The sequence below is a fragment of the Portunus trituberculatus genome, chromosome 10, assembly GCF_017591435.1.
Source record: "Portunus trituberculatus isolate SZX2019 chromosome 10, ASM1759143v1, whole genome shotgun sequence".
NCBI lineage: Eukaryota > Metazoa > Arthropoda > Malacostraca > Decapoda > Portunidae > Portunus > Portunus trituberculatus.
Window position 1 is genome coordinate 11,473,224 of NC_059264.1, and position 72,089 is coordinate 11,545,312.

General features: G+C 41.4%; 7 protein-coding genes across 9 annotated transcripts; all 7 read left to right on the forward strand.

The window, feature by feature from the left end:
- Positions 1–11,435: 11,435 nt before the first annotated feature.
- LOC123502044 (adhesive plaque matrix protein-like) lies at positions 11,436–14,259 on the forward strand. The gene is made up of 3 exons (XM_045251196.1): positions 11,436–11,511; positions 11,588–11,773; positions 11,956–14,259. Exons 1-3 carry the CDS (start codon positions 11,500–11,502, stop codon positions 14,257–14,259), a joined length of 2,502 nt encoding a protein of 833 aa, XP_045107131.1. The 5' UTR covers positions 11,436–11,499.
- Positions 14,260–19,748: 5,489 nt separating this feature from the next.
- LOC123502188 (pro-resilin-like) lies at positions 19,749–20,760 on the forward strand. Of its 2 annotated transcripts, none has more exons than XM_045251425.1 (3): positions 19,749–19,875; positions 19,993–20,181; positions 20,297–20,760. In XM_045251425.1, exons 1-3 carry the CDS (start codon positions 19,864–19,866, stop codon positions 20,633–20,635), a joined length of 540 nt encoding a protein of 179 aa, XP_045107360.1. In that variant the 5' UTR covers positions 19,749–19,863; the 3' UTR covers positions 20,636–20,760. The 2 variants fall into 2 exon arrangements, with proteins under 2 accessions (XP_045107360.1, XP_045107358.1); XM_045251423.1 differs by having other exon boundaries at positions 19,845–19,905.
- A 5,109-nt stretch (positions 20,761–25,869) lies between these two features.
- LOC123502196 lies at positions 25,870–27,062 on the forward strand. The gene is made up of 3 exons (XM_045251436.1): positions 25,870–25,931; positions 26,054–26,242; positions 26,358–27,062. Exons 1-3 carry the CDS (start codon positions 25,920–25,922, stop codon positions 26,601–26,603), a joined length of 447 nt encoding a protein of 148 aa, XP_045107371.1. The 5' UTR covers positions 25,870–25,919; the 3' UTR covers positions 26,604–27,062.
- A 5,312-nt stretch (positions 27,063–32,374) lies between these two features.
- LOC123502186 lies at positions 32,375–33,337 on the forward strand. The gene is made up of 3 exons (XM_045251421.1): positions 32,375–32,410; positions 32,530–32,718; positions 32,834–33,337. The coding sequence occupies exons 1-3, from the start codon at positions 32,399–32,401 to the stop codon at positions 33,251–33,253; spliced, it is 621 nt and encodes a 206-aa protein (XP_045107356.1). The 5' UTR covers positions 32,375–32,398; the 3' UTR covers positions 33,254–33,337.
- Positions 33,338–45,317: 11,980 nt separating this feature from the next.
- On the forward strand, positions 45,318–46,298 carry LOC123502187 (adhesive plaque matrix protein-like). Its single transcript, XM_045251422.1, has 3 exons — positions 45,318–45,346; positions 45,466–45,654; positions 45,770–46,298. Exons 1-3 carry the CDS (start codon positions 45,335–45,337, stop codon positions 46,157–46,159), a joined length of 591 nt encoding a protein of 196 aa, XP_045107357.1. The 5' UTR covers positions 45,318–45,334; the 3' UTR covers positions 46,160–46,298.
- Positions 46,299–50,729: 4,431 nt separating this feature from the next.
- On the forward strand, positions 50,730–51,712 carry LOC123502185 (adhesive plaque matrix protein-like). Of its 2 annotated transcripts, none has more exons than XM_045251420.1 (3): positions 50,730–50,778; positions 50,896–51,084; positions 51,200–51,712. In XM_045251420.1, exons 1-3 carry the CDS (start codon positions 50,767–50,769, stop codon positions 51,587–51,589), a joined length of 591 nt encoding a protein of 196 aa, XP_045107355.1. In that variant the 5' UTR covers positions 50,730–50,766; the 3' UTR covers positions 51,590–51,712. The 2 variants fall into 2 exon arrangements, with proteins under 2 accessions (XP_045107355.1, XP_045107354.1); XM_045251419.1 differs by having other exon boundaries at positions 50,755–50,808.
- Positions 51,713–58,495: 6,783 nt separating this feature from the next.
- Positions 58,496–59,957, forward strand: LOC123502204 (cuticle protein 8-like). Its single transcript, XM_045251450.1, has 3 exons — positions 58,496–58,525; positions 58,639–58,782; positions 59,578–59,957. Exons 1-3 carry the CDS (start codon positions 58,514–58,516, stop codon positions 59,809–59,811), a joined length of 390 nt encoding a protein of 129 aa, XP_045107385.1. The 5' UTR covers positions 58,496–58,513; the 3' UTR covers positions 59,812–59,957.
- The last annotated feature ends 12,132 nt before the right edge of the window (positions 59,958–72,089 follow it).

A 72,089-nucleotide genomic window follows, 5' to 3' on the forward strand; every position in this document is an offset into this window, starting at 1 on the left:
GAAGCCCAACCTACACTCGGACCGTGGACAGGATTCGAACACGTGCTCTTGGAGACCCCTCGGACCCCAAAGCACGCATGGTTCCACTGTACCACGGCGGTTCTGTCTATACTACTTTCAACACGCTCAAGTAGAAGGTACAGCATTCAGAAAAGCTTTCAAGATTCTAGTGACATTTTAGCAAGGATTCTGCAGCGGTAGTAGGAAACGAACATCCACGAGAACCAGTCTAAGCATCTCCGTGGCATTTGAGAAAAGTTCTTACGAGACAGCAAAGTGTCTCAAATTATAAGCCTGCCCATATACAATGAAGATCAGTTTAAGGGAGCCTCTTGATCAGTTGCAGGAGCTAAAACACGCACATGAATCCAGACCACGTCCAAATGTATAAGGAACATGCGAAACTTTTACACTAAGTAGCATCGGTATGAAAATAAATCAACAGGAACTTTCAATACGAGCTTAGCATAAATTCTGGTATCCTTAAGTGTAGACTCGGCGATCAGTTGTTAGTGTCGCATCAATTCGGAGCCTGTGAAGGTGAGACAAGTTTATGGGTAAGGGGATGACAGGTGGAAGGAAATTAGTAAGCATGTTTTACACAAGGATTGCCACATAGAGGACTGATGCTTTCTTATGGTTTCCTTGTGTTCATATGTTTTTAACTCTGATTTACAGACACTACGACAATAATAATAAATAGATAAAGAATAAAAATGCTTGTTAAACTGTTCAGCAAATATAATTAGAGAATAGAGACAAGAAAAAAGCACACACACAAAAAAAGATAAACAAAAACAGTAATAATACCCTAAAAATCACACCTCACATTATCTAAAGCCAATCAAATCGATTAGACGAACTTAACCTTATCAGCGGCAACATTTTTCTTTTTTTCTCCCACACAAAAACTTCCGTACCTGTCACTCACTGCCCTGGTTGGCGGAGCATCCCAAGCACCAGGCACAAGGGTTAGAGCCGCGGACCTGATGCCCTCCTCTTCCCTCTGAGGATTCAATGACCGCTCCAATATCATCACCACCCTCACAACCTGCTCTCTAATCTGCTAATACGGTTTTCTTCTCATGACATATTTGTGCGATCAGAGGGCAAAGATTGTGGTGCTAAGAGAGAGATGGTTTAGTATTCGCAGCTGTTTTTATTTGATATTTTACTTTCATATTTATTAACGAAAGAGACACACCTTGGTAAAGACAGCTTGATTTCATATGAGAAGATGCAGTGGTTAATTCATTTTTTTTTTTTATTAATGTTACTGAAAGGGAAACACTTTACTACCGACACCTGTTGTTCATTGCGTCTTTCTTTCTTTTATTTGGAATGATACGGATAATGTTCATGTTGATTTAATATTACTTGAAGAGAAATGGTCTTGTAGTAACAAGCGGTGAAGTTGTATCTTTGATTTTATCTGATAAGATACAGCTAACAATTTTGATGTTTATATGATGTTATTAAGAAATAAATACATTACTGCCGACAGCTGAAGAAGAATTTGTTTCTTTTAACTGACTTGGAAAAATGTTATGACTAATTCTCATGTCTATTTAAGTTATTAAGAGAGAAGAGCTTTCGCACTGACAGCTGGTAGCCGCTTTGTCTGTGATCTTGTTTGAGCAGTCTAATTCTCATGTTTACCTAAAGTTACGAAGAGTGAAACGCCTTGTTATTGCCAAAGACTGGAGGTTCTATCTCGATCAATTAATTTGATATGAGGTGAATAATTTTCATACTTATTCAAAGTTACAAAGAGAGAAAGAAATTGTTTCCTTCTTATTAGTATTGGCCTTGTTTCTTCAGTATAATTAGAGAAGATGTAGCGACTGTTCTCTTTTCTTTAACATTATCTTAGACGAAAAGATGAAAGTAATTTACATGATTATCTAATGTTACTTGTTCTCTTTTCATGATTTCAGGTAGAGGTCAGTATAAGCATGTTAGGTCATTGGGTATCAGAGCTGGACAAGAAACAGTAACATTACATGAGAGAGAGAGAGAGAGAGAGAGAGAGAGAGAGAGAGAGAGAGAGAGAGAGGAGAGAGAGAGAGAGAGAGAGAGAGAGAGAGAGAGAGAGAGAGAGAGAGAGAGAGAGAGAGAGAGAGAGAGAGAGAGAGAGAGAGAGAGAGAGAGAGAGAGAGAGAGAGAGAGAGAGAGAGAGAGAGAGAGAGAGAGAGAGAGAGAGAGAGAGAGAGAGAGAGAGAGAGAGAGTGTTTCGATCATAGATACAATGTTACAAATACCGTCAATGGAAAGCGGTGAAGAATAAAGTGAGGAAGACAACGTCCCTTCCTTCTTGCCCTTTGCCTCACTCCCTCCCATCCTCTCTCTCTCCCTCCCTCCCTCCCACTCTCTCCTCTCACTCGCCTCGCTCTCTCTTAATGTTCTCAGGAAACATTCACATTCTCTTCCAGCTAGAACGGAAATTCCAGCGCGGTTGACAGAACTGAGCTTTCTTGATGAGTGGAAAGAGGAGAGCAACGGGGATCCAATGGACTTTTAGTGGTGTAAGTGATGCGACATGGGAGATACAGGCGAGTTAAAGATGACACATTATGAAGGACGCAGAAAAATAATGTGTGGTAGATACATACACTCCTATAATTAAAATAGATTAAGTAACCTCATTAATTGTTAATGCTGTCAATTGGAAGCTTTAAGAAATTAGACACTGTGAAAGAGAGAAGAAAATTATATATGGCAAAAGACCATATATGATTAGAATACAGTAGGTAAGCAAGTAAAGCAAGTAAAGCTTCTAAATGGCACATCCATTTAGAAGCTTTAAGACATTAGATACATTAACGTTGGCAGACGATAGAAGAAAATATTGCACGTGTTATATGTATCATACTCGTAGTGGGATTGCCAAGTGCAGATCAATTGCCATTTACAACCTTTCCTTACGTTCCCACTGCTTCTTCTTATGCTCTCTTCACTTACAGCCGAATAAACAATGAGCGAGGGTCAGAGTACGAGAGCTTGTATGAAAAAAAGCAAGGCGCAGACTATATGCAGCCAGACATAATTTCATAACGGAATACAGGCGATGGAAACATGTCTGGTTCATTATTCTGAAGCAGTCACCATTACCATCCAAGACCCACAAACAACATCAGCACCAAGGAACAGTAAGAGCCTGTAGTTTCCTTGTTGTCCAGCAACTCTCTCTCTCTCTCTCACACACACACACACACACACACACACACACACACACACAGCTTTGGGGAAGAGGGTTTTCTGCTGCCACTTTTTGTTAAGAGAGAGAGAGAGAGAGAGAGAGAGAGAGAGAGAGAGAGAGAGAGAGAGAGAGAGAGAGAGAGAGAGAGAGGAGCACAAAGTTTACCTGAAGAAAGTAGCAGAGACTCATTAGAAGTCTGGCACATTATCATTATCATTATTGTCATTGTTATTGTTCTATTCTTCGCAATTTTTTCCTCCTTTTCTTTAGTATTTAAAGTGGAGTTGACTGCTCACGAAATTAATTGAAAAAAAAAATAATGTAGTAAATGGCTGAAGAAAATACATGAGGAATATTAAGTTTTTGGGGTAAAAATATGAAGAAAAAAAAAAAACATTTCTTAACTTTCTTTAATTACTGGATAACCTTCCTAATACATAAACATGAGGGAGAGTAACAAATGTACTTGTCATTACTTTCCATTACCATTACTTACATACCATTACCATTACTTACATCATTCCTACATTACTAACATCACCCAACAGAAGGAGAAAAACAGGAGGAAGAGGAAAGGGAAAAGAAGAACGAACAAAAGACAAGAAGAAGAAGAAGAAGAAGAAGAAGAAGAAGAAGAAGAAGAAGAAGAAGAAGAAGAAGAAGAAGAAGAAGAAGAAGAAGAAGAAGAAGAAGAAGAAGAAGAAGAAGAAGAAGAAGAAGAAGAAGAAGAAGAAGAAGAAGAAGAAGAAGAAGAAGAAGAAGAAGAAGAAGAAGAAGAAGAAGAAGAAGAAGAAGAAGAAGAAGAAGAAGAAGAAGAAGAAGAAGAAGAAGAAGAAGAAGAAGAAGAAGAAGAAGAAGAAAAAGAAGAAGAAGAAGAAGAAAAAGACGAGGAAAATGATAAGAATTATGATAGCGATGATGATGATAATGATGATGATTATGATAACGATGATGAAAAACAAACAGTAATAACAACAACAACAATAATAATAATAATAATAATAATAATAATAATAATAATAAGAAGAAGAAGAAGAAGAAGAAGAAGAAGAAGAACAAAACAAGAACAAGAACAAGAACGAGAACAAGAAAGAAGAAGAGAAAAAAGAAGAAAAAGAGAAACAGGAGAGGAAGAAGAAGAAAAGATGATGATGATGATGATGATAATAATGATGATGATGATGATGATGATGATGATGATGATGATGATGATGCACTATCGCCGCCATAAAAACAACAACAATAGAAAAACAAGAAAAACAAGAAAAATGAGAAATATAACAAGAAAAGAGAAAGGAAGAGGAACAAAGAGACAGAAGAGAAAATTGGCCAAGACAAATAGGAAAAGATTGAGAGAGAGAGAGAGAGAGAGAGAGAGAGAGAGAGAGAGAGAGAGAGAGAGAGAGAGAGAATATATATTAGGTCACCTGTGATGCCGTTCGAAAAAAAAAATCTAATGCAAATATCAGTGGTGATAAATCAATTTTGTTAAGGAGAAATAGAAACATACACACACACACACACACACACACACACACACACACACACACACACACACACACACACACACACTACAAACATTCCCCTACTTTACTTTTCTACTTTAGTTACCCCTGATGTTCAATTACAAAGAAAACGGTGACTGAAGAAATTTTGCAAAGTTTGAGGGCAATTTGTAAAGGTGAGACAAGAGGAACGTCGTGCAACAGAAAGCAGAGCAGAGTTGACGTCAAGATTGTAATTATAAGTAAAAGCTGATCATGATAGGACACATCGCGCGCTCACCTCATAAGAAATAATTGGAGAAATGGGAAGGTAAAAGAGCGTAGCGGAAACTGTTGTGGTGCTGGAGGTGGTAGTGGTAGCGGTGGTGGTGGTGGTAGTGGTAGTGGTGGTGGTTGCGGTAGTAATAGTAGTAGTAGTAGTAGTAGTAGTAGTAGTAATAGTAGTAGTAGTAGTAGTATTGTAGTAATAGTAGTAGCGTAGCGGTGATTGTGGTGGTGTTGGAGGTGGTGGTGGTGGTGGTGGTGGTGGTGGTGGTGGTGTTGTTGTTGTTGTTGTTGTTGGTAGTAGTAGTAGTAGTAGTAGTAGTAGTAGTAGTAGTAGTAGTAGTAGTAGTAGTAGCAGTAGTAGTAGTAACAGTAGTAGTAGAAGTAGTAATTGTAGAAATAGTACTAGAGTTGGCGGTGGTGGCGATGGTGGTGGTGGTAGTGACACTTTCAATATCTAAAGGTTTTGTCATCATTATTTCTTATGGAAAATAATCACTTCTTTCGGAACCAACAATATTATAAAAATACATATAGAAATTTATTTGATAAACACACACACACACACACACACACACACACACACACACACACACACACACACACACACACACACACACACACACACACACACACACACACACACACACACACACACACACACACACACACACACACACGTATGGAAAGTGAAAGTCGTTAACCGGGAAACGAAAAAGAAAACGTGCCGCGGAGAGCGTGTTAAGGAGGACTCACTCACTAGACCGGTCCGATTTTTTAAAAGAACTGTAAACCTATTAATCTTCGCTCACCTCATCTCGTTTTCTTCGCCACCACTAACACCTGTGTCAACATCAGATACCTGCTCCCGTTATTCCCCATACTCGTTTGCAGGTCTTTGTCAAGTGACTGCATTTTCTTCTCGCCGGTCTGATTGTATTAAAAATCAATTGTTTATGAATTCACATGAATTTAATCTCTTATATCAACTAAGTATCCTTTTTTTTTCATATATCTACACACACATGTTCTCAATGGTTGTCTTGTTTTTCCTACTTTTTTTTTCTTGTGTTGATTGAATTACCAGTGAGTATCAGTGAGAGCAGAAGACAAAAGTGCCACCGATTCTCGACACTATAAAAAAAACAGGTTAGGTGAGGAGACAGGGAACTCTTCACTGTAGCTAGATTGAGAGCACATATGATATTTAGTTTAAGCTACATCATTTTACTTGTATATTCACAAATGCAGTGGTGGATGACTGAAATACTGATCACATATCTTTGCCGAATCATGGAACTTTACACTATTGGAATCTCGGCATATGTTCTGTAGGGAATTAAGAGATTAGATAAGGTTAAGTTAAGGTAGTAAACAAAATCATTTCACAAAAGGACTACCACGTATGGGACAAGCGATGTCTTGAAGTTTCAGTTATGTTTTAAAGTGGAATCACAACATGGCCCACATTCACAAACGAGTCTGTTACAGAAATCCCTCTTAGCTTTTAACCTGATCTGTTTTAAGAGCGAGATTTCAATACATTTCTTAAATATTGAATAATCCTTTTAAGATTTTTTTTTTTTACCAAAGTCATTTCTACATAAAAAAAAAAAAATACTCAAGTAACATCTCGGCATTTTTTTTAAGTTTGTGTGCTTACGTCTTTAAGGGAGGTTTCGTTATGCCAGCGATAATTAAACAAAGATCGGTGCAGAAACAGATGTAAAAACTTAAACTGACTATTCATCTCTGTATTCATTGAAAAAAAAAAATACTGACAAAATAAAACGAATTTCAGGAAATGAGCTCTGTTCGATAAAAGGAAATATTTATATAATGCATTAACTATCCTTTGATGTATACATTGCATACGAATTTTCTTATATGCTCATTGTAATTTCTCAGTTCTAATAAGTTCTTTCGTTTTTTTTTCTGTCGAGTGACGTACACAGGAGACATTATGTTGCTCATGACTCGTTAGTTTATATTGTCTTTGGGGGAGTAACATGACAATTCATCAACAATCCCATGTGATGCAGTCTTTGCAGTAAAAAAAAAAAAAAAATAGAATCTGAGCCTTTTCTGTCTTTAACTTTCCCAAGGCAGTTATTTTTTCAAAGTCCGTTGTAATTAATTGTTGGTCAGATACTATTATTTTACTTAGAATCATGAAATCTTTAAGAAATCATAATACCTTTCAGTATGTTCGGTTAAAAGCTGTTAAAATAAAATGAATGATAAAGAAAATGTTTTTAGTTTAGCAGTATAAGCTAACTTCATCATTATTCCTCACTTTCCCTTCTATCACGTGGATGGTGTGTTTAAATGTTCTCAAAAACGAAAACCTCCTACATTTATTTTCTTGTAAAATGTAATCATCTTTTATGTACTTCAGCCTAATATAATTATTTACAAAAGTGACCTAACTCTCTTTCAAGCGTTCTCTTCTCCGTCCTTACTGACTTAATCCAAGTAGTAATGCCCCAAAGACCAGGTAATTCGATGCCTCTAATAGAATAACAAATAATCTTAGCATTAGAGGACAATCATCTTTTTATAGATTACCAAGACGTCTGAGACATTATGAGCTAAACAAGATTTTTTAATTCATTCTGTGGCTGAGAAAAGGACAACACTATCTCTCTACTCTCTTTATTTTTCATGTTGTAACTATGTAGAGAAATAATATTAACAACGCTAGCAACGTTCATACGAGAATATTAATGCAGTGAAAGTGTTTAGTAGATGGGCTATGGGACTTCAATATACTGCTACATATTCTGTTCTGCAGAACTATAAATGGGAGATATTGAGGTAGATGTCAGATACTGACTTTATGTGGAAAACAGTTTGTATAGCGAGATATCTAGAATCATATACTATTTAATATATTCTCAGCACTAAAGATTTATCTTTAAAGAACCATAATAAAATTACGTTGTTGTGAAAAAAAAAAAAGATATTTTGAGTGGTTGCAGCTACAAAATAACGATCATGGACATATACAGAAAAAGAGGATGATGAATAGTAATTTAAACAGTGCGATGAATGAGTGGCTGAAATTTAAAATTGGCAATACTATTAAAAAAGGTAAGGTTGCTCATCAACAGTGGTGGCAGTACTGGAATGCATGGATGGACAAAAAACAAAGACAGAGGCTGGCACACTAAAATTGGTGGCAGTGGTGGGATATATGAGCAAACATACGAGATAGTAGTCATAAAGACAAAAAAAAAGTAAAAGATAAGCATACCACCAGAATATTAGATATATAAAGTCCATCATGTCCGTCATTTACTGGGAAATATGATTTTCTTCATTTTCTTTTAATATGTCCGTAGCAATTTTTTTTTTTTTCACTCTTTTGCTGTTAAAACTTTCTCTGAAGAAAAGGACATGTTTGCCATCCTGAAACGGTAAACACAAGATAGGACAGCTCACATTGACGGTTCACAGTTTTGAGAAGAAAACTAAAGCTTTCTTCATCTGTTTAGTGGAAGAGACAGTCACTGAGATATGCCACAAAAAGCTGGGCTATGGTGACAACTAATCAACTATGCATTCATATTAGTGACTAGACAAATAAGGAAATACATGTTAATTAAGCAACAATAAGTTAGGTAGATCTCACTATTTCAAATTGCATTCATATACATGCATGAACGATATGTATGTGAATACTGCATACACACACACACACACACACATATATATATATATATATATATATATATATATATATATATATATATATATATATATATATATATATATATATATATATATATATATATATATATATATATATATATATATATATATATATATATATATATATATATATATATATATATATATATATATATATATATATATATATATATATATATATATATATATATATATATATATATATATATATATAATAATAATAATAATAATAATAATAATAATAATAATAATAATAATAATAATTATTATTATTATTATTATTATTATTATTATTATTATTATTATTTTATTCTATTATATTATATTATTATTATTATTATTATTATAATTATTATTATTATTATTATTATTATTATTATTATTGTTATTATTATTAGCATTATTATTATTATTATTATTATTTTTATTATCATTATTATTACTATTATTATAATCATTATTATCATTACCATTATTATTATTATTATCACTATTACTACAAATATTGAAATAAAACATTAATATTGCAGAAGTTAAAGAGTGAAGGTATGGTAAGGAGATAAGAGGAAGTGTTTTACAATGAAGAGTCTGTGTTTCACTGTTTGATCTGCTGCAGTCTCTGGCGAGACAGCCAGACGTTACCCTACGGAACGAGCTCAGAGCTCATTATTTCCGATCTTCGGATAGGCCTGAGACCAGGCACACACCACACACCGGGACAACAAGGTCACAACTCCTCGATTTACATCCCGTAGCTACTCACTGCTAGGTGAACAGGGGCTACACGTGAAAGGAGACACACCCAAATATCTCCATCCGGCCGGGGAATCGAACCCCGGTCCTCTGGCTTGTGAAGCCAGCCCTCTAACCACTGAGCTACCGTGTGTGTGTGTGTGTGTGTGTGTGTGTGTGTGTGTGAGTGTTGTATTCACGGTCGCCTGCTGGTCACCCAGCCAACCTTCCCCATTACGGAATGAGCTCAGAACTCACATTGACCGATCTTCGAGTAAGACTGGGAAAACACACCCTACACACCAGGACAGCGAGGCCACAACTCCTCGAGATACATCACGTACCTACTTGCCGTAGCTACTTGCTGCTAAGTGAACAAGGGCTGCTGCACACATTAAGAGGCTTGCCCATTTGCTTTACCGCTAACAGGACTCAAACCCGGGCCCTTTCGGTTGTGAGCCGAATACGGTAATCACTACACTTCGTGTGTGCGTATTTACCTAGTTTTACCTAGTTGTAGTTTTACAGGGACTGGGCATTACGCTCGTGTGGCCACGTTTCCATATCTACACTTATCCAATTTTTCTTTAAAACTGTGTAATTCACTTCGGTCGTCTGCTGGTCACCCAGCCAGTCTTCCCCATTACAGAGCGAGCTCAGAGCTCATAGACCGATCTTCGGGTAGGACTGAGACCACAGCACACTCCACACACCGGGAAAGCGAGGCCACAACCCCTCGAGTTACATCCCGTACCTATTTACTGCTAGGTGAACAGGGGCCACACATTAAGAGGCTTGCCCATTTGCCTCGGCGCCCCGGGACTCGAACTCAGCCCTCTCGATTGTGAGTCGAGCGTGCTAACCACTACACTACGCGGTGTGTGTGTGTGTGTGTGTGTGTGTGTGTGTGTGTGTGTAATTCACCTCGGTCGTCTGCTGGTCACCCAGCCATTCTTCCCCATTACGGAGCGAGCTCAGAGCTCATAGACCGATGTTTGTGTGTGTGTGTGTGTGTGTGTGTGTGTGTGTGTGTGTGTGTGTGTGTGTGTGTGTGTGTGTGTGTGTGTGTGTGTGTGTGTGTGTGAGTCACCTCGGTTTTCTGCTGGTCACCCAGCCAGTCTTCCCCATTACGGAGCGAGCTCAGAGCTCATAGACCGATCTTCGGGTAGGACTGAGACCACAACACACTCTACACACCGGGAAAGCGAGGCCACAACCCCTCGAGTTACATCCCGTACCTATTTACTGTTAGGTGAACAGGGGCCACACATTAAGAGGCTTGTCCATTTGCCTCGCCGCGCCGGGACTCGAACCCGGCCCTCTTGATTGTGTGTCGAGCGTGCTAACCACTACACTACGCGGTGTGTGTGTGTGTGTGTGTGTGTGTGTGTGTGTGTGTGTGTGTGTGTGTGTGTGTGTGTGTGTGTGTGTGTGTGTGTGTGTGTGTGTGTGTGTGTGTGTGTTTCTGTCGATCAACCTTGAAAAACGTAAGCATGTGAGCTCCAGTATTCCTCCCGGTCACAGCAACAACACTGGCAAGACCACGCCACAATGTTGATCGCAAGTCATGGAATGATGTGGTATGCTTTCTCATCAAACGTGAAGGAAATTTTTGCTGCAATATGAAGAAAATGCAAGAGGCTCTTGTCATCATTGTTTCCTTGTCTTTAAAACATTGTTTTCTGCTTTTATAAATTAATAAAGAAGTACAACAAATTTTTTTGGCTGACCTACATCCCGCTTTCCATGCTTCTTGCTGTTATTCTGCTCGGTTTTACTCCCTTTGCCTGTTCGCCAATTATTGCATATTATCCTGAGGCCTCTCCTGCATGTTTAAATATTTAAACTGTCCTAAGGAAATGCTGATATCTACCAGGAAGCTGTCTTCTGCCTACAGTGAAAGTAAAGATGCGACCTCAGTCAACAGGTTTCTATCATCCTTCTTTTTTAGATTAGTACAAACTTCATAACCTTTGAGGCAAAAACATGCCCACCACATGCTGCTCTGATCTCGAGTTACCGGTTCCTGGTATTGCCTATGTATATATACATCAGACACTGAAACCTTCTGCAGAAAATGCTAACATGTCGTACAAGGTACTTAGGCATAACTGCTCTGTGTTTATCACAGCACTGAGAGACGCACAAGACATGCACAATTCCTTCTTTCTAGATCTTGATGGTGGCTGCCGTGGCGGTGCTCGGGCTGGCTGATGATGTTTTACACGAGCGGCACTCTTCACATCAACACTACCATTCTGGCTCCGCTTCCAACGAGTCTGATTACCACACCGGTTCCTCCTACCACGATGCATATCACCATTCTAGTTCTTCCTACCACGATTCAGAATATAGCAAGGTAAGCAAGCAACCAAGACATTCCCTGACACCTTAACTACAACACTACCACAATTATCACCACCATCATTTCTAACACAATCTTTCATACAATATAGTAATACTTCATCCCATATCTTCTCCCAAAATCTTCATTTACAGCCATCATTAACTCACTAATCAATTTATTTTTCTCTTGGTCAGAAACCGGACTACAACTTCCACTACAGAGTGAAGGACAAATACTACAACGACTTCGGCCACTGGGAGGAGCGCAAAGGCTACACCACGAAGGGCTGGTACGATGTGGTGCTGCCTGACTATCGCAGACAAGAGGTGCATTACATCGTAGACGGCAAGAAAGGCTACAAAGCCACGGTCACCTACACCCCCGTGAAGAAAGACAAGCATCACAAGGGCGGCCACGGCCATGGCTCCTACAAAGGTGACCCACATAAGCGTGGCTCATACGAAGATGACCCATACAAGCCTGGCTCATACGAACATGACTCATACAAGCATAGCTCATACGAAGATGACCAATACAAGCATCATGGCAAATACGAGGATGGACCATACAAGCCTGGCTCATACGATGATGGACCACACAAGCACGGCTCACACGAACATGGACCATACAATCCTGGCTCATACGAACATGGACCATACAATCCTGGCTCATACGAACATGGACCATACAAGCCCGGCTCATACAAGGATGGACCACACAAGCCTGGCTTATACGAAAATGGACCATACAAGCCTGGTTCATACGAGGATGGACCAAATAAGCCTAGTTCATACGAGGATGGACCATACAGGCCTAGTTCATACGAAGATGGACCATACAAGCCTGGTTCATACGAGGATGGACCATACAGGCCTAGTTCATACGAGGATGGACCATATAAGCCTAGTTCATACGATGATGAACCATACAAGCCTGGTTCATACGAGGATGGACCATACAGGAGTGGCTCATACGAGGATGGACCATACAAGCCCGGCCCATACGAGGATGGACCATACAAGCCAGGTTCATATGAGGATGGACCATACAAGCCTAGTTCATATAAGGATGGACCATACAAGCCTAGTTCATATAAGGATGGACCATACAAAACAGGCTCATACGAGGATGGACCATACAAGCATAGTTCATACGAGGATGGGCCATACAAGATAGGCTCATACGATGATGGACCATACAAGCCTGGCTCATACGAGGATGGACCATACAAGCACGGGTCATATGAGGATGGACCATACAAACTTGGCTCATACGAGGATGGACCATACAAGCACGGTTCATATGAGGATTCATACGAGGATGGACCATACAAGCCTAGTTCATACGAGGATGGACCATACAAGACAGGCTCATACGAAGATGACCAATACAAGCATCATGGCAAATACGAGGATGGACCATACAAGCCTGGCTCATACGATGATGGACCACACAAGCACGGCTCATACGAACATGGACCATACAATCCTGGCTCATACGAACATGGACCATACAATCCTGGCTCATACGAACATGGACCATACAAGCCCGGCTCATACAAGGATGGACCACACAAGCCTGGCTTATACGAAAATGGACCATACAAGCCTGGCTCATACGAGGATGGACCAAATAAGCCTAGTTCATACGAGGATGGACCATACAGGCCTAGTTCATACGAAGATGGACCATACAAGCCTGGTTCATACGAGGATGGACCATACAGGCCTAGTTCATACGAGGATGGACCATATAAGCCTAGTTCATACGAGGATGGACCATACAAGCCTAGTTCATATGAGGATGGACCATACAAGCCTAGTTCATATGAGGATGGACCATACAAGCACGGCTCATACGAGGATAGACCATACAAACCAGGATCATACGGAGATGATCCATACAAACATGGTTCCAATAAACATGACACATATAAAGCAAGCTCCCACGAAGATGATCCTTACAAATCCACACCATATGAAGATGACCCGTACAAGCCAACCTCATACGATGGTGGCCCGTACAAGCCTGATTCATACAAGGATGATCCATACAAGGATGAATCATACAAAGATGACCCGCATAAGGATGAATCCTACAAAGATGATCCACACAAGCGAGGATCTTATGAATATGATCCATACAAGCAAAGTTCTTACGAAGATGATCCACATAAATATGACTCCAATAACTATGACCCTTACAAGCCCAGACCATACGAAGATGACCCATACAAACATGGCTCCTACGAAGATGACCCATTCAAACGTGGCTCATACGAAAATGACTCAAAGTACAAAGAAGACTACCGCGAATATGAGCCAATCTTCTACACCTCAAGGCCTCAATCGAAGGAAGTTTCCAGTGAATATGAATCTGTGTACAAGCCAAGACCATACAATCCTGTCTCTTATGACTATAAACCACAGTATAAGCCAGACCCATACAGCCGTGAACACAACCCACTGTATATTCCCATTCACTCGTATGAGAGGTGAGCACCTCCTCAAGCTCATTTTTAGAAGGGATAAAGGGACGGGCAGGTACCTCCTCTATTTTTTTTCTTTTTATTACTTTTTTAATAAATGCTATAAAAAAATTGGTGATGTTTATTCTATCCTAACATTTGAGTGGTTTGAAAAAAATATATCTACTGATACGGTAGGAAAAGAGAGAAGAGAGGACATCACCAATAAATAAAGAAAATATTTTTCTATGTGAATTAAACTTTTGTACAAAATCTGCCTTAAGTAATTACGAATCAAAACATAGGAAAAAAAGCAACTATATAAATAAAGCATGGGGATTTCTTTTTAATAAAAATGCAAATCTTAAAACATCCCAATTACATTCAATTTCACATTTTACATTTCTATATAAGGCAATGCTGAAAACACAAAAACACACTAAGCTCACATTTTTTACGCTTCCGTTTCAAAGTACTTTTGTGTAAGATGCTCCAAGAGGAGAAAGTAATGTAAGAAATATTTTTAAGATTAAATGCAGAAGAGAAGAAAACAACAAGAGACATTTTATTTTTTTTCAGATTTCTGCATGAATGATATTTTGATCATCATGGCTGCATGCTTGAACATGAAAAGTGCCACGTCACAGTTGTGTTACCTATACGAACCACATGCGGCTAACTCAGATATTTTGAATGCTTGAAACAGAGCATTTTGTCGCATGGCACTTCCACAATCGTGTAGAACACAATTGTGGAATGCGGCGAGGATGGTACCTCTGTCAAGAAATAAAATATTTACACAGTGTTTCAAACAGATGTTTGGACTATCATTTTCTTAACTATGAAGCAGTAAATATTTCTATTTGTATCCTGGACATACTAAATAAATCATATATATTTGGAATCAGTTGCTGTATTACAATGTGCAACGCAATTCATTGAAAATACTAAAATGTTTAATACAAAGTGGACAGGAGAGGATCTAATCACTTTTCTCTATACTCCTCTTACGGAATGTTCGAATAATGTGTGTAGCCACGAGACGACTCTTTGTAGCCCGTCTTCAACATACCTTGCTGAAGTGTAATGCACTTTTTCCTCTACACATTTGTCTAAGCATACGGCCGTTATTTTGTAAAACATTATTTTACAGGTTCGGTGTCTGTAGATCTGTTTTGATTTTCAAACACTTTGGATCAGTTCATATGTTCATATATTTTATGATTTTTAATTTACATGCGTTTCCATTACTTCGCATCATGCATTTCTTTTTCTTTATGTAAAAGATAAAAACTGGCGAAGGACAACAGAAACAGTTAACAAAAAGGACCACTTAGCTGACAGTTACCTTAAAAAAGATAGACAAATGTCTTGAAATCTCCCTCTTAAAAGAATTTAGGTCATAGAAATATGAAAATACAAAAGCAGAGATTTTCAGAGTTTATCAGATAAAAGCATGAATGATTGAGAGTACTAGTTAACTCTTCCATTAAAGAGGTGAGCAGAACACGGGTGGGAGGAAGAAGAAAGTTTTATGCAGTAAGACCGCGGGAGGAGGGGAGGCATGCAGTTAGCAAGATCAGAAGAGTAGTTAGCTTGAAAATAGCGGTAGAAGATAGAAAGAGATGCAACATTGGGGTGATGAGATAAAGATGAACACAATCAATCAGACGACAGGAATTGATGAGACTAAAAGCTTTTGATTCCACCCTATCCAATAAAACAATATAAATGGAACTTGCCCCCCATATATGCGAAGAGTACTCTATACATAGCAAGCTGAGGTACTTGTTTAGAGTTAGCAGGTGAGGGGAGTGTGAAAAACTGACCGAGGCATTTCAAAACGCCTTATCTTAGAGAAGATGTTTTAACAAGAGATGAGATGTGAAGTTTCCAGTTTAGATTATAAATAAAGGTTAGACCGAGAATATTTACTGTAGAAGAGTGTCATTGAAAAAGAGCGAGAATGATTGTCTGGAGATTGTGTTGAGTTGATAGATGGAGGAATTGAGTTTTTGAGGCATTGAAAAATACATAAAAAGTTTCTTCTCCCAAATCAGAAATCACAGAGAGATTAGAAGTCAGGCGCTCTTTGGCGTTCCTAGATAACCTGTTTACGTCAGAAAAGACGTGAAAAAGTGTAGGGTGGTATCATCAGCATAGGAATGGATTAGGCAAATAGTTTAGGATAGAAGATCATTGATGAATAATAGAACGAAAGTGGTTGACAGACGAGAAACCTGAGGAACGCCACTTTCAACGGATTTAGGGAAAAAAAATAGTGGCAGCCTACAGCACAGCCGCCATAGAACGGCCGGAGAAAAACTAAACTCCATCAAAAGCTTTTGATATGTCTAAGGCAATTGCAAAAGATTAAAAAAAATTTCTAAAAGAGGATGATTAATACTCAGTAAGGAAACCAGGAGATCACCAGTAAAGCAGCCTTGACGGAAGCCATACTAGCGATCAAATAGAAGAACGAAGTTTAAAAATCTCCTTATTGAGGATAGATTCAAATACTTTTAGGTAAGTAAGCGACCAAAGCTACAAGGCGGTAGTTTGAGGGATTAAAGCGGTAACTCTTTTTAGGAACAAGCAGAATGTAAGAAAAACTTCCAGCAAAAAGGAAAACCAGGAGTCGATAGACAGAGTTTAAGGAGCTTGGCCAGGTACGGTGCAAGCACAGAGGCACAATTTTTGAAAACAATATGAAGAACCCCATCAGGTCCATAAGTCTTCCGACGGTTTAAGTCAGCAAGGGCATGGAAAACATCACTGTGAAGAATTTTAACTAAAGGCATGAAATAGCCAAAGGGAGGAGAAGGAGGCGATGGCATAGTGGATAAGGTGGTGGGCGTGGGATTGGGCAGACGTCCACGCGTAGTTTCGAGTCCCACCACGGACCGCTTTGAAACTTTGCAATTTATCGAGTGGTTTAAATTTACCTACATGTCATCATGATACCTAGGTTCTAGGTGGTTCCACCAAAGATGCGTTTGGGTGGTGATATGGATACCACTGTAAATAAAATGGCCTGCGCCATTAATGGGTGGAAGCTGAACAGCGCATCCTATACATACTCTTCAAGTAAACCTACAGGCACTATAGGCCATAACATGGAAAAAGAAAAAAAAAAAAAACTGGATCATTCAAAGTAGCATATTTAACAAAAGTTTGAAAGAAGAGTTCGGCTTTAAAGACAGATGTTATGGCAGTGGTGCCATCAGGATGAAATAAAGAAGAAAAAGCTGAAGAAGTAAAGTTATTAGCAATGTTTTTTGGTCAGATACCTGAAGTCTCGAGGGGAGTAGCACTTCAAGAGACTGACATTTTTTTTTTCATCTTTGAAGGAGTATTTTGCAGGTTGGAGAACAAACTCGGCATGATTCCAAACAGAAATATAAAGTGCAAGAGATTTAGATGATGGAAGGCTCAAGTACCTTTGGGGGCTACCTCTTTATCATGTATAGCGCTGTGATGAACAGGCTGTGTTGAACCATGGTTTGGAAAGTTTAGGTTAGCAGAAAGAGTGAGGAATGTAAGCCTCCATGCCAGATAAAATTTTGTGATTAGTATCTAATGATATATAATGGACAAAACAATAAGAATTGTTTAGTTATCTTCTTACCTTCATATTCTGTGTACATGGTTATGCTTCGTGTTTTCAAGATTCAAGTATCGTGTATTTAGTCATAACAATTTTGTGATTACATTTTATTGTCATGTAAAAGAAGAATTTTATGTTTTTTTTTCGTAATCCGTGTTTACTTTGGTTTCATTATCAGTATTAGGTTCTGTTTCACAATTATGATTCCATTATACATAATTCCTCGCTACTGTAGTTAGTGTTTACGATTATGAAAAAAAATGTTAAAATCACACACACACACACACACACACACACACACACACACACACACACACACACACACACACACACACATATATATATATATATATATATATATATATATATATATATATATATATATATATATATATATATATATATATATATATATATATATATAACTTTACTCTCTGTTTATGTAATTGGTTACATAATTAATATTAAACTATAAACGTATCTAAAATTTATGTTTTGTTTATTATAAGAAAGATAATAAATTTCAATAGTGTCGAGGGAACAGTAACTAATTCCAACTGCTACTAGTTCCTACTGTTGTTCTATAAGACATCACATGTTCTTTTTTTTTTTTTCTCATAGCAACATTAGAACATAAGAAAAGGAAGGAAGCTGCAAGAGGCCATCAGGCTTACACGTGGCATTCTCTGTATGAGCAAAGGAACTTAATAATTACTTCATCCCCATCCATAAGTTTGTCTAATCTTTTTTATAATGTTCCTTTTTGACTCAACACTAACAACATGATTACTGAGTCCGTTCCATTAATCAGCCACTCTGTTAGAAAACCAGTTCCTTCTCATTTGCTTCTTAAACCTCAATTTTTCATGCTTAAACAGATTATTTCCGGTTCTATCCTGGCTAATGATCCTAAGAACTGTTCTAATATTTCCCTATACCACTTACATACCTCCATCAGGTCCCCTACTAACCTGCGTCTCTCTCAGGAAAGTAAATTTAACAGCTTAAATCTCGTTTCGTAGGGAACAGCCCTCATCCTCAGCATCCTTTTCGCTGATTGTAATAGACCTATATCCTTCTTATAATATGGGAATGAGAACTATACAGTATAACCTACTCTATACTCTGAATTTTTGTTATATCATTATTTTCTTTAATCATTTTCGTTGTCTTCACTTTTGCCAGACATGTTCTGCTTAGAGTCCTGTCTTCTAAACTAGATCTATCGTCCACTTAACTGTAAAAACCACCGTAAGAATTAAGCATATGGAAAATGAAATTGCTTAATCATCGTTTTCTTTTTTTCAGATCCACCAATATCTTTGTGTACTACTTAGGTCAATTTTTCCTATCTATATGATTTAAGAAAGGTTTTTATACTGTAATTCTATTAATGTTTCTCATTAGTATGAATTAACCAATTAATCATTTACAGTGTTCTTCTATGAACTGAAATATACTAAACTATAAATAAGCAATTTCATTGGGCGTAGGAAGGTCATATTGAGAAAGACGGAAGGAAGACGCATGGTGATATTTATATTGCGACACTGCCGAAGAATAACAGGAAATAATAAAACATGAAACGCCCGCAGAGTTACCTGGCGAACATATTACTATAACCAGAAGTTAGAGAAAGTCATAAGAAAAGTAAACTATTTGGGAAGAGAAGATTATTGCCAGTCTTCACATCACATCCATAGTCCATCATATAAGAATATGAGATTACCAAATACTATCACGAAGAAACTACCCCATCATCGATGACGAAGAAAGCCAACACAAGCCCCCAGTAAGCAGCAATGGACATCTTGTGGCAAAAAGATAGAACACTGGTTTCAACAACATTATTTTCACTATACCATTACCTCCTGCAGGTTGATGTTACAGTAAAGGGAGTAAAAACCGGTCTGTTTACAGTTCACTTTCTGACGCTTACCAGTGATCCACCCAACACGCCACACGAGTATATAAGAGGCAGGCAGCCGTCTCCTTCACCAGTCATCTTCTGTGCACATTCACAACAACATGACTTACAAAGTACTTGCTCCTGCTCTTCTTACTAAATCCGTCAGTACATTCATACAACACATGATGCACCAGTGCAGTAAGGCCAGCTGATATCCTATATAATACCATGATATTCCTCCTTTCCAGATCCTGCTGCTGGCAGCCTTGGCCGCCGTTTCCTTAGCTGAAAAAGTCTCCCACGAGCACTACGATCCTGATCCCTACGACAAAGACCGCTACGATCACGATCCATACGATGATGACCGCTACGATGATGATCCCTACGACGATAAAGGTCACCACGGAGGTTCCTCCTACCACGACTCACATAACAAGGTAACCTGCCCCATCAACCTCACTGTTGCCTCCTCTTCACCGCCATATCTTCCTCCACAGACTCCGTCTGTTGTCGCGTCTCACTCACCTCTCTCTCCTTATCTCTCTTCATCAGAAACCGGACTACAACTTCCACTACAGAGTGAAGGACAAATACTACAACGACTTCGGCCACTGGGAGGAGCGCAAAGGGTACGTCACCAAGGGCTGGTACGATGTGGTGCTGCCTGACTATCGCAGACAAGAGGTGCATTACATCGTAGACGGCAAGAAAGGCTACAAAGCCACGGTCACCTACACCCCCGTGAAGAAAGACAAGCATAGCTCATACGAAGATGACCCATACAAGCCTGGCTCATATGAACATGACCCATACAAGCCATACAGGCCAAGACCTTCATACAAGCCAGACTCCCATGAACACAGGTCATATGAGCCAAGGCCTTATTACTAGCGTGTCGCCGCCAGCCGCAACCTGCCAGTAGCGCTGCCACACATAGCGGCGCCTCCTCTTCCCTACGCTTATAATGCTCACGTAGCAACCTGTGTTCATGATTTATAATAAAAATATTGTCAATACACTTTTTGGTAATTATGCCACCCGAGTTGAGTAAATCCATCCTTAGCTGACCACAGCTGTTTCAGCGTCACTTCCAACCTTGCCGTGGTGTGCACGCCTGCACCTTCATCTCATCTGTACCGTCCACCACTACTTTACCTTTTATCTAAAACTCTTTTTTATTCAGTGCTAGTAGTAATATTACTTTGGAAAAGTAACTTCCCTCTTCATATGTCCGTTCAATTTATTGATCTTTTTTTATTATTTATCCTTTTCTGAAATCTTACTGACTGATATAAAGCATCATCGTTCTGGTGAGCATTTGATGGACAGTGAGAATCGCTTTTCCTGATGAGACACAAGACTGATTTAGTGCAAGACCATGCACTCCTTTGATAATAGGCTTATTCCTTTAAAGTTTCCCTTCAATTCATGGCGCACCAAAGTGAAACCATTTTATTTTTTCAAAGACAAGGGAAAGAAAGCTCTACCTGAACTAGCGGCGTCCAACTCAGCGAGCCTCACCTACACCTGGAAAATAAGCAATATCTTTACGAAAGATAACATAAATGTCGCTTTTGGCCCTGCAGCCATACAACTCCAGACATGTAGAGCGTGTATTTGAAAACCAAAACATGTATGTAAAATGCAATAAAATTACAAAACACTTTACAACCAAATCAATTATTTTCTTTTTACGAATGAAATATGTAAAATATTTCTAAATTAATAGTGTACTCTTTGGGAGCCACGGACGTGTTCGTGAACACTTTGGGAGCAACGGGCGTGTTTGTGAACACTTTGGGAGACACGGGCGTGTTTGTGAACACTTTGGGAGCAACGGGCGTGTTCGTGAACACTTTGGGAGCAACGGGCGTGTTTGTGAACACTTTGGGAGCCACGGGCGTGTTTGTGAACACTTTGGGAGCAACGGGCGTGTTCGTGAACACTTTGGGAGACACGGGCGTGTTTGTGAACACTTTGGGAGACACGGGCGTGTTTGTGAACACTTTGGGAGCAACGGGCGTGTTCGTGAACACTTTGGGAGCAACGGGCGTGTTCGTGAACACTTTGGGAGACACGGGCGTGTTCGTGAACACTTTGGGAGCAACGGGCGTGTTTGTGAACACTTTGGGAGACACGGGCGTGTTTGTGAACACTTTGGGAGACACGGGCGTGTTCGTGAACACTTTGGGAGACACGGGCGTGTTTGTGAACACTTTGGGAGACACGGGCGTGTTTGTGAACACTTTGGGAGACACGGGCGTGTTCGTGAACACTTTGGGAGACACGGGCGTGTTCGTGAACACTTTGGGAGACACGGGCGTGTTTGTGAACACTTTGGGAGACACGGGCGTGTTCGTGAACACTTTGGGAGACACGGGCGTGTTTGTGAACACTTTGGGAGACACGGGCGTGTTTGTGAACACTTTGGGAGACACGGGCGTGTTCGTGAACACTTTGGGAGACACGGGCGTGTTCGTGAACACTTTGGGAGACACGGGCGTGTTTGTGAACACTTTGGGAGACACGGGCGTGTTTGTGAACACTTTGGGAGCAACGGGCGTGTTCGTGAACACTTTGGGAGACACGGGCGTGTTCGTGAAAACTTTGGGAGCAACGGGCGTGTTCGTGAACACTTTGGGAGACACGGGCGTGTTCGTGAACACTTTGGGAGCAACGGGCGTGTTCGTGAACACTTTGGGAGACACGGGCGTGTTCGTGAACACTTTGGGAGCAACGGGCGTGTTCGTGAACACTTTGGGAGCAACGGGCGTGTTCGTGAACACTTTGGGAGACACGGGCGTGTTCGTGAACACTTTGGGAGACACGGGCGTGTTCGTGAACACTTTGGGAGACACGGGCGTGTTCGTGAACACTTTGGGAGACACGGGCGTGTTCGTGAACACTTTGGGAGACACGGGCGTGTTTGTGAACACTTTGGGAGACACGGGCGTGTTCGTGAACACTTTGGGAGCAACGGGCGTGTTCGTGAACACTTTGGGAGCAACGGGCGTGTTCGTGAACACTTTGGGAGACACGGGCGTGTTCGTGAACACTTTGGGAGACACGGGCGTGTTCGTGAACACTTTGGGAGCAACGGGCGTGTTCGTGAACACTTTGGGAGCAACGGGCGTGTTCGTGAACACTTTGGGAGACACGGGCGTGTTCGTGAACACTTTGGGAGACACGGGCGTGTTCGTGAACACTTTGGGAGACACGGGCATGTTCGTGAACACTTTGGGAGACACGGGCGTGTTCGTGAACACTTTGGGAGACACGGGCGTGTTCGTGAACACTTTGGGAGACACGGGCGTGTTTGTGAACACTTTGGGAGACACGGGCGTGTTTGTGAACACTTTGGGAGACACGGGCGTGTTCGTGAACACTTTGGGAGACACGGGCGTGTTCGTGAACACTTTGGGAGACACGGGCGTGTTTGTGAACACTTTGGGAGACACGGGCGTGTTCGTGAACACTTTGGGAGCAACGGGCGTGTTCGTGAACACTTTGGGAGACACGGGCGTGTTTGTGAACACTTTGGGAGACACGGGCGTGTTTGTGAACACTTTGGGAGACACGGGCGTGTTTGTGAACACTTTGGGAGACACGGGCGTGTTCGTGAACACTTTGGGAGCAACGGGCGTGTTTGTGAACACTTTGGGAGACACGGGCGTGTTCGTGAACACTTTGGGAGACACGGGCGTGTTTGTGAACACTTTGGGAGACACGGGCGTGTTCGTGAACACTTTGGGAGACACGGGCGTGTTTGTGAACACTTTGGGAGACACGGGCGTGTTTGTGAACACTTTGGAGACACGGGCGTGTTCGTGAACACTTTGGGAGACACGGGCGTGTTCGTGAACACTTTGGGAGACACGGGCGTGTTTGTGAACACTTTGGGAGACACGGGCGTGTTTGAGAACACTTTGGGAGGCAAGGGGGTTTTCGTGAACACTTTGGGAGCCACGGACGTGTTCGTGAACACTTTGGGAGTCACGGACGTGTTTGTGAACACTTTGGGAGTCACGGGCGTTTTCGTTAACACTTTCGGAGCCACGGGGGTGTTCGTAAACACTTTGGGAGTCGCGGGCGTTTTCGTTAACACTTCGGGAGCCACGGGCGTGTTCGTGAACACTTTGGGAGACACGAGCATGTTCGTGAATAATTTTGGAGACACGGGCGTGTTTGTGAACACTTTGGGAGACACGAACGTGTTCATGAACATTTTAGGAGCCACGGCCGTGTTTGTGAACACTTTGGGAGACACGGGCATGTTCGTGAATAATTTTGGAGGCACGGGCGTGTACGTGAACATTTTAGGAGCCACGGGCGTGTTCGTGAACACTTTGGGAGGCACGGGCGTGTTCGTGAACACTTTGGGAGACACGGGCGTGTTCGTGAAAACTTTGGGAGCCACGGGCGTGTTCGTGAACACTTTGGGAGTCACGGGCGTGTTCGTGAACATTTTGGGAGCCACGGGCGTGTTCGTGAACACTTTGGGAGTCACGGGCGTGTTCGTGAACACTTTGGGAGCCACTAGCGTGTTCGTGAACACTTTGGGAGCAACGAGCGTTGTTCGTGAACACTTTGGGAGCCACGGGCGTGTTCGTGAACACTTTGGGAGCAACGAGCGTTGTTCGTGAACACTTTGGGAGCCACGGGCGTGTTCGTGAACACTTTGGAAGCCACTAGCGTGTTCGTGAACACTTTGGGAGCCACGAGCGTTGTTCGTGAACACTTTGGTAGACACGGGCGTGTTCGTGAACACTTTGGGAGCCACTAGCGTGTTCGTGAACACTTTGGGAGCCACGAGCGTTGTTCGTGAACACTTTGGGAGCCACGGGCGTGTTCGTGAACACTTTGGGAGCCATGGGCGTGTTTGTGAACACTTTGGGAGCCATGGGCGTGTTTGTGAACACTTTGGGAGGCACGTGCGTTTTCGTAAACACTTTAGGAACCACGGGCGTGTTCGTGAACACTTTGGGAGCCACGGGCGTGTTCATGCACCCTCTTGGAGCCATGGGCGTGTTTATGCACCCTTCTATTTTAATTTTTTTTTCTTTACGTAGGGAAGAGGGCCAGCCAAGGGCAAAAAAGAGAAAGTTAGAAAAAAGCCCACTTGAGCGCTAACTTTGAGACCTACGGGTGTGTCTGTGATTCCTTTTGGGAGCCACGGGTGTGTTTGTACACACTTTGGGAGCCACGGGCACGTTCGATCGTCCTTTCGGAGCTAGGTGGGTATTTGTGTACCCTTTGAGACCCATGGGTGTATCTCTGTATCCTTTTGGGAGCCACTGGCGTGCTCGTGCATCGTTTGGGACCAACGGCGGCGTTTATTCATCTTTTTCGGAGCCATGGGTATGTTCGTGCACCCTATGGGAGCCATGGGTATGTTCGTGTACCATCCACGAGCAATGGACGGGTTTGGGTGTCACCTGGAAGCCATTTATATGTTTGGGCATCTTTTCATGAGTACAGCTTGGTTTGGAAACCATTTGGTAGCCATTGGCTTAAGTAAAGATCAACAAGATTAAGCATACTCTCAGTTCATCGTATGATATAAGATAAATTGTATTTCGAAGGATGAATATCACGAATTTAGCATTACTATCTTTCACTGAGAATAAAAGAAAACAAGACATTTTCATCGTAAATAAAAGTGAATCAGAGAGGTAATAATTACAGAACTCTACAAATGTGACCAAGTGCTTACTTCTGAAAATGCATTGGTGCAATGAATATCACTTTACCGCCACCAACCCTAAATATCGTGCTGCTATCCCGCCCACTCCTTCTCTCCAACCCAACCTGGAAGTCATGCCACTTTTCCATCATCCCAGCACTGAGCACCGTGTCGCTGTCCTTCCCCCCCCCCCACCAACACTGAGCATCGTACCATTGTCCCTCCCCCCCATCAACACTGAGTACCGTGTCACTGTCCCTCTCTCCCCACCAACCCTGAAGGTCGTGTCATTGTCCTGTCGACATTCCTGATGATTACCTCTAACATCACTTGCTGCAGGTTATCAGGTTAATGTTACAACCGATATTACAAAAAGTGGATGGAATATGTCTCACTTTCTAAGAACCCCCTCACCCCTCGCGCCATCACAATATATAACAGGCAAGCAGCCATCATCTCCACCAGTCATCCTCTGCACACGCTCACAACAACATGTCTTATAAAGTATTTCCTCCTCCTCTTTTTACTCAATTTGCCAGTATATAATAATACATTATACACATAACTACCAGTAACAGGACGCCAGCTGATATCCTATATAATACCGATATATTCCTACTTTCCAGATCCTGCTGCTGGCAGCCTTGGCCGCCGTTTCCTTAGCTGAAAAAGTCTCACGTGAGCACTACGATCCTGATCCCTACGAAAAAGACCGCTACGATCACGATCCATACGATGATGACCGGTACGATGATGATCCCTACGACGATAAAGGTCACCACGGAGGTTCCTCCTACCACGACTCAAATAACAAGGTAACCTGCCCCATCAATCTCACTGTTACCTCCTCTTCACCGCCATATCTTCCTCCACAGCCTCCGTCTGTTGTCGCGTCTCACTCACCTCTCTCTCCTTATCTCTCTTCATCAGAAACCGGACTACAACTTCCACTACAGAGTGAAAGACAAATACTACAACGACTTCGGCCACTGGGAGGAGCGCAAAGGGTACGTCACCAAGGGCTGGTACGATGTGGTGCTGCCTGACTATCGCAGACAGGAGGTGCATTACATCGTAGACGGCAAGAAAGGCTACAAAGCCACGGTCACCTACACCCCCCGTGAAGAAAGACAAGCATCACAAAGGCGGCCACGGCCATGGCTCATACAAAGGTGACCCATACAAGCCTGACTCATACGAAGATGACCCATACAAGCCTGGCTCATACGAAGATGACCCATACAAGCCATACAGGCCAAGACCTTCATACAAGCCAGACTCCCATGAACACGGGTCATACGAGCCAAGGCCTTATTACTAGCGTGTCGCTGCCAGCTGCAACCTGCCAGTAGCGCCGCCACACATAGCGGCGTCTCCTCTTCCGTACGCTTATAATGCTCACGGAGCAATCTGTGTTCATGATTTATAATAAAACCATTATCAATACACTTTTTGGTAATTATGCCACCCAGGTTGAGTAAATCCATCCTTGGTTGCCTCCAGTTGTTCCAGTGCCACTTCCTACCTTGCCGTGATGTGCACACATGTACCTTTATCTCTTTATATTTGCCGTTAACCACAACTCACTCTTTTATCTAAATCTTCGTTATATAATGACAGTAACGTTACTTGAAAAAAATTTTTTTTGCCTCTTTCTGTGTTCGTTTGTTTTATTTATTTATTTTTTTTATTTATCTTTTCTTAAATTTTACCGACTGATATAAAACATCACCGTTCAAGTGAGCATTTGATGGACAGTGATTGTCGCTTCTCCTGATTGACACACAACACTAATTGAGTGCAAGGCCATGCACACTTTGGATAATAGGCCTATTCCTTCAAAGTTTCCCTTCAATTCATTGCGCACCAAAGTGAAACCCCCTTTTTTTTTAAACACAAGGGGAGGATGGCTCTGCCTGAACTAGTAGCGCACTACTCACAGCGCATCACCAACACTTGCAAAATAAGCGACATCTTTACGAAAGCTAACAGATAAGTGGTTTTTGTCCCTGCAGTCATACCACTCCAGACATATACAGCGTGTATTTGAAGACCAAACATGACTGTCTTTTTGTGTGTAAAATGCAATGAAATAACACAATACTTTACAAATAAAGGAATAACATTTCTCTTATTTTTTACGAATAAAACATGTAAAACATTTCCAAACTGTAGCAGTGCACCCTTTCGGAGACACGGGCGTGTTCGTGAACTCTTTGAGAGACACGGGCGTGTTCGTGAACCCTTTGGGAGCCATGAGCGTATTCATGCACCCTTTGGAAGCAACGAGCGTCTTTGTGCACCCTTTGGGAGCCATGAGCGTGTTCGTGCACCCTTTGGGAGCCACGAGCGTTTTCGTGCATTCTTTGGGAGCCATGAGCGTATCCATGCACCCTTTGGGAGCCACGAGCGTGTTTGTGCACCCTTTGGGAGCCATGAGCGTGTTCGTGCACCCTTTGGGAGCCATGAGCGTGTTCGTGCACCCTTTGGGAGCCACGAGCGTTTTCGTGCACCCTTTGAGAGCCATGAGCATGTTCGTGCACTCTTTGGGAGCCATGAGCGTGTTCGTGCACCGTTTGGGAGCCATGAGCGTGTTCGTGCACCCTTTGGGAGCCACAGAAGTTTTCCTGCACTCATTGAGAAATACTTTTTTTTTTTTTTTTTTTACATTACAAGGGCACTGGCCAAGGGAAAACAAAGTGTTGGAAAAAAAAAAATCCCGCTGGTTGCCAGGCCCTGTTAAGAGGAAAGTAGGAGAAAGAGAAAAAACAAAAAAATCTAAAAGGAGGGTCCAGTTAACGTAAGAGGTGTCTTGACACTCCTCTTTTGAAAGAGTTTAAGTCATAGGCAGGTGGAAATACAGACACAGGTAGAGAGTTCCAGAGTTTACCAGTGTAGGGAATGAAGGAGTGAAGATACTGGTTAACTCTTGCATTAGGAAGATGGACAGAATAGGGATGAGAAGAAGTAGAGAGTCTTGTGCAGCGAGGCCGCAGGAGGGGAAGGCATGCAGTTAGCAAGTTCAGAAGAGCAGACAGCATGAAAACAGCGGTAGAAGACAGATAAAGATGCAACATTGCGGCGGTGACTTAAAGAATCAAGACAGTCAGTTAGAGGAGAAGAGTTGATAAGACGAAAAGCTTTAGATTCCACCTTGTTTAGTAAAGCTGTGTGTGGATCCCCCAGACATGAGAGCCATACTCCATACACGGGCGGATAAGGCCCTGTACAGAGCAAGCAGCTGGGAGGGAGAGAAAATGGACGAAGACGCCACAGGACACCTAACTTCTTGGAAGCTGATTTAGCAAGAGTAGAGATGTGAAATTTCCAGTTTAGATTTTTAGTGAAGGATAGACCGAGTGTGTTTAATGTAGAGGAGAGGGAAGTTGAGTGTTATTGAAGAAGAGAGGATAGTTGTCTGGAAGGTTATGTCGAGTAGATAGTTGTAGAAATTGAGTTTTTGAGGCATTGAACAAAACCAGGTTTTCTCTGCCCCAATCAGAAACAAGTGAAAGATCAGAAGTTAGGCGTCCTATAGCATCTCGCCTTGAGTCATTTAATTGTTGTTGGGTTGGGCGTCTGTTGAACGCTGTTGAATAATGCAAGGTGGTATCATCAGCATAGGAGTGGATAGGGCATTGAGTCAGATTTAGGAGATCATTGATGAATAATAGAAAGAGAGTGGGTGATAGGACAGAACCCTGTGGAACACCACTGTTGATAGTTTTAGGGAAGAACAGTGACCGTCTACTACAGCAGCAATAGAACGATCGGAAAGGAAACTGGAGATGAAGGTACAGAGAGAAGGATAGAATCCGTAGGAGGGTAGTTTAGAAATTAAAGATTTGTGCCAGACTCTATCGAAGGCTTTCGATATGTCAAGGCCGACAGCAAAGGTTTCACCGAAGTCCCTAAAAGAGGATGACCAAGATTCAGTTAGGAAAGTAAGAAGATCACCAGTAGATCTGCCTTTACGGAAACCATACTGGCAATCAGAGAGAAGGTTGTGAGCTGATAGATGCCTCATTATCTTCCTATTAAGGATAGACTCAAAGGCTTTAGAAAGGCAGGAAATCAAAGCTATAGGGCGGTAGTTAGAAGGATTGGAGTGGTCACCTTTTTAGGGACAGGTTGAATGTGAGCAAACTTCCAGCAAGAAGGATAAATAGAAGTAGAGAGACACAGATGAAAGAGTTTGACCAGGCAGTGAGCGAGTTCGGAAGCACAGTTTTGAGAACAACAGGAGGGACTCCATCCGGACCGTAAGCCTTCCGAGAATCAAGGCCAGAGAGGGCCAGGAAAACGTCTTTATAAAGAATTTTAATTTTAGGGATGAAGTAGTCAGAGGGTGGAGGAGTAGGAGGAATATGCCCAGAATCATCCAAAGTTGAGTTGGTAGCAAAGGTTTGAGCGAAGAGTTCAGCTTTAGAAAAGAAGAGACAGCTGTAGAGCCATCTGGATGAAGTAAAGGAGGGAAAGACGAAGAAGTAAAGTTGTTAGAGATATTATTGGCTAGATGCCAGAAATCTCGAGAGGAGTTAGAATTGGAAAGACTTTGACATTTTCTATTGATGAAAGAGTTTTTAGTAAGTTGGAGAATAGATTTGGCATGATTACGGGCAGAAATATATAGGGCATGAGTTTCAGCAGTTGGATGGCTACGGAACCGTTTGTGAGCCGCCTCTCTATCATTGACAGCACGAGAACAAGCAGAGTTAAACCAAGGCTTTTTAGCTTTAGGGTTAGAGAAAGTATGAGGAATGTATAGCTCCATGCCAGAGATACATGGCGTGTTCGTGCACCCCTTGGGAGTCACGGGCGTGTTTGTTCTCCGTGCACTCTTTGAGAGGCACGGGCGTATTCGTGTACCCTTTGGGAGTCACGGGCGTGTTTGTGCACCCTTTGGGAGCCACGGCCGTCTTCTTACATCCTTTAGGGGACACTAGCGGGTTCGTGCACTCATTGGGGGCCACAGGCGTGTTCGTGCACCCATTGAGAGTCACTGGCATGTTCGTGCACCCTTTGGGAGCCACAGTGTTCGTACACCCTTTGGAAGCCACAGGCGTGTTCGTGCACCCTTTGGAAGCCACAGACGTGTTCGTGCACCCTTTGGGAGCCACGCACGTGTTCGTGCACCCTCTTGGGGGCCACGGGCGTGTTCGTGCATCCTTTGGTAGCCACGGGCGTGTTTGTGCACCTTTTGGGAGCCAAGAACGTGTTCGTGCACCCTTTGTGACACACGAGCGTGTTCGTGGATACTTTCTGCCACACGGTCGTGTTCTGCATCCTTTCCAAGCCACGGACGTGTTCGTGGACCTTTAGGAGCAATCAGCGTGTTCGTGCGCTCTTTGGGAGCCACGGGCTTATTTAGTGCACCCTCCAGAACACACGGACGTGTTTGTGCACCCTTTGGGAGTCACGGGTGTATCTGTGTATCCTTTTTGAAGCCACAGGCGTTTTCATGCAACGTTTGGGAGCAATTGCGGCGTTTGTTCATCCATTACCGAGCCATGGGGTATTCGTGCACCTTATGGGACACAGGGGACGATTGTGCACCCTTCGCGATCTATGGACGCGATAGGGTACCCACTGAAAGCTTTGGATATGTTTGGGCATCTTTTTATAGCTAGAGCAGGGTTTACAAACAATTTGGTAGCCAGTGACTAAAGTAAGGAGCAACAAAATTAATCATATTCTTAGTTCATCGTAAAATATAAGATAAAACTTAATTCGAAAGATGAATATTGTTATGAACTTAACATTACTACCTTTCTCTTTGAACGAAATAAAAAATATTGTAGATAAAAGTGAAGCAGAGATGTAATAATAACAGAAGTGTACAAGTGTGACCAGGTGCATACGTCTGAAAAATGAATTGGTGCAAGGAGTATCGCTATATTCATGCTAACTGCTGACTAATGCTAACTATTGATCTTGCTAACTGCATGCCTCCCCTCCTGCAGCATCGCTGCACAAGGTTATTTTCTTCCTCTCATCCCTATTCTGTCCAACCCTCTAATACAAGAGTTAACAAGTAATCTCAATCAGTCATATCTTTCACTAGCAAATTCTGGAACTCCCTGCTTGTTTCTGTATTTCCATCTTCCTACGACTTGACTTCTTTTAAGAGAAGAGTCATGATATTTGTCCCTGGCTTTTGGCTAACTCTCTCAGATCTTTTAGGTATACTGCAGTTCAAGTGGACCATATTTTATTAATATTTTGTTGCCCTTGACAGTCTTCCCTCTTCCATAAAAAAAGAAAAAAAATCACTTTATCGCTACAAACCCTGAAGATCATACACCTATCCAGCTCACTCCTCTCACTAACCCAACCTGGGAGTCATGCCACATTCCCATCCTCCCAAACCTGAACAGCGTGTCACTGTCCCTCCAACTCCCCACCAACCCTGAGCACCGTGTCACTGTCCCTCCAACTCCCCACCAACCCTGAGCATCGTGTCACTGTCCCTCCAACTCCCCACCAACCCTGAGCACCGTGTCACTGTCCCTCCAACTCCCCACCAACCCTGAGCATCGTGTCACTGTCCCTCCCCCCCAACCAACCCTGAGCACCGTGTCGCTGTCCCTCCCCACCCACCAACCCTGAGCACCGTGTCACTGTCCGTCCCCCACCAACCCTGAACGCCGTGTCACTGTCCGTCCCCCCCCACAAACCCTGAGCACCGTGTCACTGTCCGTCCCCACCCCACCAACACTGAGCACCGTGTCACTGTTCCTCTCCCCCCACCAACCCTGAAGGTCGTGTCACTGTCCTGTCGGCATTCCTGATGGGTGCCTCTCACATCACTTGCTGCAGGTTATCAGGTTAATGTTACAACCGATATTACAAAAAGAGGATGGAATATATCTCCCTTTCTAAGAACCCCTCACCCCTCGCGCCATCACAATATATAACAGGCAAGCAGCCATCATCTCCACCAGTCATCCTCTGCACACGCTCACAACAACATGTCTTATAAAGTATTTCCTCCTCTTTTCACTCAATTTGCCAGTATACAATAATACATTGTACACATAACTACCAATAACAGGAGGCCAGCTGATATCCTATATAATACCGAGATATTCCTCCTTTCCAGATCCTGCTGCTGGCAGCCTTGGCCGCCGTTTCCTTAGCTGAAAAAGTCTCCCACGAGGACTACGATCCTGATCCCTACGACAAAGACCGCTACGATCACGATCCATACGATGATGACCGGTACGATGATGATCCCTACGACGATAAACGTCACCACGGAGGTTCCTCCTACCACGACTCACATAACAAGGTAACCTGCCCCATCAACCTCACTGTTGCCTCCTCTTCAATGCCATATCTTCCTCCATAGCCTCCGTCTGTTGTCGCGTCTCATTCACCTCTCTCTCCTTATCTCTCTTCATCAGAAACCGGACTACAACTTCCACTACAGAGTGAAGGACAAATACTACAACGACTTCGGCCACTGGGAGGAGCGCAAAGGGTACGTCACCAAGGGCTGGTACGATGTGGTGTTGCCTGACTATCGCAGACAGGAGGTGCATTACATCGTAGACGGCAAGAAAGGCTACAAAGCCACGGTCACCTACACCCCCGTGAAGAAAGACAAGCATCACAAAGGCGGCCACGGCCATGGCTCATACAAGGTGACCCATACAAGCCTGACTCATACGAAGATGACCCATACAAGCCTGGCTCATACGAAGATGACCCATACAAGCCATACAGGCCAAGACCTTCATACAAGCCAGACTCCCATGAACACGGGTCATACGAGCCAAGGCCTTATTACTAGCGTGTCGCTGCCAGCTGCAACCTGCCAGTAGCGCCGCCACACATAGCGGCGTCTCCTCTTCCGTACGCTTATAATGCTCACGGAGCAATCTGTGTTCATGATTTATAATAAAACCATTATCAATACACTTTTTGGTAATTATACCACCCGGGTTGAGTAAATCCATCCTTGGTTGCCTCCAGTTGTTCCAGTGCCACTTCCTACCTTGTCGTGATGTGCACATGTACCTTTATCTCTTTATATTTGCCGTTAACCACAACTCACTCTTTTATCTAAATCTTCGTTATATAATGACAGTAACGTTACTTGAAAAAAAAAATTTTTTGCCTCTTTCTGTGTTCGTTTGTTTTATTATTTTTTTCTTTTTTTTATTTATCTTTTCTTAAATTTTACCGACTGATATAAAACATCACCGTTCAAGTGAGCATTTGATGGACAGTGATTGTCGCTTCTCCTGATTGACAAACAACACTAATTGAGTGCAAGGCCATGCACACTTTGGATAATAGGCCTATTCCTTCAAAGTTTCCCTTCAATTCATTGCGCACCAAAGTGAAACCCCCTTTTTTTTTAAACACAAGGGGAGGATGGCTCTGCCTGAACTAGTAGCGCACTACTCACAGCGCATCACCAACACTTGCAAAATAAGCGACATCTTTACGAAAGCTAACAGATAAGTGGTTTTTGTCCCTGCAGTCATACCACTCCAGACATATACAGCGTGTATTTGAAGACCAAACATGACTGTCTTTTTGTGTGTAAAATGCAATGAAATAACACAATACTTTACAAATAAAGGAATAACATTTCTCTTATTTTTTACGAATAAAACATGTAAAACATTTCCAAACTGAAGCAGTGCACCCTTTCGGAGACACGGGCGTGTTCGTGAACTCTTTGAGAGACACGGGCGTGTTCGTGAACCCTTTGGGAGCCATGAGCGTATTCATGTACCCATTGGGAGACACGAGCGTGTTTGTGCACCCTTTGGGAGCCACGAGCGTGTTCGTGCACCCTTTAAGAGCATTGAGCGTGTTTGTGCACACTTTGGGAGCCACGAGCGTGTTTGTGCACCCTTTGGGAGCCACGAGCGTGTTTGTGCACCCTTTGGGAGCCATGAGCGTGTTTGTGCACCCTTTTGGAGCCACGAGCGTGTTTGTGCACCCTTTGGGAGGAATGAGCGTGTTCGTGCACCCTTTGGGAGTCACGAGCGTGTTTGTGCACCCTTTGGGAGCCACGAGCGTGTTTGTGCACTCTTTGGGAGCCATGAGCGTATTCATGTACCCTTTGGGAGCCACTTGCGTGTTTGTGCACCCTTTGGGAGCCATGAGCGTGTTTGTGCACCCTTTGGGAGCCACGAGCGTGTTTGTGCACCCTTTGGGAGAAATGAGCGTGTTCGTGCACCCTTTGGGAGCCATGAGCGTGTTCGTGCACCCTTTGGAAGCCACGAGCGTTTTCGTGCACCCTTTGGGAGCCATGAGCGTATTCATGCACCCTTTGGGAACCCCGAGCGTGTTTGTGCACCCTTTGGGAGCCACGAGCTTGTTTGTGCATCCTCTGTGAGCCATAAGCGTGTTCGCGCACCCTTTGGGAGACACGAGCGTTTTCGTGCACCCTTTGAGAGCCATGAGCATGTTCGTGTACCCTTTGGGAGCCATGAGCGTGTTCGTGCACCGTTTGGGAGCCACGAGCGTTTTCGTGCATTCTTTGGAAGCCATGAACGTATCCATGCACCCTTTGGGAGCCACGAGTGTGTTTGTGCACCCTTTACGAGCCACGAGCGTGTTTGTGCACCCTTTGGGAGCCATGAGCGTGTTCGTGCACCCTTTGGGAGCCATGAGCGTGTTCGTGCACCCTTTGGGAGCCATGAGCGTGTTCGTCCACCCTTTGGGAGCCACAGAAGTTTTCCTGCACTCATAGAGAAATACTGGTTGAAATACATGGCGTGCTCGTGCACCTTTTGGGAGTCACGGCTGTGTTTGTTCTCCGTGCACTCTTTGAGAAGCACGGGCGTATTCGTGTACCCTTTGTGAGTCACGGGCATGTTTGTGCACCCTTTTGGGAGCCACGGCCGTCTTCTTACATCCTTTAGGAGACACTAGCGTGTTCGTGCACTCATTGGGGGCCACAGGCGTGTTCGTGCACCCTTTGAGCGTCACTGGCATGTTCGTGCACCCTTTGGGAACCACAATGTTCGTGCACCCTTTGGAAGCCACAGGCGTGTTCGTGCACCATTTGGGAGCCACAGGCGTGTTCGTGCACCCTTTGGGAGCCACGCGCGTGTTCGTGCACCCTCTTGGGGGCCACGGGCGTGTTCGTGCATCCTTTGGTAGCCATTGGCGTGTTTGTGCACCTTTTAGGAGTCAAGAACGTGTTCGTGCACCCTTTGTGACACACAAGCGTTTTCATGGATTCTTTCTGACACACGGGCGTGTTCTGCATCCTTTCCAAGCCACGTACGTGTTCGTGGACCTTTAGGAGCCATTAGCGTGTTTGTGCGCTCTTTGGAAGCCACGGGCTTATTTCGTGCACCCTCCAGAACACACGGACGTGTTTGTGCACCCTTTGGGAGTCACGGGCGTGTTCGTGCATCTTTTTGAAACCATGGGAATGCTCGTGCAAACTTTGAGAGCCACGGGTGTATATGTGTAACCTTTTTGGAGCCACAGGCTTTTTCATGCAACGTTTGGGAGCAAATGCGGCGTTTGTTCATCCATTACCGAGCCATGGGGTATTCGTGCACCTTATGGGACACAGGGGACGATTGTGCACCCTTCGCGATCTATGGACGCGATAGGGTACCCACTGAAAGCTTTGGATATGTTTGGGCATCTTTTTATAGCTAGAGCAGGGTTTACAAACAATTTGGTAGCCAGTGACTAAAGTAAGGAGCAACAAAATTAATCATATTCTTAGTTCATCGTAAAATATAAGATAAAACTTAATTCGAAAGATGAATATTGTTATGAACTTAACATTACTACCTTTCTCTTTGAACGAAATAAAAAATATTGTAAATAAAAGTGAAGCAGAGATGTAATAATAACAGAAGTGTACAAGTGTGACCAGGTGCATACGTCTGAAAAATGAATTGGTGCAAGGAGTATCGCTATATTCATGCTAACTGCTCTACTGATCTTGCTATCTGCATGCCTCCCATCTTGCGGCATCGCTGCACAAGGTTATTTTCTTCCTCTCATCCCTATTCTGTCCAACCCTCTAATACAAGAGTTAACAAGTAATTTCAATCAGTCATATCTTTCACTAGCAAATTCTGGAACTCCCTGCTTGTTTCTGTATTTCCATCTTCCTATGACTTGACTTCTTTTAAGAGAAGAGTCATGATATTTGTCCCTGGCTTTTGGCTAACTCTTTCAGATCTTTTAGGTATACTGCAGTTCAAGTGGACCATATTTTATTAATATTTTGTTGCCCTTGACAGTCTTCCCTCTTCCGTAAAAAAAAAAAAAAATTACTTTACCGCTACAAACCCTGAAGATCATACACCTATCCAGCTCACTCCTCTCACTAACCCAACCTGGGAGTCATGCTGTCGTGATCCGAGCTGTTGCACGACGTTGCACAAATTGTCTAGCTACTGGCTATAAATAGTCAAATGTTTTTTATATCTTTAATTAACAAAACTAATATCTATACATAAGGTGTTCGATACGGCGCCGACAAGTAACAATCACAACTCTTTTTGTTGCCTTCTCCACTGCAATTATTACAATTTCTCTTACAAACATCCTTAAGAATTGCATTAATCTCGTAGATATTCTCGCAGTGCGAACCAACTGGCACCTGTGTTGCACACACTGTTTCAAGCTTCTATAGACCAAGGAGTTGTGCCTGCTTACTGGAAAATGACAGAAATTAAGCCCATCCCTAAAGTTAGTTTTCCTAAAGAATATAATAATTTTAGACCAGTTGCTCTAACTTCTAATATTGTCAAATGCCTGGAGGACATACTGACAACCTACCTTTGTGAAAACACTAACAATGTTATTGACCCTTTTCAATTTGCATATCAAGCAAATAGAAGCGTTCAGGATGCTAGCCTAACTTTACTAAATGACATCAGTGAGCATGTAGATAAACAAAATACCCAAATTAGATTATTATTCATTGATTTCAGCTCTGCCTTCAACACAATGCAAATTCACATTTTATTACATAAATTGATGACAATGAATGTAAACTGTTGTCTCTTAAAGTGGATCTGTAGTTTCCTAACCCATAGACAACAGTATACCAAGATAAATGATGTGAAGTCTGACATTATTATCACTAACACAGGTTCACCTCAAGGTTGTGTTATATCACCAGTTTTGTTCATTCTGTATACAGACGACTGTAGGAGCTTGTTTAGTGATTGTTCCATTATCAAGTATGCTGATGATACTGTTATTACAGGGAAAATTTTTAATGATGATTGTGAGAATTTTTATGCACAGGTAGATTTTTCGTAGATTGGTGTAAAAGTAATTTCTTAGAATTGAATGTAAAAAAGACAAAAGAAATGATAATAGATTTCAGGACAAAAAATCAAGTAACACCAGACAATATTATCATAAATGAGGAAATTGTTGAGAGAGTAGATAATTTCAAGTACTTGGGATATGTGATTGATAATCAGCTTAAAGGAAAGGAAAACACTGACCTGGTGTTCAAGAAATGCAATCAACGTCTTCACTTCATGAGATTGCTAAATAACTTACATATTGATAGGAAGATCATTTCTCTCTTTTATAAGTCAATAATCGAATCAGTAATCAACTTTTCACTGACCACATGGTATGAGAAACTAAGAAACAAAGACAAAAATAGGCTTAATAGAATTGTTAAAAAGTCAAGGAAACTTGGGGCAGATACTGAACCACTGGAAAATTTATATCAAGAAGGTGTTTTAAAACAGGCTAACAAGATCATGCAGGATGACACCCACCCACTACACAGTTGCTATAAGTTTTAAGGTCTGGAAGAAGGTTAGCACTCCCACAACAGCGTACAAACAGGTACAAGAAGTCCTTCGTTCCTATGAGTATTTTACTTTTTAACAATGCAAATCCATGAAACATGTAATGATTCACCCTTATGTCAAGAACTTTTTTAAGTATTCACAATTTCTGCTTAATCTATCTCATTACAGAGTTATATTTGTATAATTATATAGGTGTATGTATGTATGAATTAAGTGTATTTGTATGTATGTGTAAAACAGTAATAGTATGTTTATGCATTCATTCATGTGTTTGGACATGCAAGTGTACTCAGCTTGTTGGCGATTATACTATACAGTACTAACTCTAATGTACTATTTTCTTTTTTATATCAATCATTTACAATCTGATTCTTATGATTTTTATTGTTACTATGAGCTCAGTACCACAAAGAATTTCATTTTGTATACTACTATGTTACAATTTGATAATAAAGTTATCTTATCTTATCTTATCTTGACTTCCCTCAAATAATCTCTTTCTCTTGGTACCCATACATGGAACCACGTTAACTTCGTACACAATTACACACTAGTAAATATGTTATGTAACTTATTCGTCAGAGCAACACACATGCACATACGTAGGTAGCCGTATACAAATTCCCTTACTCATAGATGAAAACGCAAGTATATAACGACGTCATTATGAACCAAAGTACAACCACATAAACCATAATAAACTAATACCACATAATACCTAAACCTCCTATCATGCTTCTTCCTCCATTCTAATTTACCTCAAAAGACTGCATTGCAACTTATAAGCTCCACTTACTGGTTATATATGAAGTACAAAACGCCGCCCTCAGCTATGCAGCCGAGGGTGGCCCGCTTAGAGCCGCGGTTGTCCTCTCTGCTTCCTCTCTCCTCTCTCTCTCTCTCAAATCCTCTACAATTTCCCTTCAGGAACTTATGGGGGCGTGTCTTGACCCACACAACACGCCCCTCAGAATGTACCATTCACCAATCAAGTACAAGCTCAAATGAACTCCACGTGTGGTACGAACAACATCCAAGACGACAACACTACCACCGGATGTTTACATGACCTTTTGACCCTCCTGCCCTTCCTAATCTCTTTTATGGCTGGATACGGTTACACACCGCATACTGGCGAACTAGCATACTTCCATATATCTTTATTTCTTGTTTCTTATATTTTTCATATTTCACTTATGATGTGCGCATCTGACAATGCCACTTTCCCATCCTCCCAAACCTGAGTAGCGTGTCACTGTCCCTCCAACTCCCCACCAACCCTGAGCACCGTGTCACTGTCCCTCCAACTCCCCACCAACCCTGAGCACCGTGTCACTGTCCCTCCAACTCCCCACCAACCCTGAGCATCGTGTCACTGTCCCTCCAACTCCCCACCAACCCTGAGCACCGTGTCACTGTCCCTCCAACTCCCCACCAACCCTGAGCATCGTGTCACTGTCCCTTCCCCCCAAGCAACCCTGAGCACCGTGTCGCTGTCCCTCCCCACCCACCAACCCTGAGCACCGTGTCACTGTCCGTCCCCACCCCCCACCAACCCTGAACGCCGTGTCACTGTCCGTGCCCCCCACACAAACCCTGAGCACCGTGTCACTGTCCGTCCCCACCCCACCAACACTGAGCACCGTGTCACTGTTCCTCTCCCCCCACCAACCCTGAAGGTCGTGTCACTGTCCTGTCGGCATTCCTGATGGGTGCCTCTAACATCACTTGCTGCAGGTTATCAGGTTAATGTTACAACCGATATTACAAAAAGAGGATGGAATATATTTCCCTTTCTAAGAACCCCCTCACCCCTCGCGCCATCACAATATATAACAGGCAAGCAGCCATCATCTCCACCAGTCATCCTCTGCACACGCTCACAACAACATGTCTTATAAAGTATTTCCTCCTCCTCTTTTCACTCAATTTGCCAGTATACAATAATGCATTAAACACATAACTACTAGTAACAGGACGCCAGCTGATATCCTATATAATACCGAGATATTCCTCCTTTCCAGATCCTGCTGCTGGCAGCCTTGGCCGCCGTTTCCTTAGCTGAAAAAGTCTCCCACGAGGACTACAATCCTGATCCCTACGACAAAGACCGCTACGATCACGATCCATACGATGATGACCGGTACGATGATGATCCCTACGACGATAAACGTCACCACGGAGGTTCCTCCTACCACGACTCACATAACAAGGTAACCTGCCCCATCAACCTCACTGTTGCCTCCTCTTCACCGCCATATCTTCCTCCACAGCCTCCGTCTGTTGTCGCGTCTCACTCACCTCTCTCTCCTTATCTCTCTTCATCAGAAACCGGACTACAACTTCCACTACAGAGTGAAGGACAAATACTACAACGACTTCGGCCACTGGGAGGAGCGCAAAGGGTACGTCACCAAGGGCTGGTACGATGTGGTGTTGCCTGACTATCGCAGACAGGAGGTGCATTACATCGTAGACGGCAAGAAAGGCTACAAAGCCACGGTCACCTACACCCCCGTGAAGAAAGACAAGCATCACAAAGGCGGCCACGGCCATGGCTCATACAAAGGTGACCCATACAAGCCTGACTCATACGAAGATGACCCATACAAGCCTGGCTCATACGAAGATGACCCATACAAGCCATACAGGCCAAGACCTTCATACAAGCCAGACTCCCATGAACACGGGTCATACGAGCCAAGGCCTTATTACTAGCGTGTCGCTGCCAGCTGCAACCTGCCAGTAGCGCCGCCACACATAGCGGCGTCTCCTCTTCCGTACGCTTATAATGCTCACGGAACAATCTGTGTTCATGATTTATAATAAAACCATTATCAACACACTTTTTGGTAATTATGCCACCCAGGTTGAGTAAATCCATCCTTGGTTGCCTCCAGTTGTTCCAGTGCCACTTCCTACCTTGCCGTGATGTGCACACATGTACCTTTATCTCTTTATATTTGCCGTTAACCACAACTCACTCTTTTATCTAAATCTTCGTTATATAATGACAGTAACGTTACTTGAAAAAAAAAATGTTTGCCTCTTTCTGTGTTCGTTTGTTTTATTATTTTTTTCTTTTTTTTATTTATCTTTTCTTAAATTTTACCGACTGATATAAAACATCACCGTTCAAGTGAGCATTTGATGGACAGTGATTGTCGCTTCTCCTGATTGACAAACAACACTAATTGAGTGCAAGGCCATGCACACTTTGGATAATAGGCCTATTCCTTCAAAGTTTCCCTTCAATTCATTGCGCACCAAAGTGAAACCCCCTTTTTTTTTAAACACAAGGGGAGGATGGCTCTGCCTGAACTAGTAGCGCACTACTCACAGCGCATCACCAACACTTGCAAAATAAGCGACATCTTTACGAAAGCTAACAGATAAGTGGTTTTTGTCCCTGCAGTCATACCACTCCAGACATATACAGCGTGTATTTGAAGACCAAACATGACTGTCTTTTTGTGTGTAAAATGCAATGAAATAACACAATACTTTACAAATAAAGGAATAACATTTCTCTTATTTTTTACGAATAAAACATGTAAAACATTTCCAAACTGTAGCAGTGCACCCTTTCGGAGACACGGGCGTGTTCGTGAACTCTTTGAGAGACACGGGCGTGTTCGTGAACCCTTTGGGAGCCATGAGCGTATTCATGCACCCTTTGGAAGCAACGAGCGTCTTTGTGCACCCTTTGGGAGCCATGAGCGTGTTCGTGCACCCTTTGGGAGCCACGAGCGTTTTCGTGCATTCTTTGGGAGCCATGAGCGTATCCATGCACCCTTTGGGAGCCACGAGCGTGTTTGTGCACCCTTTGGGAGCCACGAGCGTGTTTGTGCACCATTTAAGAGCATTGAGCGTGTTTGTGCACCCTTTGGGAGCCACGAGCGTGTTTGTGCACCCTTTGGGAGCCACATGCGTATTTGTGCACCCTTTGGGAGCCATGAGCGTGTTTGTGCACCCTTTTGGAGCCACGAGCGTGTTTGTGCACCCTTTGGGAGAATAAGCGTGTTCGTGCACCCTTTGGGAGTCACGAGCGTGTTTGTGCACCCTTTGGGAGCCACGAGCGTGTTTGTGCACTCTTTGGGAGCCATGAGCGTATTCATGTACCCTTTGGGAGCCACGAGCGTGTTTGTGCACCCTTTGGGAGCCATGAGCGTGTTTGTGCACCCTTTGGGAGCCACGAGCGTGTTTGTGCACCCATTGGGAGCCATGAGCGTGTTTGTGCACCCATTGGGAGGAATGAGCGTGTTCGTGCACCCTTTGGGAGCCATGAGCGTGTTCGTGCACCCTTTGGAAGCCACGAGCGTTTTCGTGCACCCTTTGGGAGCCATGAGCGTATTTATGCACCCTTTGGGAACCCCGAGCGTGTTTGTGCACCCTTTGGGAGCCACGAGCTTGTTTGTGCATCCTTTGTGAGCCATAAGCGTGTTCGTGCACCCTTTGGGAGACACGAGTGTTTTCGTGCACCCTTTGAGAGCCATGAGCATGTTCGTGTACCCTTTGGGAGCCATGAGCGTGTTCGTGCACCGTTTGGGAGCCATGAGCGTGTTCGTGCACCCTTTGGGAGCCACAGAAGTTTTCCTGCACTCATTGAGAAATACTGTTTGAAATACATGGCGTGCTCGTGCACCTTTTGGGAGTCACGGCCGTGTTTGTTCTCCGTGCACTCTTTGAGAAGCACGGGCGTATTCGTGTACCCTTTGTGAGTCACGGGCATGTTTGTGCACCCTTTTGGGAGCCACGGCCGTCTTCTTACATCCTTTAGGAGACACTAGCGTGTTCGTGCACTCATTGGGGGCCACAGGCGTGTTCGTGCACCCTTTGAGAGTCACTGGCATGTTCGTGCACCCTTTGGGAGCCACAATGTTCGTGCACCCTTTGGAAGCCAGAGGCGTGTTCGTGCACCCTTTGGGAGCCACAGGCGTGTTCGTGCACCCTTTGGGAGCCACGCGCGTGTTCGTGCACCCTCTTGGGGGCCACGGGCGTGTTCGTGCATCCTTTGGTAGCCACTGGCGTGTTTGTGCACCTTTTGGGAGCCAAGAACGTGTTCGTGCACCCTTTGTGACACACGAGCGTTTTCATGGATTCTTTCTGACATACGGGCGTGTTCTTCATCCTTTCCAAGCCACGTACGTGTTCGTGGACCTTTAGGAGCCATTAGCGTGTTTGTGCGCTCTTTGGGAGCCACGGGCTTATTTCGTGCACCCTCCAGAACACACGGACGTGTTTGTGCACCCTTTGGGAGTCATGGGCGTGTTCGTGCATCTTTTTGAAACCATGGGAATGCTCGTGCAAACTTTGAGAGCCACGGGTGTATCTGTGTATCCTTTTTGGAGCCACAGGCTTTTTCATGCAACGTTTGGGAGCAAATGCGGCGTTTGTTCATCCATTACCGAGCCATGGGGTATTCGTGCACCTTTTGGGAGACAGGGGACGATTGTGCACCCTTCGCGATCTATGGACGCGATAGGGTACCCACTGAAAGCTTTGGATATGTTTGGGCATCTTTTTATAGCTAGAGCAGGGTTTACAAACAATTTGGTAGCCAGTGACTAAAGTAAGGAGCAACAAAATTAATCATATTCTTAGTTCATCGTAATATATAAGATAAAACTTAATTCGAAAGATGAATATTGTTATGAACTTAACATTACTACCTTTCTCTTTGAACGAAAAAAAAAAATATTGTAAATAAAAGTGAAGCAGAGATGTAATAATAACAGAAGTGTACAAGTGTGACCAGGTGCATACGTCTGAAAAATGAATTGGTGCAAGGAGTATCGCTATATTCATGCTAACTGCTCTACTGATCTTGCTAGCTGCATGCCTCCCATCTTGCGGCATCGCTGCACAAGGTTATTTTCTTCCTCTCATCCCTATTCTGTCCAACCCTCTAATACAAGAGTTAACAAGTAATCTCAATCAGTCATATCTTTCACTAGCAAATTCTGGAACTCCCTGCTTGTTTCTGTATTTCCATCTTCCTATGACTTGACTTCTTTTAAGAGAAGAGTCATGATATTTGTCCCTGGCTTTTGGCTAACTCTTTCAGATCTTTTAGGTATACTGCAGTTCAAGTGGACCATATTTTATTAATATTTTGTTGCCCTTGACAGTCTTCCCTCTTCCGTAAAAAAAAAAAAAAATTACTTTACCGCTACAAACCCTGAAGATCATACACCTATCCAGCTCACTCCTCTCACTAACCCAACCTGGGAGTCATGCCACTTTCCCATCCTCCCAAACCTGAGCAGCGTGTCACTGTCCCTTCTCTCCCAACAACACCAAGCACCGTGTCACTGTCCCTCCCCACCCACACCAACCCTGAGCACCGTGTCAGTCCCTTCTCCCCCACCAACCCTGAGCAACGTGTCACTGTCCCTCCAACTCCCCACCAACCCTGAGCACCGTGTCACTGTCCTTCTCTCCCACCAACACCGAGCACCGTGTCACTGTCCCTCCCCACCCACACCAACCATGAGCACCGTGTCAGTCCTTCTCCCCCACCAACCCTGAGCACCGTGTCACTGTCCCTCCAACTCCCCACCAACCCTGAGCATCGTGTCACTGTCCCTCCAACTCCCCACCAACCCTGAGCATCGTGTCAATGTCCCTCCAACTCCCCACCAACCCTGAGCACCGTGTCACTGTCCTCCAACTCCCCACCAACCCTGAGCATCGTGTCACTGTCCCTCCCCCCCAACCAACCCTGAGCACCGTGTCACTGTCCCTCCCCACCCACCAACCCTGAGCACCGTGTCACTGTCCGTCCCCCCCACCAACCCTGAACACCGTGTCACTGTCCTTCCCCCACAAACCCTGAGCACCGTGTCACTGTCCGTCCCCACCCCACCAACACTGAGCACCGTGTCACTGTTCCTCTCCCCCCACCAACCCTGAAGGTCGTGTCACTGTCCTGTCGGCATTCCTGATGGGTGCCTCTGACATCACTTGCTGCAGGTTATCAGGTTAATGTTACAACCGATATTACAAAAAGAGGATGGAATATATGTCACTTTCTAAGAACCCCCTCACCCCTCGCGCCATCACAATATATAACAGGCAAGCAGCCATCATCTCCACCAGTCATCCTCTGCACACGCTCACAACAACATGTCTTATAAAGTATTTCCTCCTCTTTTCACTCAATTTGCCAGTATACAATAATACATTATACACATAACTACCAATAACAGGAGGCCAGCTGATATCCTATATAATACCGAGATATTCCTCCTTTCCAGATCCTGCTGCTGGCAGCCTTGGCCGCCGTTTCCTTAGCTGAAAAAGTCTCCCACGAGGACTACGATCGTGATCCCTATGACAAAGACCGCTACGATCACGATCCATACGATGATGACCGCTACGATGATGATCCCTACGACGATAAAGGTCACCACGGAGGTCCCTCCTACCACGACTCACATAACAAGGTAACCTGCCCCATCAACCTCACTGTTGCCTCCTCTTCACCGCCATATCTTCCTCCATAGCCTCCGTCTGTTGTCGCGTCTCACTCACCTCTCTCTCCTTATCTCTCTTCATCAGAAACCGGACTACAACTTCCACTACAGAGTGAAGGACAAATACTACAACGACTTCGGCCACTGGGAGGAGCGCAAAGGGTACGTCACCAAGGGCTGGTACGATGTGGTGCTGCCTGACTATCGCAGACAGGAGGTGCATTACATCGTAGACGGCAAGAAAGGCTACAAAGCCACGGTCACCTACACCCCCGTGAAGAAAGACAAGCATCACAAGGGCGGCCACGGCCATGGCTCCTACAAAGGTGACCCATACAAGCCTGACTCATACGAAAATGACCCATACAAGCCTGGCTCATACGAAGATGACCCATACAAGCCATACAGGCCAAGACCTTCATACAAGCCAGACTCCCATGAACACGGGTCATATGAGCCGAGGCCTTATTACTAGCGTGCCGCCGCCAGCCGCAACCTGCCAGTAGTGCCGCCACGTATCACGTGTTTCGTCTTTTCTATCTTAATATTACACTGTTAGGAACTTATATTTCTGTTAATGTTCGGAATTTATAATAAAACTATAATTATTAACCCAAAGAGAAATTCTGGCCTCCTAGGATGATCTCAAATCTTCTGGCGGTAACACATTTAGTAATGTAAAAATTCTATATCAGATTTTTAGTGAAGTACTTTCCACGTATGTTCAGTGTGACATTGATGTGTCCCGGGTCTTGTCAAGTGAATGAATTAAGACCCTGTGGTTTTGAGATGCAGAAATACATTACAAGATTTGCCCTGACTACATAATAGGATAATATAAAAATTGGAAATTATATGAACAGTGGCTTCTCTGGGCGAACTGTTTAATTTCTATAGAGCTGACGTAACATAATGAAGCTCATAATCAAAGTTAAGACATCAGCTTAAGACTTGATAGAAAAAGAAGTTCAACTGATAATATACTCTATGAATGATAGAAAAATGGCAGCCGACAGGATAGAACTGTGCCAAACATTAATAACGGTTTAAGTTTTTAAAGTACAACATCTATCATCGCAGCAATAGAATAGCATAAAAGAAACATACATTTAATATACATGAATATGTTTAATAATTGTATGGGAAAAAATTGCAAACTAATTATGGCAGACGACATTCAAGAGATATTAACATAAGAAAAGAAAAAGTGGAGCAGCTGATACTGTGCTGTAGACAGACTGAGTAGCTGGTTATCAAGACCGGATGCAATGCTTCAACAAGTATTAGGAGAATGCAGTGATGCAAGTGATACCTTCTTTCATGTATTTATGAAATCATTAGGTTAAGAGACATCGAATATAAAAACAAACGAGTTTAGTGCCAATACTTTAGAAAGGAGATGAAATGCTAACGCAAAACTATCGTCCATTCAAATGAAGATAAATCACTGGAATCTGTAACTGAAGGAAATCTTAGGAATCATGTAGATAACAACAGATTGATAAAGGATGCAGAGCAAGGATTCAGGAAGGCAATCTTAAGTCTTGTATTACAAACTTGTTCATGGTTTACAGTAAAATCTGTTAGGTAGTAAATAAGGGAGACGGCAATGACATTGTATCAGGATTCTCGCAAAGTTTCACAAAACTGACGGTTTTAGCCCTTTTTACACTTTTTTAGAGAGCCAGCACTCAAGTGGGCCTTTTATTTACTTTCGTTTTTTTGCCCTTGGCTGGCCCTCTTCCCTACGTAAAAAAAAAAAAAAAAAAAATTCAACAAGATTAGACCACATTGTATAAATAAGAATTTTCTTATGGTATGAAATTATACACATTAATTTTAAATTTATTAGTTATGACTCGATATAGAAGCTTCTAATAGAAGGTATACAAGAAGGGAGATGCATATACAATATTTGGGTCTTTTATGTTTGGAGGTCACCACTAGTTTCTAACCAAATTTCATCATTAGTACAGTTTTTGGTGCTGAATACGAATATGACATTCATTTTCTCGAAAAATGAAAGACAGTGGGTATTCGGTGGTGTTTCCCTACAAACACCACTGAATACCCATTGTTGTGGCAGCATTCTTCCTTTTTCATACTTTCGTTTGCTGAAGCAAGTCTCGTCAATTTCAACTGTCATTCCCGGTTCCCTGATAGGCGTAGTGGCAGCGAGTAGAGATGAGGCACATATCTGAAAAGGTTAGATTAGGTTAGGTTAGGTTAGGTTAGGGTTGGGTTAGGTTAGGTTAGGTTAGGTAAGGTAAGGTAAGGTAAGGTTAGGTAAGGTAATGTTAACTCACCTCTCTTAGGTAATTGTTGAAATCAACTGTAGTAGCGCGACATATCCTCAATTCCTCCTCACAGTATTTAATGCTGGAATACTCTTTTGCCCAAGAATAAATGAAGACGATGATTTTCTTCAATGGAATGGTACTGCCATCAAGCCAAGTGTTTTTTCTCACTGAAACTTTACCACGGCAAGCTCTCTTGTAACACATCCACGATACACTTTCGTTTGTCTTTTTAATTATCATTTGATGTTTCTTTTTACACCTTTTCTCTTTTTCTATGATATTAAAGTTCTGTAGAAATTTAACAGCGTCTTCTTCGGTCAAAATATTGGTAAATAACCACTGCAAGTTGTAGTTCACATCCATCTTGTCTACGGTCGTCTCAAACATGCCGCGTGACACCCGACTGTGTATTGTTGCACCCGTTAATTACTATTGCATGAATTAATGTGCGTCGCAAGGTAATGCGCATTAAATCCTTTTTTTGTGTAACTATCTTTCATTTCTCGAGAAAATGAATGTCATATTCGTATTCAGCACCAAAAACTGTATTAATGATGAAAATTTGGTTAAAGATTAGTGGCGATCTCCAAACATAAAATATCTCAATATTTAATTAAGGCTAACTGTTGAACACTTGAAAAAATTAGATTGATTAAAAAGAGGAAGCCATATGTTCACAGAATGGTGGATGACTGAAACAGACTCAACAATCAGATCCTTAACACAGATTCAATAGGGAGCTTTACAATATCAAACTTTTATGATGAGAGATGGTAGGTGGATCCTTTCTACAGGAAGTGTTACATACAGACCTATTGCTTTCTTCCAGTTTCCATCATATTTTTTTGTTCTTTTTTGTTCTTATTTTCGCTCCCTACATCACCACCACCTGCACAGTAACCTTCTGCACCCTGCAGAGTATAATGCTCATGACGCTTTTGTCCCCACAACGGAACGTGCACTTATAGAGTTCTAAGGTAATTTAGAATATTACTTTAGAGTCTATGTAGTACGCACCACTTACACCAGGCTCACAGTTGTGCTCGTTGTTCCATCACCTCTTGTATTTCAGTCAGTGTAATCCTAATAACTCCCTTTTCTCAGGGTAATCTTTCATAAGGAATGGATGAGGCATACAACTTGATACTAATGCAAATCACATGTCCTCTAGAGTCAAAAAATAGTTGATACTGATCTCTTGAAGGACAGCACCGGAGGTCTCCACCAAGCTTCTTCTGTCTCAGTCCGTTGGATGCAAAACTGCAATGCATATCATGATATGTCAATAATACAAAACCAAAAGCATTAAGATGTTCACATATGCATTCTTTCATCAACAAGGTGTGCAAAAGAGTGGTGATGCCGACACTGCACTCCAACAAATGATTCCTTGAAGAAGTTATATCTCTAGTCAAAGTAACAAATCAAAAATTATCACGAAGCCAAGACAATAATGACATTTTCGTAGAAACTCAATTCTTATTATAATAGGCACTAACCATATGGCGACATGTTAGCGACACAATCAAAATGAAACATTTCGTATCACAGTAAAAAGACATTCAAATCGATCACTGGGTATGCGAATACACCACACACTCCAAAAAACACCTGCATTACAACCTCTGCGCCAAAAATACCCCATCCATCACAGATGATAAGTTATAAATGAGGAAGTGACGCACCTGCAACACAAACAGCATTCTTTTAACATGCCCATTACATCTAAGTTTGGATTCGTCCATCTCCTCCAGCAATGCTGCAACATCACTTTCCTCTCATATCCTATCATTTCTCATACACACTCTTCTTGTAACTCTTATTAATCTTAAGACCTGTATTTGGACAAGGCTTGAGTACTCAGTAATCAATATTCTGATGCGAATGTTAGCAATGGATTTAAAATATTCTTGTATATAATTATGTTACATTTCCTAGGCATATTTTTTTTTTTTTGTCTTTCAGTATAATACTAAAGCCATTCATATGCTGAGTTCACCTTTAAGCTAATTAAAAATGAAAATTAAGAAACCTCAACTATTAAAATATTTGCATAATTATCAAATATACTGTATATAACTGCACTTCATAAATAGAATAATGACGTTCACGTCAAGATCAATAGCACAAGGATGGCCAGCAACGTTCCCTTCAAAGATTTTGTGAATGAAGTCTTGCCGGCTGTCCTGGCCCCCCTCCCCCACTGCTGGTAGTGCCGCTCTCCCGCCCCCCACACAGCTGGTCGTGCCGCGGTCTCGCCCCTCACTCTGCTAGTTGTGGAGCAGTCCCACCGCTCAGCTTAGTATCGCGCCGCTGTCTCCTCACTCCCTCCCATGATGGCCGAGCTGTTATTTCGCCCACAACCTTTAGAGTCCCGTCCATTCCTATAAAACATAACGCAGTAATGCCAGGCGTGCAGCTGCTTCATGATTTTCACAAATACGAGCACCACAACCTTTGCAGCGAGAAGATAACATTCACGGATCCCGCCATCAAGATGATTCGAGCAATAAGGTTGTACTTGCCAACACGAGCCACCGTTTAAGGGTAATTAGCGTCATTTTAGAAATGGTAGGAGGAAAGAGACATCTGTCATCATACTTTTGACTCCAACATTACCTGCTGCAGGTTAACAGGTTAATGTTACAACCAGTACCACGAAAAAAAACTGGACGGTTCTCATCTCACTTTCTGAGACTGCCTACGCGCCATGGACAGCCATGGTATATAAGAGGCAAGCAGCCGTCTCCTTCACCAGTCATCTTCTGTGCACACTCACAACATGACTTACAAAGTACTTGCTCCTGCTCTTCTTACTAAATCCGTCAGTACATTCATGCAACACATGATGCACCAGTGCAGTGACACCAGTTAATATCCTATATAATACCGAGATATTCCTCCTTTCCAGATCCTGCTGCTGGCAACCTTGGCCGCTGTTTCCTTAGCTGAAAAAGTCTCACGCGAGCACTACGATCCTGATCCCTACGACAAAGACCGCTACGATCACGATCCATACGATGATGACCGCTACGATGATGATCCCTACGACGATAAAGGTCACCACGGAGGTTCCTCCTACCACGACTCACATAACAAGGTAACCTGCCCCATCAACCTCACTGTTGCCTCCTCTTCACCGCCATATCTTCCTCCATAGCCTCCGTCTGTTGTCGCGTCTCACTCACCTCTCTCTCCTTATCTCTCTTCATCAGAAACCGGACTACAACTTCCACTACAGAGTGAAGGACAAATACTACAACGACTTCGGCCACTGGGAGGAGCGCAAAGGGTACGTCACCAAGGGCTGGTACGATGTGGTGCTGCCTGACTATCGCAGACAGGAGGTGCATTACATCGTAGACGGCAAGAAAGGCTACAAAGCCACGGTCACCTACACCCCCGTGAAGAAAGACAAGCATCACAAGGGCGGCCACGGCCATGGCTCCTACAAAGGTGACCCATACAAGCCTGACTCATACGAAGATGACCCATACAAGCCTGGCTCATATGAACATGACCCATACAAGCCATACAGGCCAAGACCTTCATACAAGCCAGACTCCCATGAACACAGGTCATATGAGCCAAGGCCTTATTACTAGCCTGTCGCCGCCAGCTGCAACCTGCCAGTAGCGCCGCCACGCATAGCGGCGCCTCCTCTTCCCTACGCTTATAATGCTCACGTAGCAACCTGTGTTCATGATTTATAATAAAAATATTGTCAATGTAGAAACATTCAATATCCCCTCTTGAACGAGCTCAGAGTTTCCATCATCATATATATATATATATATATATATATATATATATATATATATATATATATATATATATATATATATATATATATATATATATATATATATATATATATATATATATATATATATATATATATATATATATATATATATATATATATATATATATATATATATATATATATATATATATATATATATATATATATATATATATATATATATATATATATATATATATATATATATATATATATATATATATATATATATATATATATATATATATATATATATATATATATATATATATATATATATATATATATATATATATATATATATATATATATATATATATATATATATATATATATATATATATATATATATATATATATATATATATATATCTATATACTATTTGCTCGTGGACGTATGCCCGATTCCACGCACACCACCTTATCCACTGAGCCACCGCCTCCCCATTAATAAACAGGTTGACTGCTGTTCACGTAGCCAGCGTTCCCATTACGGGACGAGCTCAGATCTCATAGACCGAACTTCGGGTAGGACTGAGACCACACAACACACACCACTGAACGGAACATCTAGGCCACAACCCCTAGAGTTGCATTCCCTTCCTACTTGTTACGAGGTGAACAGGGGCTATACACACATTGAAAGGCTCGTCCATTTGCCTTTCCGAGCCCGAGACTTGAACCTGCTGGGATCTCTCTATTGTGAGTTCAGTGTGCTAACCACTGCACTATGCGGTGTGTGTGTGTGTGTGTGTGTGTGTGTGTGTGTGTGTGTGTGTGTAAAGTAAAGTAAAGTAGAGTAATTTTATTGCCATAAATATACAAAATAAAGCTATTTATACTATTTACATAGTTGAGTAGGTTTAGCCTGTCAAGCCGAAGCTTCCCGACAGACCATTTTCTTTAATAGATATATGGAGCTGGATTGGATACCTAACCCTCCTTAACTCCCCCCACCCGAAAAAAACAAAATTATCATTAATAATTACAATTATATTAATATAATCAACGATGTTAATAATGGGACAATAACAATATAATTTGATATTATATAATTAAAACAATAATAATAACAATTTAAGATTACAATATTTAAATCGATAAGAACAAACAACTACGGTGAATTACTTAATTTTACATCTGAATACTGTTATTTACATCTGAATACTGTTATTTACATCTGAATACTGTTATTAACAATCAAATGTGCTTTGAGTGATTTTCTAAACTGATAATAGTTACCACTGTTAAAAAAATGTTTGATGTCCATTGGCAGAGAATTCCATATAGTTGGTCCGTAGCACAAAATGCTGTTTTTGAAAAGAGTTGTCCTGAACTGTGGGCAAGTAAGGTTAACATTATTTCTTCTGGTGTTGTGTGATGTAGTTATCATGTGGAAATATTCACTCCCATGTTGCTGAGTAAGGCATTTAAAGATGAATGATAAAAGGAAATTCTTATGAATATTTTTGAAAGTAAGGAATTTGTATTCACGGATTACAATATGAGTAGCATCAATTTTTTTTTTCATATAAAACACACCTAAAAATTTCATTCTAAGCTATTTGCAATTTATTTAAAAACGAGGGCCACGTACATGCCCACACGGAAACACAATATATCAAATGTGGATAACATAATGTATAATATATGCTAACAAGGGCTTCTGTTGTTAGATTGTCTCTTATTCTATAAAGTATACCACACATCCTTGATAATTTAGTTACAACAAAATTTATTTGACTTCTCCAGTTAATATTTTCATCTATGAATACCCCTAAAAATTTTGCAGATTTCACTCTTTGCAATGTTGTCCCCTCAAGTAGCACAGGTGGCATGTTAATTGTGATGGAACGGTTTTGAAAAACAATGTAATTAGTTTTCGTAATATTCAAATCTAATTTATTATTTTTAATCCATCTATTGACAGCATTTAATTCATTATGGAGATTTTCATACAAGTTATCAATATTGTTATCATTTAGTAATAAGTTTGTGTCATCAGCATAAATTGTATATTTAAATTTTGTACTTGCATTAACAATGTCATTAATGTAGATGAGAAATAATATTGGACCTAAAATAGATCCTTGTGGTACACCCCTATTTATAGTTTTAAAAGAAGAATAAGTTGAGTTACAATAAACAGCTTGGGAACGGTTTGTAAGATAGCTTTTAAACAAATCCAATGGAAGTCCTCGAATACCAAAATTTATAAGTTTCCTCAGGAGTATTTTATGACATAATGAATCAAATGCTTTAGATAGGTCTAAAAACTCCTATTACATAATGTTTTTCTTCTAAGTAACGGTAGACATTAGAAATAAATTGCAAAATAGCTGATTCAGTTGAACGACCGGATCTGAAGCCATGCTGACAATCAGTGAATAATCTATTTTCCTCAATGAATTTTACAAGTCGGGTGGATATGACATTCTCGAACACCTTACTAAATGCGGGAAGAACCGATATAGGTCTGTAGTTGCTGACGTCATTTCTATTACCAGATTTGAATAATGGCACTACTTTAGCTTTTTTAATTTGTCAGGAAAAGCTCCTCTTTTAAATGTAAGGTTAATTATGTGAGACAACGGTAAGGAGATATGGTTGGCAGTGTATCTTAAAATTAAAGGAGGGATTTCATCATACCCAGACGATGACTTTTTTAACACCTTAAGGTAGTTCTCTATTTCTGATTCTGAAACTGGTGACAAATAAAGAGAATAATTAGGAGCATTGTTCAAATATTTCATAAATTCATCTCCTACATCATCATGGCTCTGACACCCTGCTTTCAAAAAATAGTCATTAAATTTATTAGGAATATCAACGCAATTAGGTAAATCAAGGGTTGTATCCTTATTGTTCTTTGATCTGCCGAGAATTTTATTTATGGACCTCCAATGAGATTTAGGATTGCCTTGGTTATTAATTAGTTGGTTCTGGTTGTATTTCTTTTTGGCCGTTTTTAACAATGAAACCAATTTATTTCTGTATATTCTATAGTGCTCCTTAAAGGTTAAAGGCCATTTGTGTGCCAATTTTTCAAGTCTGTTTTTTTCCCTGATGCTGTTCTTCAGACCTTGTGTTATGTGTGGGCTACGCTCCTTTTTAAAATTTAATTTAACATTTTTCAGTGGGAAACATTTATCAAAGTAATATTTAAATCGATCATAAAATAAATTATAGGCATTGTTTGGACATGTACAAGCTGTAACATCTGACCAGTTAATTTTTGAAAGCATATTACAAAATGTGTCTATCGAGTCGTAGTTTAATATTCTTTTCGTAATGTATATAGGATTGTGAACGACAGATTGGTTACATGCAAATACTGAGATAACGGGGTAGTGGTCAGTTATATCAGTTTTAAGTACGTAGTTGCTTACATTGTTTTCTATGTGTGAAACCCAGATTTGATCTATTAATGTGGATGAAGTGTCTGCTACACGTGTTGGTAATGTTGTGGTGGGAAATAATGAATAACTGTACATAATATTAAGGAATTCCTGCACATTATCAGTATTTTGTTTTAAGAGATCTAAATTTAGGTCACCAAAAATGAATACGTTATTGTAATTTTTATCTTTTATAATATCTAGAATTTCAGTCAGTGTATTACAGAAATCGTTTACATTACTTTGAGGTGGCCTGTAGACACAAATAAACAAGTATGTATTTTCATTAAATTTGGCTTCAATTCCTAAGGTTTCAATGAATGGTTCAAGTCGAAAAAAATTCAATAATCATTGAAGATTTGTATTTACTTGCGATATAAATGGCCACTCCCCCACCATATCTATTTCTATTATTAGTGAACATTTCGTAGTGTGGTAGCATATACAATGGCGAGATATCAGCGTCTAGTCTGGTTTCTGTGAAACCTAATACATCAAAATCTATGTTACAAGAGAGGACGGAGTCGACGAAATATTGAAAGTTGGTAGACATAGACCTAATATTCAATGTCAATAAATTAATTACAGCACTTTCTTGCAATAAAGGAAGGCAGTCTAGAAAAAAATATTTTGATTTAGGGAAGTTCACATTTCTCAATCTTAAGTAAAACTGGTTAACATCAAGATCATTATTATAATTATCGTCTTGTACTGAAAATGGAGCAAAGTATTCATATAATTCTTCTCTTGGTGCATTATTCAAATTACTAAATTCCGATAGGTCTTCACTGTTAATTGATGCAAATGGAAAAATAGAAGGATCTATTTCTTGAGTTGTAGTAGAAGTAGTATTATTAGTAGTAATAGTAATAGTATTAGTAGTAGTAGTATCAACAGTAGCAGTGTTAGTAGAAGTGGTATCAACAGTAGCAGTGTTAGTAGTAGAAGTAGTAGTATGAATGAAGACAGTAATAGCTGTAACAGCAGTAGTAATAATAGTGATAATCTACTTGAATGAATAGTATTAGTTAGAATAGTAGTGGTGTCAGCAGTTGTAGTAGTAGTATCAACATTAGCAGTGTTAGTATTAGTAGAAATAGTAGTATGAATGATGACAGTAATAACAGTAACAGTAATAACGATAGTAGCAGTAGTAAAAATAGCAATAACAATAGCACTCGCTGTAATAAAAGTGGTAGTAACAATAACAGTAGTAATAATAACAGTGTGTGTGTGTGTGTGTGTGTGTGTGTGTGTGTGTGTGTGTGTGTGTGTGTGTGTGTGTGTGTGTGTGTGTGTGTGTGTGTGTGTGTGTGTGTGTGTGTGTGTGTGTGTGTGTGTGTGTGTGTGTGTGTGTGTGTGTGTGTGTGTGTGTGTGTGTGTGTGTGTTAAAAACTAATAAAGATCACTCTTTATCTTAATGGTTTCCATAAAATGAATGCGGACACTGCACAAATATCATGAATACCGAGGCAAGTTTCTGTTGAGAAGTTGTCATCTCTTACTCTAACACTAAAATACAAACAACAAATCTGAAATACTCTAATCAACACACATTGGCCAGCTGATGGAAGGGAGTCACCAGAGAATGAAGAATGTATTTCACAGATGGTGTATAAAAAGGAAATGTTTCAGTCATCAAAAGAATTTATTATTATACTGGAAAGCATGTGTTGGGAGAAGGATGCCAAAGGACAGAGTGGATGATACAAGAGTTAACTTGTGGTGGAGCTGCAGTGAATGAGGACAACAGTGAATGAAGTTTACGCATACTTGTACATATTGAAATATTTCAAGAAGACTTATTTATCTACTAAGTTGAAGAAGACCAAGGAGGAGAACAAGAAGAACGAAAGAACGAGGAGGAGGAGGAGGAGGAGGAGGAGGAGGAGGAGGAGGAGGAGGAGGAGGAGGAGGAGGAGGAGAAGAAGAAGAAGAAGAAGAAGAAGAAGAAGAAGAAGAAAAGAAGAAAAGAAGAAGAAGAAGAAGAAGAAGAAGAAGAAGAAGAAGAAGAAGAAGAAGAAGAAGAAGAAGAAGAAGAAGAAGAAGAAGAAGAAGAAGAAGAAGAAGAAGAAGAAGAAGAAGAAGAAGAAGAAGAAGAAGAAGAAGAAGAAGAAGAAGAAGAAGATGAAGAAGCAGCAGAAGAAAAAGAAGAAAAAATAGAGGGAGGAGAAGGAAGAAAAGAAGAACCGCAGCAACAACAACAACAACAACAACAACAACAACAACAACAACAACAACAACAACAACAACAACAACAACAACAACATTAAACAATTAAACAAACACCAAATCAAACACACCTTCCTGCCTCACAATTGTGTTAGTTATCTTTCAGTGAGGGGAGGGCAGCTGTGTGCCTGGCTGTCGTTAGACACGCAAGTGGACGTGCAAACAACCTAGCGTTGGTGGAAAGAAAACCTTGGTGCATCACGAGCAGGCAGTCCTCTCTCTGCGCTGGAGCTTGCTGCTGTCATCTTGTTTATTCCTTCAGCACTGTACATCGGGACAACTTCTGCCGTTCAGGAACCGTGTACACCTTCGTTCTCATTGAAAGGTATACTGGTGTTTGATTGTATATTGTGTTTCAGTCCTCAAGCACACCTGCAGCATCTATTACAGTTTCATATTTACCTTACATTTAATTCAGAGTATTCTGCTGTTTCTGTGGGAGAGAAGTTGTCATCAAATAGAAAGGACTTCCTTCTATGATCATGTTAAAGAATTTGCGTGATATCCAGAATACTCGTACAAATTTTTTCCACATCAAACAATACCAAGAGTAATCGACAGTCACAGAAGAATCTTTATCAATCAACGGACTGATATCACTACTTTTACAGAGTTCCTTTTCTGACATTCATATTTGCTTTTTTTTTCCTTCAAGTAAGTGTTCGCCCTTCAAACCTTCAAGAATAGTTTGTCTTCCTCATGAATGACTCGGACACACTTCGCTTCAAGTTCGTTCGAGATCTTTCTATAGTGTTACAACAAACAGAAACGTTCAGTTTGAGTCTCTGTCAATAGACCAATCCATCACTGATATGTCGGGCCATAAAGCTGGGCCGTGTAACAACCACGGTCATGGGAAACTGCCGGCGTCTTGATGACCTCATCCCTGCCGCAGTGGAAAGAAAAAATAACCAGACATGACCAACGTTTTCACTCCATTATTAACTGAAACATATGACTGTCACAGATGATGTGACAAAAACTGTCCTGTTTCCATCTAAGTTTTTCAGCCTCTGCATCATGGCCAGCACAGTATATAAGCGGCAGCCAGCCATCATCTTCACCAGTCACCTCCCTCACACACTCATAGCACCATGTCTTACAAGGTACGCACTCACTGCACCACTTCATGATCTGCCTGATAGTACATTCGTGTAAAACCATCGCCGCTACCGCCGCTCTGCTGATATTCTCTCACTCACACATTGCTCCTTTCCAGATCCTAGTGGTGGCTGTCCTGGCCGTGGCTGTCTTGGCTGACATTGTTCCAGATACCTACAAACCACCCCACCCACATCCACATCACCATCCCCACCCACACCCACACCCCAACCCTCACCCTCACCCACACCCATACCCCCACGTAAGTTGTCCCGCATGGCTCCTTGCTGGCTCTCACTTGCCACCTCTCCGCCATGGTTCCTTCAACACTTTGCTTTCCTGATTGTGTTCTACTCCACTTGTCAGACTTTTCCATCCCCGAGGAGGTGGTGGTGGAGGAGGAGGAGGAGGAGGAGGAGGGAGAAGAGAAGTGGCTGAACGTGGTGGTGAACAGTTTTGCACGTATTCCCCATCAATTTGACAAATACTCAGAAAAAAAACAAAAACATCTCCGTAATCATTTATAACACTCATTCGACGAACTCCTTTACAAATTACTAAGCATAAAACTTGAAAACATGATTCTCTGAGCTAAACCAGCGTTCATGTTCACCACTCAGTCATCGTCAGTGCTTCTCCTTCAGAAATACAGCGCTTGGCCACACAAAGTACATTATTCACTACACCCTGTAATACCAAACTGCCACTCCTCACATCTCTCTCTCTCTCTCTCTCTCTCTCTCTCTCTCTCTCTCTCTCTCTCTCTCTCTCTCTCTCTCTCTCTCTCTCTCTCTCTCTCTTACTCTCTTTCTCAGTGATAGCTGACTGGAGTTCAATAGTCAGTGCATTATTAGTAGTGGGAATTAAATTTATACATTTAAATAGTAGATGGATATTAAGTTTCCATGTGTGTGTCATAAATTGCCACGAGTGCTCTAATGGCTTTTTTTTTTATTTCTCATATATATATCTCTCTCTCTCTCTCTCTCTCTCTCTCTCTCTCTCTCTCTCTCTCTCTCTCTCTCTCTCTCTCTCTCTCTCTCTCTCTCTCCTACAGGTTCCCCCTAAATATGACTTCCACTATACGGTGAAAGACAAGTACAATGACTTCGGCCACTGGGAGTCCCGTGACGGAGACAACACGAGTGGGAAGTACATCACCGTGCTGCCGGACGGACGCACACAGATCGTTACCTACACCGTGAGCGGCAAAACCGGCTATGTAGCGAACGTTGTTTACGAGGGCGAGGCAGTTCATCCCAAGCAGACTGTATACAAGCCCGAGTATTAACAAGAGCCAGTCTACACCTCGAACCAATACAGTTTTGCCAGTACTCAAGTCCAACTTTTGCGGTCCGCTACTTCTTATTTATTCTTTCATTGTTACAGATTCATGTAACGACTGATGTTAACTTATTAATAAAACTTTCAGCATTATAGAGACTTACTGTCACCTGAAACTGCAAATTCCAATAGGTCTGCTGGTATTTGTTCTCCATTTGTGTTCTTTTGTGGGAGTGAGAGGGAGCGCAAAATCATTACCCTGGCAACTCTGAGATAATGAATGCAGCAATGGTGAGTACTCGGCCGCCCGCCACTCGTCTCTACGCTCCGTGACTCGCCTGCCTCCATTGACCTTGCAAGGAGGCGAGGCGAGGCACAAACTAAATACTGTACACCTTCCATTGCTCATTAAACAGGCCACCATAGACCACCAGTTGTCCTTTCTCTCATTGTCTCTCATTTGCTCTCCACCTCTCTTCCTTTTACTTTATTTCATTTATCCTCATTTCCACTTTCATCTTTCTTCCTTCTTATTTTTCTTCCTCTCATTATCTCTCATTTCTACTTCCTCTCACTTCCTCTCATTTTTCCGTCTTACTCTTTCTAAAAACTCATTTTCAATTCCGTTTCATTGTACGGACATTGCATCCTAAATCACAGACCGCATCCTTTCTTTACTTCTCAACAAAACCTACGACAAAAGTCCAACTGCAATAAGCAATATGCTCGCTGAGATGAGCAATAAAGGGCTCTATATGTACGTGCACGCATCTTTTCTCCCTAGTCACTGCCCCCACAGACACGCGTCATCACTGTGTATAGGACAGCCCCAGTAATCTCCCTCACCTGTCATCCTTCCCTAACAGCGATACGACATACAAAGTAACTACTCCTTCACTTCATTCACCTGGTATTACACATCTTGTCTCCCTAGTCACTGCCCCCACAGACACGCGTCATCACTGTATATAGGACAGCCTTAGTAGTCGCCCTTACCAGTCATTCTTCTCACTCCCTAACAACGATATGACATACAAAGAAATTACTCCTTCACTTCATTCACCCGGTATTACATTCAATACAAGATCACCAATTTAAATATCAAGAATATGTCTCCTTCATGGGGTCGTCGTGGTACAGTGGAACCATGCGTGCTTTGGGGGCCAAGGGATCTCCAAGCGCACGGGTTTCCTTTCTCGTGGTAACGGTTCCCTAATGAGTGGGCTTTCAGATAGAATGTTTCCTTTAGCCCGTAAGTTCTCGTGAAAGGTCCATATGGTATAAAAAATAAATAAGTCTTCGTGATGGCTGTCTTCTTTGCTTGTCGTCTTGCCTGAAACAATCTCGCACAAGCACTATGTTGCCTGTTTGCTGTGTTAACATGATGAAAAACTACTTAGACTTCTAGAGACCACTTTCTTATTCTTCCCCTTTCAGATAAATTCTACGGTTCAGGAATTAACTAAATCATGTGACGTCGTCTAGTGTCTACGGTAAAGACAGCCACAAGCCCTGCTACGATAGGACGTTTTACATGCGTTTTTTTGGAGGAAGTTGTGGTTGGAGCTGGAAGCGGTCGGAGGCAAGTTCACCTACAATACCGCATTAAAGCATATAGGAATGGTAACGGCAGATGCAACGACACTATCTCCGTCAGAGCACAGTGAGAGAGTAAATGCTTATGACGCATCCCATAGACTCGTAATATCTAAGAGAGCTCGGCGTGTAGCATGTGAGTCTCCACCGCTGGGATATATGGAAAACTGTACAAAAAAAAAATAAAATAAATAAATTCAATGAAGCCTTATATCATTTTTTTTTTTTTACTTATACCGTGTGGGTTTTTCACGGGAACTCATGGGCTAAAGGGGATAGTTTTTGGGGTACCTCCTATCTCAAAGTCCACCTGCTAGGAAACCGTTGCCCCGAGTGAGGAAGCCCAACCTACACTCCTTTGCAATTATTCCCTGCCCTAATTCTTTTCTAATGCAATCAGATTTCTTTTCATACTGTAATTACGTCACCATTCTACCAAAGTTTCTCTTACAGCCTTGAAAAGTTGCTAGTTATAGAAAAAAAAAACCTGTTTATGAGTAAAATAATTGATTAAAAACAACATTATGAAACCCTATAACCCATCCATGATACAGCTGAAAATGTATCAGTGTGTCAGTAGTAGTGTATAAGTATTATATTGGTTTAACATGATGAACTAGATGGTTGATGACAAGAGAAATACCAATATGAACACCAGCCACATGTTTTAATGGCAAGCCGACTTCACTTTCAGTGTCGAACTGAAGAATTAAAATACAAAAAAAAAAAAAATAAAGTTTTTAATTAACCACAGGAAGACTGCTTATTTCATTTCAAGAAAAAAAAAAACATTTTTATTCTTTACTCAAATGTTATCCATTTCATTTCAGCCAATAAAGACATCGTGAGTTTGATACGGCAACACTTTGCTCTATGGTAAATGAACACATTATAATAATCTGGAACTCCCTGCCTGCTTCTGTATTTCCCCCTACCTGAACTCTTTCAAGAGAGAAGTTTCAAGACATGTCTTTAATTTTTTTAATCTTTTAGGCTTTATTCTTCACTCATGGAATCGTATCTTCAGTGTCTCTTATATTCTAATATTATTTTACTTTTGATCGCTAATTCCATTAGTGATACTCCTTGCACTGTCCTGTTCTCAAAGATACGCACGGTATCTTTATGCTTCCTCCCACCACTTGCATATCTGCCCAGTCCTTTCACCTGAGCTCCAGATGTCACACCGTGGACACCTTCCACCTGACTCCTGATATTTCTCCCGCCGCTGCCCTCGGAAATCATCTCGCATCCTTAAGGTACACATTCTGAATTTCTCCAGCTGGGTTATCGTTGCCAAGGCCTTGCGTTGCCCTGTGCCTTATTTGATTTATGCTAAAATGAACCTAATTTCTTTTGTTGCACAAATAAAGGCACACCAAGGACTTCATGTAAAAGGTGATCATTCATTATTTGTTTCTAAGTTAAATAAAATCGTTAATAGTTTGGAAAACATAAATATCGAAATGAGAAATAAAACGTTCAAGTAAACAATGTAAAAAGTAAGCAGAGTATGTGTCTCTAGGTGTTTCTATGCAACATGCATTGCTGTTGGTAAGTGTTTGGGTGAGTAACATCAACTTCCTCTCAACAACAAAACAATTGCGGAAATAATAAACAAATAAAAATATACATCATTCCTTGTTATGTGAAATGTGACTCACAGTAAACACTAAGAAGCCGATTTGGTTTAAAAATATCTGCCTATCTATCTTTTGTACACCAGAGTGGTAATAACACAGAGAGCTCCACACAAAGCACCACACACCAGTACACACACACCATTTACACTCTTGCTACAAACTTAGAAAATAAATGGATTTAAGAAAATACAGTAGTTATAGTAATAGCATAGCAGACTGAAGATATTAGGTTAGCTCTTAGATGCTCTGCCTTCCACTGGTAAAAAAAAAAAAAAAAAGCACAATGATTAAACTTTAAGAATAAAAATATTTCAGTTAGCGTGAACTCAAACATTTAGCGTGACCTTCGCTAGTAAATCTATACAAAGAAAAAAAAATGATAAAAATAAGCACAAGTGAGACAGCAAAACACTTCATAATTGGATACAAAAAAACGAAACTTTCTACGTCGTTTACTTGAACTCAAACATTTGGCGCAACCTTCACTAGTAAATTTATGATATGAAAGGACAACTCAAGCTTAAAGGGTCACAAAAACACAATACCTTCTGCTCTACTTACACTTGGCCAGCAGATACGCTCTTGATGAATTAATACACTGAATATTTCCTGACAATGAGAAAATAACCAGTTGAGTAGCATCAATTTTTCGTATAAGAACAAGTTAACATTAATTCTCTCTCTCTCTCTCTCTCTCTCTCTCTCTCTCTCTCTCTCTCTCTCTCTCTCTCTCTCTCTCTCTCTCTCTCTCTCTCTCTCTCTCTCTCTCTCTCTCTCTCTCTCTCTCTCTCTCTCTCTCTCTCTCTCTCTCTCTCTCTCTCTCTCTCTCTCTCTCTCTCTCTCTCTCTCTCTCTCTCTCTCTCTCTCTCTCTCTCTCTCTCTCTCTCTCTCTCTCTCTCTCTCTCTCATAAAACTGCAGATTAATGATGAATCGAGTATTTTCTTCATTTCACAATGTTCCTATATCAAAATTCACCAGAATGTCATGTACCATGTCAACCAACACGAAGCTTCCACACATTTCTTTGAGTTTGTTCCTATGCACGGTAACCACATAATACACTGCAGACAAGGGAAGTTACAGGAAGTGAACAGGCCTACACGTGCCAGTCCCTTTGTAGAAAAAACATGTTTCTATCTTCCTCATCCACAATTGTATCTTATCTTTTCGTAATGTTCCGCATTGACTTGACACCATCTACCTTATGATATGTTCCGATAATGAAAATCTCTCTCTCTCTCTCTCTCTCTCTCTCTCTCTCTCTCTCTCTCTCTCTCTCTCTCTCTCTCTCTCTCTCTCTCTCTCTCTCTCTCTCTCTCTCTCTCTCTCTCTCTCTCTCTCTCTCTCTCTCTCTCTCTCAACATGGATTTCGAAGCCATCTATCGACTGAAACGGCGCTCATGACAGTTGCTAATAAACTGTTCGACAATATTGACAAACGTAAAATATCTCTTGTCACTTTATGCGACCTGTCTAAAGCTTTCGATAGTGTCAGCTACAAAATTCTAATAGATAAACTGCATAAGTTGAAAATTGACAATTTTTGGTTTGATAGTTATTTAAACAAAAGATCACAGTGTGTACGAATGGGAAAGACTCTCTCTGATAAATTAGAAATTACATACGGTGTCCCTCAGGGATCTGTGCTGGGCCCAATCTTGTTTTTAATATATGTTAACGACTTAACACATTTTATTTCTGACTGTCTAGTAGTACAATATGCTGATGACACCCAGTTTATTCACACTGGTAGTATTGACAATATTGATGACCTAATGTACCGAAGTGCTACTACCTTTAAAATTGCTAAAGATTATTTTAACGTAAATGGCCTATTGCTTAATACTAAGAAAACGCAGTGCATGTTTGTAGGCAGCAGAACATATATTTCAAAGATACCTCCAAACACTTTTTTAAAGGTCGATGGAAGTAAGATAGCCCCTAAAGATATGATAAATAATCTTGGAGTAAATTTTGACAAGTACTTGACGTTTGATAAACATATAAATAACATTACCAGAAAGAGCTTCGGTACGTTAGTCTATCTAAATAGGATTAAAGACTACCTGAGTTCTGATGCAAGAACAATTGCTATAAACTCTCCTTGTATTAAGCTCAGTGAATTATGGTATGAAAATATGGGGATCTACTAACGCAACTCAGCTACAACGAGTACAGAAAGTACAAAACTTTGCTGCTAAAGTTGCACTGAATGGAGGGACTAGGCGTGACCACGTCACTCCTTTCCTGAAAAAGCTTGGATGGCTAAGAATTGAATATAAATATAAATATGAATTATGTGTAATGACTTATAACATTTTGAATGAGAGAATTCCGCACCATATTCTTCCCCTACCAAAACTCAGTGATCTACGGCTTCTTCCTACCAGACAACAGAATCAACTGTATATCCCTCACACTAACACACACACTGGGGCTCGCTCAGCACTGGTGGCCGCGCCACGCCTGTGGAATAGCCTTCCCGCTTGTCTCAGGAATGCCGCCACCGCTTCTTCTTTTAAACGACAGTTGCTACGCCACTTTTTAGTGCAACAGTTTAGTACTCCATAACTATTGTACAAATTAAGTGTTTTCTTGTTTTACTATGTTTTTAATTTATTTTGATTATTTGTAGACTTAGTGTTTTATTTTTCTTATATAATTTTACTCATTGTCGTTTTAAGACATTAGTTTTACCGTTCTAAAGATTTTAGTGCAGATAGTATAGTCTATCTACTTTTTATGTATTTGTGATTTTTCATATATAGAACAATCTTAACTGTTGTTTACATGTTGCCTGACCCAATGTTTATATGCTGTAAACACCATGTAAGGAATAACCATTGTATTGTATAATGGAATAAACATTCTGATTCTGATTCTGATTCTCTCTCTCTCTCTCTCTCTCTCTCTCTCTCTCTCTCTCTCTCTCTCTCTCTCTCTCTCTCTCTCTCTCTCTCTCTCTCTCTCTCTCTCTCTCTCTCTCTCTCTCTCTCTCTCTCTCTCTCTCTCTCTCTCTCTCTCTCTCTCTCTCTCTCTCTCTCTCTCTCTCTCTCTCTTTCTTTCTTTCTATTGAAAACTGCATCTCGTTTACACATTTTCTTCCAGCCGTCCGTAGGTCAAAGGCGTGAGGTGTGGAGACATTTAACACAGCATGTCTTTAGATTATTATATTATCATCTGCCTACAAGTGTCGAATATATAATGACTACTTACTGAAAATGGAAGCATGATAATTGCTTATTACTTCTCCAGTGAGCTCTAATCATCACCACCTTGGATAATTTCTATACAAGATAAAAACAAGACAAAAGCCTAGATTTCTCCACTCGTCCCTGTCCACCATGTCTGTGGCGCCCTGTCAGTGTTGCCTGTCTGTGTCACTCGTCTATTGCAGCATCCAAGGCACCTACGTGATTCTTATCCCTTCGGTTTTTGTAGATTTCCTGCTGTGAATTGTCCTGTACTAGAATCGCATCATTCCAGCTACTTATGATAATATTAGAATCACAAGCATGTCGCCTTGGTGAATGAAAACAACGGTGAACTTATAACAGATAAATTTTTTTCGAAATTACAAGCGTTTGAAAGAGAGGGAAAAGGCAACATATATATTCATATATATATATATATATATATATATATATATATATATATATATATATATATATATATATATATATATATATATAGAGAGAGAGAGAGAGAGAGAGAGAGAGAGAGAGAGAGAGAGAGAGAGAGAGAGAGAGAGAGAGAGAGAGAGAGAGAGAGAGAGAGAGAGAGAGAGAGAGAGAGCAGGGTATGATCACTGTCTTAGAATTAATCCAACACTAGTTAAAAAAGAGTGACGAATGAAGGAAATTTGTAATAAGGGATATAGGGATTTACTGATTACCTGATCGATTTATCAAACAAAGTTATAGATAACATCTCAAAAGCGAGGTCATAATTATCACACCAGAGGGAGGCAAAGAACGCACTAAGGGGGAATATGTGTCTACCGAAGGAATATGGCAAGAAATCTCAGCCTTTTTTTTTTTTAAGTGATAGTTAAGGCATCACTTTTTAATGTGAACCTAAAGAAGAGCTTCTTTTAAGTTTGAGATTATATCAAAACTACTTCTGACTACTGATTCATTATAATTACATTTCTATTTACTTAATTCTGTCTGACGTGAGGTGAATTAATCGAATCTTGGAGTTAACTGGAGCACTGAATAGGATAATACATTCTTATCGCAAATTAATTTTCATATAGATCAAGTGTGGGCAAACTACGGCCCAAGGGACACATGCGGCCCGCAAAAAGGAATTCATGCGTCCCGAGAAATGTTAATAAATATTAAAGAGAAACATAATAAACAACGCCAAATAATATTGTAAGCATTTCATTTTCCTCTCGCAGGTGTGCATATGCTTGGGAGAGTGGCTTTTTCCTTAAAAGTCTTTTATTTGTATTTTAAATATCAATAATTTTAGGTTAATATAGTATGTGAATTATTTTTTTCTAATGTGGCGCAAGCACTTAAAAGTTTGCCCACCCCTGATATAGATGAACAATACTAGTGAATATAGTTTCTCCACTAGATAAGCAATCGATGCTGCATAAGATTGAGGAACCCTGCCAGCGTAAGATGTAACCAATCGCATTATGTAATGCGTATGTTCTCGTTTCCACCGGCCAGGCAACCCAATGCCAGCTGCTCTCCCAAGAAATCCTGTTCAGTGAGGCGTAAGGAAGATGAATTGGAAGATGGTTTGAGGTGAGAGATGAAGACACTGATATCAATTTTGATGATATATTCATTATTCACAGTTGGCTCACAATGGTCAGAACAAGGTGGAAATGCTTTTCATGTCAAATATTGGTCCGTTAACCCGAAGTTCTTTTAATGAACAGACCAAAACATTTTGTGACTTAACCTTAACTTCTAGTCAGCTATTTTTTTTTTTCACTGATATAACATTTCTACATAAACCTATGTAAGGATCTATGTACCTACACATGACATACAGTAAGCCATACTAAGGAAAAATGCGTGTCAGCGTGTCATTCATAAACCTCGTCTTGCATGATAATTGGTAGAAATGAGAGAACATATCGAACAAGAACAGATACCATGAAAGCGGTATGTGTATTAATATATATTTAAAAGAAAATACAGCGTGCTCTTAATAAGTATCTAGTAATTTTCGTTTTTACTTACAAAGCATGTTATTGAATTACCTAATTTGAGGTCACGTGATAGCAGGTTCCAGTACTCGGTGCCTCCATATACAGTACTTTTGTTGAGCAGAGCGATATTCTTAGCTCATAATGGCTTGTGTTGCGATGACGTGGACTATCACATGGAGATCCACAGTCTTTTGAGAACTAACCTGAAGCATAAATACGAATGTTCATGTTTGTAAGTGAATAATATTTGTTAGCTTAGGTTATTTAGGTCTTGAAATGGTGATGAGCATGCAAACCGAGTAACTCTTTCCAGTTTCTTTTGCATAACAAAGTTCCTCTTGATTAGTTTTGAATCCACCACACTATGCACCACAACAATGTACTATATGCATGTAGACTAAGGAAAAATAGCTGACTTTCAAAGAGTTAGTGTTCATAGAATCTTTAACGTTATAGATAGTGTGGAGGAGGTGAAGAGAAACACAGGTGTAGGGAGGTGAGTTTATTCCTGTCTAATTTCGCTGATGCTTCTTCAGGGGAATTGATCAGCGAAACTAGTCGGGAATAAACTCACCTCCCTATACCTGTGTTTCTTCACCTCCTCCTCCAACTTGTCTGAATGTCTGTACAGAGTTATAGATAGTGCTAAGAAAGGATCGAGTTTTGAGGTGTAGGTATGACCGCATAAAGAAGAGGAAGAGGAAGACAGTGGTGGTAGATGAAGAGAAAAGACTTGAGGTCGAGGTTGTTAGCGCAGAGTCATTACGGAGCTTCAAAAGATTACATAGATTCATTCAGAGGAGTCATAAGTACATGTATGTATATATCTTACACAGAGACTGCTACGTGTAGCTGTAATGACATCTTACCATGTTTTTATAATTATATGTTCTCATCATATGAATAATTCTCCTTTAAAATACATCACAGGAGATATAATGTATCCTTACACGCAACACGTCGTAAATCAGGTGTAGTACAAAAGCGGTGAAGATACATCAGTTTATGTTCACAAATCGAGTAACGCACCATTCTCCTTTTGTGTTTAAAGTTTTCCTTCAACCTCAAGCTCTCTGACCTGCTAAGAATCCATTATTCATCGGGTTTCTAAGGAGACTGTCAGCAGATAAGAGAACTCAGAATTGACAAGAAACATAAAACTTATCTATATTCCAGTAACTCATGGATCCAATATCAACCAACAACTAAGAAACTGCAGGTGTCAATCCGAATAACCAACCTGCCACGGACGACTTGGCTCCCTCGCGCCTCCCTTTGCTCACTCACACGGTTTAACTTCGTGCCCAAACTTCCTTTCTTAAAACTGTTGTCCCATTCGTTCATCTTATCATTCCTCCATACACCCACGTCTATATTATGGAATAGTTTGTGTTTTTTCACCAAACATCGATACACGAAATATCACATCTGGTGGAAAAAAATGTTTCTTCACAGACTTTTTGTTATAAATTGTTCTCTTATTCATTCAAACATCCAACCACATCAGTACCATAGGAAAATTGATGTTTATTTCAGCAAACATTAAGGTGTAACAATGATGGACTGACCAGAGGAAACTTACATGGAGCACGGGTGAGTGTAACAAGTATAACGAAAAAAGAAGTAGTGTGGAGTGCAGGTAAGTGTGTTGCATGTTGCAAAAACCAGCGTAACGTGGAGAAAGGTGTGCAGGACCTGTCTCTACTCCTACTAAAACTTCACAATCCTGCCAATATAAAAAAAAAAAACACTGAGAGGGATAGGAAAAAAGTCAGAAGGAAAGAATGGCGTGGAGTGCAGGTATAAATTGCAGTGAAAAAAAAAAAAAAACAGCGTAACGTGGAGAAAGGTATGCAGGACCTGTCTCTACTAGTACTAAAACTTCACAATCCTGCCAATATAAAAAACACTGAGACAGATAGGGAAAAAAAGTCAGAAGAAAAGAATGTAGGTAAGTATATAAATTGTAGTGAAAAACAGTGAGAAAACTAGAAAGATACCTAATACCTCGCCTTCAAGCCTCACATACCTGCCAATACTGACAACACTGACCTTTGCTGCCCTTGTAACCATCGTTGAAAACAAGAACTTTACTGACCACACAACACCAATTCTGGACACACAAACTTGTATGATAGAGAAAGTGACTCACCACCACCACACAGCACACACCACCAAGCCACTACACACAATGCTCTACCAAATACTAACTTTATAACAGAAATTATCACCTACCACACCAACACCAACACTGTCACACAACACTAACAAATATTAACCCTTCAGTACTGGGATACATTTGTAAATTGAGATTTGTGTACGATTAGGCCATTTTATTCATATTAACCCCCTTAGTACAATGACGCGTTTTCATATTCATTCAGCCTATTATTTGGTAATTTTGTACAGCCTCAGAAACTCATGTGAGTTTTAAATTATTGAAGACTCTGGCTATTGATCTTCTGATCTCCAAGGACCCTTCCTAATGTCAATAAAATGGTCAAATCATACACAAATTTCGATGTAAAAATATGTTCCAGTAATGAAGGGTTTAAGAAGGGTGTATGGAGGTTAGAGGCCACAGTCATCACTATTTCCATCCCCCCACATGAGTTTCTGAAGCTGTAGAAAATCACCAAATAATAAGCAGAATGAATATGGAAACGCGTCATGGTACTGAAGGGGTTAATTGAACAACATAGATATCACCTATACCACCACCACACAACAACGAAACAGTGCACATGTAACACACTACTAGATATTAACCTGCAACACATAATGAACCTCTCCTGACGGCATCAGACGCCACCACCAAACACTAATCCAACAACACTGTACATGCAGGAGCGGTCTAAGATGACTACAGCTTCGTCACCAAGATGAATTGTAGCCAGCGTCTTGAGGAGAAGATTGAGTGATTGGCTGACTGACTGATTGACTGATTAATTGATTGATTGATTGATTGATTGAGAGAGAGAGAGAGAGAGAGAGAGAGAGAGAGAGAGAGAGAGATCTGGTCTGATTACAATTCATTATGGCAACGAATAAAGACACAACTTATGACTACAACTGTACATGCAATTTTACCATAGCAACATCAATAACTCTTTCTTACACACCTTTACGTTATAACTATAGCCTGTTTACTCTAAAATGACTCCTGGATTGAAAACATATAGCTTACTGATAACGCAATTGATTTTACGTGAATAATATTTGTTTTCTGTTGATCAACGCACTTATTACAAGGATAGCTCACTGTTTTCCTCGAGATCTGACAACCACGCATTCCTCGGGACTTAGAGCCACTTTACAGTAGACAGACTATATTTCCTCTTACAAGTAGAACAATAAAAGCAACACAATTAGCTTGGTTATGCCCTATAGATCTTGACATTCACGGTTATAAAGCATTACATGAATCCCTGACAATCATAAGAGCTGCCAGTCTGTCAGTCTTAGTGAGGAGGAGAAACGAGGTAGGACCCGGCCTAACTGGCTGCGTGGCGGGGACAGGCTGCGGCAGGGACCGGCGGTGTGTGGGTTATATGTGGCACGCACATCAAGGCCACGCAGGTTGACAGGTATTGCCACAACCAGGGAGGCTGAGGGACCCATCAGTTTTCTAAAGCGCTTTGCTCTCTCACCACAACTAATTCCAGAGGCCACGGAGATGATTACCTGGTTATTGAAGAGTGTTTCTCCTGTGTATAACGTAAAAACTGTAATAATCCTCAAAAGTCCTTGGGTGCAGAAGTGTTTGAGAGTGTGGTGACCAGTATCATGCGCTGCTTGTACTGGTACCACTGATACGCTCCTTACAAGATTCCAGGAACGCTAAAGGTCGCAGGTGTTCTTTTTTGTAT

Excerpts from the sequence above, each read along its gene's own strand:
- LOC123502044 (XM_045251196.1), top strand. Across the intron at positions 11,774-11,955 it reads ACGATTCAGAATATAGCAAG|AAACCGGACTACAACTTCCA; the intron begins GTAAGCAAGCAA and ends TCTCTTGGTCAG.
- LOC123502188 (XM_045251423.1), top strand. The coding sequence starts at position 19,864 with ATGACTTACAAAGTACTTGCTCCTGCTCTTCTTACTAAATCC. Across the intron at positions 19,906-19,992 it reads CTGCTCTTCTTACTAAATCC|ATCCTGCTGCTGGCAGCCTT; the intron begins GTCAGTACATTC and ends CCTCCTTTCCAG. Across the intron at positions 20,182-20,296 it reads ACCACGACTCACATAACAAG|AAACCGGACTACAACTTCCA; the intron begins GTAACCTGCCCC and ends TCTCTTCATCAG.
- LOC123502196 (XM_045251436.1), top strand. Across the intron at positions 26,243-26,357 it reads ACCACGACTCAAATAACAAG|AAACCGGACTACAACTTCCA; the intron begins GTAACCTGCCCC and ends TCTCTTCATCAG.
- LOC123502186 (XM_045251421.1), top strand. Across the intron at positions 32,719-32,833 it reads ACCACGACTCACATAACAAG|AAACCGGACTACAACTTCCA; the intron begins GTAACCTGCCCC and ends TCTCTTCATCAG.
- LOC123502187 (XM_045251422.1), top strand. Across the intron at positions 45,655-45,769 it reads ACCACGACTCACATAACAAG|AAACCGGACTACAACTTCCA; the intron begins GTAACCTGCCCC and ends TCTCTTCATCAG.
- LOC123502185 (XM_045251419.1), top strand. The coding sequence starts at position 50,767 with ATGACTTACAAAGTACTTGCTCCTGCTCTTCTTACTAAATCC. Across the intron at positions 50,809-50,895 it reads CTGCTCTTCTTACTAAATCC|ATCCTGCTGCTGGCAACCTT; the intron begins GTCAGTACATTC and ends CCTCCTTTCCAG. Across the intron at positions 51,085-51,199 it reads ACCACGACTCACATAACAAG|AAACCGGACTACAACTTCCA; the intron begins GTAACCTGCCCC and ends TCTCTTCATCAG.
- LOC123502204 (XM_045251450.1), top strand. Across the intron at positions 58,783-59,577 it reads ACCCACACCCATACCCCCAC|GTTCCCCCTAAATATGACTT; the intron begins GTAAGTTGTCCC and ends TCTCTCCTACAG.